Source organism: Silene latifolia, chromosome 6, assembly GCF_048544455.1.
Source record: "Silene latifolia isolate original U9 population chromosome 6, ASM4854445v1, whole genome shotgun sequence".
In the NCBI taxonomy this organism is placed as follows: Eukaryota; Viridiplantae; Streptophyta; class Magnoliopsida; order Caryophyllales; family Caryophyllaceae; genus Silene; species Silene latifolia.
Window position 1 is genome coordinate 43,605,275 of NC_133531.1, and position 72,089 is coordinate 43,677,363.

A 72,089-nucleotide genomic window follows, 5' to 3' on the forward strand; every position below is an offset into this window, starting at 1 on the left:
TAATTGTATGCTAATTAATTGTCTACCGACTTAGTTAATTCTCACATGTTAGGATCAAAACAATGGATGTTGCATTGCATGCATATAGCCGACGATATATCAAGTACGAATAACTTCCCTAATCATTAGTAGAGGCCGCTATCGAGGCGGGCGGGATTAGGTGTTCGATCAAAAGAGCTTCCTAATACGTACCCTCACCCCTTACTCCAGATCTCCGTGAGCACCCGTGTTCATTGGCATCCACGAGAGTCATTCTAGACATAGAATGCTAAGGGTAACGATTGCTTAGTGTTCATGTCTTTACTTTGTGTCTTGACATGACACGAGGTATTCGAACGGTTCCAATTTCCCATAAAAATTGGTGGCGACTCCTTACAAAATGCAAACGCTTGTTCCCCGTTTCTCACCAAGCGCCCCCGTGGGCGGCCCGCTGTCCACATCGTGCCATGCTCTTGTTCTTGCCTTGTAAATGGAAGCATTCTCATAAGCATCATTCCGAATTTCTTCCAATTCTTGTAGTTGAAGTTTCCTATGAAGACCCGCTTCATTCATTTGCAAGTTGAACGACTTGATCGCCCAATAAGCTTTATGCTCAACCTCTACGGGTAGATGACATGGTTTCCCAAAAATTAAGCGGTAAGGTGACATCCCGATTGGCGTTTTGTAAGCCGTGCGGTAGGCCCACAAGGCATCATCCAACCTCAAGCTCCAATCCTTGCGGTCGGGATTCACCGTCTTCTCAAGGATAGCCTTAATCTCCCTATTAGAAACCTCGGCTTGACCGTTGGTTTGAGGGTGATAGGCGGTTGATACTTTATGAAGTACCCCATACTTTTTGAGAAGAGCTCCAATGGCTTTGTTGCAAAAGTGAGTGCCACGGTCGCTTATCAAGGCTTTTGGGAAGCCGAATCGGGAAAAGATGTTGGTTTTGATGAATTCTCCAACTACCTTTGCATCATCGGTCTTGGTGGCTTTAGCCTCCACCCACTTGGAGACATAGTCCACCGCCAAAAGTATATAGATATTGCCACAAGATGCGGGAAATGGTCCCATAAAGTCAATACCCCACACATCAAATATTTCACAATAGATCATGGGATTTTGTGGCATTTCTCCTCTTTTAGACATGTTGCCAACTCTTTGGCATTTATCACATGTCTTCACCATGGCATGAGCATCTCGGAATAGTGTGGGCCAAAAGAAACCGCTTTCCAAGACTTTTCTAGCCGTTTTCTTGGCTCCAAAATGCCCACCACAAGCATACTCGTGACAAAATTTGAGAATCGGAATGATTTCGGTATCCGGGACACATCTCCTAATGACTTGATCGGCACAAAATTTCCAAAGGTATGGGTCATCCCACACATAATACTTAGCATCACTCTTGATCTTGTCCCGTTGAGAGCGAGAAAGACCCTTTGGAAACTCTTGTAAGACCAAAAAGTTGACTATATGGGCATACCATGGTTCAATGGTAGACAATGCTAGGAGTGTATCATCCGGAAAGGAAGCTTGTATTGGTGATACCAAGTCTTCTTGAGGATTCTCTTGCACAATTCTACTTAGGTGATCCGCCACCGTGTTAGTTGTGCCATTCTTGTCTTTGAGTTCAACGTCAAACTCACTCAAAAGTAGTACCCATCTCATCAAGCGGGGCTTGGACTCCTTGTTCACCAAATGCCTTAAGGCGGCATGATCCGTGAAGATGATGACCTTGGCTCCAAGAATATAAGGTCGAAATTTCTCTAAGGCAAACACCACCGCAAGAAATTCTTTCTCGGTAGTTGTATAGTTTCTTTGAGCCTTATTCATCATTGTCGACGCATATTGAATAACATGAGGTGCTCTCCCTACCCTTTGGCCAAGTACCGCGTCAAGGGCATAATTACTTGCGTCCGACATTATCTCAAACGGTTCATTCCAATTGGGAGGTTGGATTATAGGTGCCGAAATAAGCTTCTCCTTGAGCATATCAAAAGCTCCCTTGCATTCTTCACTCATGATAAATTCACAATCCTTTTGAAGTAGCTTGCATAGAGGAGCGGCGATCTTGGAGAAATCCTTAATAAAACGCCGGTAGAACCCGGCGTGACCTAGGAAAGATCTCACTTCACGCACGTTAGTAGGATAAGGCAAGGTGCGAATGGTATCGACCTTGGCCTTATCAACCTCAATCCCCCTAGAGGAGATCACATGTCCCAAAACTATTCCTTCATCAACCATGAAATGACATTTCTCATGGTTGAGAACGAGGTTGGTTTCAATACATATTTGCAAAACCCAAGTGAGATGACTCAAACAATCCTCAAAAGATTGGTCATGGACGGTAAAATCGTCCATGAACACTTCAATAAAGTCCTCAACATGATCCGAAAAGATACTCATCATGCACCTTTGGAACGTTCCCAGAGCATTACAAAGACCGAAAGGCATCTTTCTATAGGCAAACGTTCCAAAGGGACATGTGAAGGTTGTTTTTGTTTGGTACTCGGGTGCAATTGGGATTTGAAAATAACCCGAGTAGCCATCCAAAAAGCAATAAAAAGCTTTTTCCGCTAACCTCTCCAACATTTGATCCATGAAGGGAAGCGGGAAGTGATCTTTTCGGGTCACGGCATTGAGTCTACGGTAGTCGATACATACCCGCCACCCATTTTGAACTCGAGCGGGGGTTAAAACACCTTCATGATTCTCGACTACCGTTAGCCCGGATTTCTTTGGGACAACTTGGGTTGGACTAACCCATTGACTATCGGAGATAGGATAGATCATACCTACATGAAGGAGTTTGAGTACCTCTTTCTTCACCACATCCATCATTGGAGGGTTCAAACGCCTTTGTGGTTGTCGAACGGGCTTTGCATCTTCTTCAAGAAGAATCCGATGCATGCATAGAGTGGGACTAATGCCTTTGATGTCGGCCATTGTCCACCCAATTGCTTCCTTGTGTTGCTTAAGAACTCGGATGAGAGCCTCTTCTTGCTCCTTTGTAAGCTTGCTTGAAATAATTACCGGTAAGGTTTCTTCATCTCCTAGAAATGCATACTTCAAGTGGCTTGGTAAGGGCTTCAATTCAACAATAGGAGGCTTGACAATAGAGGGAACGGGTTTCTCTTTTGGTAGCTCTTCTAACAATTTGGAAGAAAGGAAGCAAAACTCTTGGACAGGGGAGAACACGCACCGTGTCCGTGTGGTTGTTCGTCCTCACGATCACCCATGATGATTTGAATGGGTATGGGTTGGGATTCAAAGGAAAGGGTGTTCTCTTGGTCTTGTTGAGTCCCGGGATTAACTTCTTCAATAACCGGGGGGTCTCTTCTAATACCTCCTCCTATCCAAGCTAGTGATCTTTGAATCTCCGGATTGAATGGAAAAAGTGGTTCACTTGAATTCCTAGTATTGACCATAAACAACTCTACACAAGAGCACACAATCAAAAGGTTCACACAAGTGATGAACAAGACACTATCAACAAGAAACAAAGATTGACTAACACAACTATCCTAAAAACACCAATAAAAACACTAGCAAAACCGTTACCTTCCCCGGCAACGGCGCCAAAATTTGACACGCCTAAAACGTCGCACTAAAAGACGGCCAAATTAACAATTTATATACCACTAAACACACTAATTAGCACTAATTATAAACTAGTAAAATAGCAAGAAAGGGATCGAACCCAAGAGAAGATGAGTTTTGCAATAGTGAAATTAAAAGAGTAATTAGAACAATTGTAACAAGCTAACAACAATTATGTAAAAAGGGGGGGTTTTTGGTTGAGTTTTCAAGGACAATTAAAGGAAATTCAAACAAGAGTATGAGGCAAGCAACAAGTAATCAAGCAAGAATTTTAAGATGGAAATTAATCAATTTGAGAGAGACTTAACCCGACCCAAAGTTAGGCACTTTAGTTGATAAAACCACTCAATCAATCCTTCTAATCAATATTATTGTCCTATTAGTGAGATTAAATCTCCAAATTCCCTTAATTAGAAGTCAATCACAAGGAAATCACACTTAATGATTGACCCAACTTATCAACTCCTCTAGTGGAAATCACACACATAGATTAATTAACAAGAAGATGAAGCAATAGGAATCTAATAGGTGGAATTACTCACAATGAAATCACAATTAATGAGCAATTACAACTTAATCTCTCTAATGTCAATTAAACCAAGAAGAAATCACATTCATTAGTCTAATAACAAGTTGTTGCAACATGGGATTACAAGGAAATCACACTTAATAAACCCAACAACAAATAAATTAAGGAACTTGGAAATATTATGTAACAAGGAAATCACACTTAATCAAGTATAATCTAACAAGGATTCCAAAATTAAGCAATTAAACACAAGAGATTAAGAACAATAATAATAATTAAGGAAAGATTAAGGAGTCTTACAACCAAAGATTAAGCCTTTGAGTCGGATTAAGAAAGGGAGATTAGTTCTCCATGCTTAGATCTAAACCCAATTCAAAAAGATGAAAATATTCCCAAATTACAACTTGATTAATTAAAGTGAGCATAAGATGTCTTAACCTACTTGCAAACATCCTACTTATAGTCTAACGTAACCTAATAATTATGGGCTTAACAAAGGAAAGGCCCGTAATACAAAACGCCATCAAACCCAGATTTTTCGCACCGTGCGAGTTCTGGTGTCTGGAAACTCGCACGGTGCGAGTTTGGTCCTGGAACGCGCCTTTCTTTCGTGCTTTACTTGGTCCTTGAAAGGCTTTCTTATGGTACTTCTTCATTGCTTGTTCTTGGCTCTTCCTTGGACACTTCTCTCGATCTCTTGGCTTCTTATTCTTCACTTGAAATTATGCTAAATGGTGAAGCATTCGGAATTGGTTAAACAATGTAAAAATCGTCAAAAACCACCCCTAAATGTTACCAAATGAGCTCAAAATGGTGCCAAAACTTAGTAGAAATAGGAACTCATCACCCACATAAAATTAATCTTTTTGAACTTTATTAAGAGGCATTGTCGCAATTGATCTTTTTGAACCGTCATTTCCCACGGTTACAAAAGTTTCATAAATTTGTTAGGAAAGGTTTTTTGGTGTTCGATTTTTCCTAAATAACGCTTAGCGAACTATGAAAATCCTCTTTTCTAACACGTGTTTGAAAAAAAAATATCTGCATTCAAGTACAATGAAGACAGAGAATCATTATCATTAGTCACACTGAAAATCTTGCCGAATGAAGTGAATCGAGGAGATGTTGGAGGTACAGACTCTTCGTCTTCATCAATTGAAGCTGTCACAGCAACGAGTTTTATCGGGTTACTCCAGAAACACTTGAATCCTATCTCCTAGTCTGTCACTGAAATCTAACAACTTTCCTTGTGAACCATCAGTAGCATTATCCAACAGTTCCTTGATGTTCACACCCACCAAAGCTGTCCAATAAAGCGTGAAACCTCGGTTATCCTAGGAGAGGGCAGAAGAGAGGAAACATATGATTTATCTTACTAAAGCATACCTGGAACAATATTCGTTATGCCATCCAAAAATCCAGCCTGCAAAAAAAGTAGCAACATCCCACTAATAAAAATCGACCTCTTATCACTTTACGTTGTGCCATATAATCCAAACACAATAGAAAATTAAAATGAACATAAAGAAAAGATCACGATCAAAATGGTCCATAGCAATGGTCCAGATATAATACTTATAAAGCAAACACGATCAAAATGAAAACAAGCATAGAGAAACAATCACTTGTCATAGCAACTCTCCACATCCGGATGCAATCCAATCATATAAGCTAACTGCTACATAGCATAAACAAGAATATAGCGCATAAACAAATGACAACTGAAAGTCAAATGACCCTCCCTTGAATCCCACTACAAATGGTAAACCAGACAAAAGAGTCAAAAGCGATGTCCCTAAAATTAGTTGCACTTGTTACAGGATTCAGCCAATTCTCTGCAAATCGTGAATGGTTTCAATAGTATACATATCACAGCCACTATTAAGAGCGTATCACAAGTCAAATCTTACATAATGTCAAAGTAGTCATTATTCAGCTGAAGAAGTATAAATCTACTTACTGGCATCAACAATATGAAAATAAGAAGACCAAAAAGAGTGGAAAATTACCAAAATAAATAAATTAGAATTTAAAACCAAAAGAAAAGAAAAAGAAAAAGCATGACCCATAGGAGATTAGGAGGGAGAGAAAACACGGCCACCTTCCAAAAACTGAGTTTAAAAATATTAGAAGCTGCTTAACCTAAGACTAAAAAAAGGTTTTTAGTGAACCATCAACCTTTATTTGTAAGAGTTGCTTTAACCTAAAGACCGAGAGAAGTCTAATAAGAGAAGATTAGGGGAGGGGGGATGAGGTCCGTAGGCTGCTCATCCCAATTCAGGACACAAATAACTCATGTCATCAACACACTTATATAGTTACAAGGCCTGTATTTATGAAACAAAGGATCATTTAAACAGGAAGCCATTTTTGTAATTAATGTGGAACTGCTATCTCAAGAATTGATAAATTAGGTCAAAGCTCCTTCAAGTTCATATATCAAGAAACCAGTCACCCAAAAAATCATCAGGAAATCCCTGCTAAATATATCAAGGCCAGGTTTTGGAAGAGGCATGTCTTAAAGGGAAACTCAATTTCGTAAGTAGTTCTCAGGTTTTTAAGGTGCTTTTGCTGATAACTTTTGGAGATGTCTTTAACTAAACACAAATTCTCATTTGTGACGGGCATATCCGTCGCAAGCTTGCGACGGGCCAAATATAACCCACATGGGGAGATAAGACAAAAGCAAACTGTCTAGGGAGTAGCATTCTCTTTTGTCTTATCTACCCATGTGGTAGTATTTGACTCGTCGCAAGCTTGTGACGGATATACCCGTCACAAGGGAGACTTGCTGCTAACTAAAAGCATTCATGTTCTGCAGGCTGTGTTAAATTTAGGACATATTGTGAAGAAAATAACCCATATATTCCCACATGTGAGTGTTCCACATTGATAGAAGAGGAGAGAAGTTACCACTTTATAAGGCAAGGGGCTACTCCCTCTATTGCCAATTGGTTTTAGAATGGAATCTCCTTGACCTTATGAAGCGAACTCTCTCTCCTCCATTTGGGTGCGGCCCAGGCCCGTTACATGATTTCACACATATGTCAATCTGAAACAATCTTGACCTGTGCTCACGTGGATGATTCTGAAGAGCTAGAGCCTCACTGAGGAACTACTGGAAAATCCAACAGCAAACAAAACAGAGACTTGATGTCATATTTGATTTTATCACTATACTTCTACGTCTTTATTGGATGAATGAAAATTGTTACTGTTAATATGCTTTCCTCATAGAAGTAAACACAAACCAACTACAACATTACCCTAACATTAAAGGGCTCCTAGGGGGTGTTTAGGATGTACGTAGCCTTACACTAGTGAGCGAGACTACTGCCGCATGACGCAGATGAAAATGGCATCAAAAATTGCATCCAATAACTATTGCTCACACTAAAAAGAAGTGTAACCTGCTTAGGGAGCCGTCTTTCTATATTTCATTAGAGTCAGGAACCAAAGGACAATGAGTTTTAAGTTTTAACACTTCGTTGGAAATGGAAACAGAAATAAACATATACTCCCTCCGCCCCAATCATTTGTGTGCCTTTTTTAATTCCTTGTGAGGGGTATTTTAATCAAAGGTAAACAAATGATTGGGACGGAGGGAGTACCAAGTAGCAATGTTGATGAATCAGAATACCTAGCATATGAAAAATGTAGTAGTTTAATTTCACTTAAAATTTACTTTAGGATATTAGAATACCCAGCATATGAGTTTCATTTGGAATCCTTCGAGGGTATCCCTTGTTAAGTCATTTAGGTTGCTTCATGTCTAAAACTCCCAACACAATTCATGTTCCTTTACATAACAAAGATATGCTTCTATTAGAGAAATACTCCATTTCATCATATTAGCATCTTTAGGAGACTACAATTTAATTTTTCAATCTAGGTCACAATATAAGCCAAGTTGTATATATTGCTTATCGTGATGCCATGACGGGCATGATAGAAGAATGTTCGCATACATGTTGCCATACACAGCCAGCCACCGACTCACCGTTACCATATACAATGGGAGAAGCAAGAAAGTTCAGCATGTAGAAGGATATAACTTACAGGTATCCTGACATCTAGCTTTTCAACACCATCATTTCCTGTAATTTTGATTCTCAATGTTCGGGACCATATACCACCAAAAGTACCAGTAGAACCACCAGGGCCAGAGTAAACTTCTGGAGTTATCACTTCAATTGGAGGATCTTGTTGAAATTCTCGGCTTTCGTTAGAACTACCTTGGTTCACTCTTGTCAGACTGTAGTCACTGTCAAAACCTGGCATTTAGCCAATACACACACCAATTTCTTAGAAAGAAAAACTATATAATGTTAATATCTCAGGACAAATCAAATTACTAGGGGCAGCAAAAGAGCAAGGCTAAAGTTCGGTTAATGTTGTAAGACCTCCGTAGTATGAAAACAGTGAGTCGTGTCCCAACTATAGATCCGTGAATTACATTTTCTTGATTAATTTCTGGCAAGAATTATTTCAACTGTAGCAAGTTGATCTTCTGATGTCCACAGCTTACCATCCTCTAACTGATGGACAAACGGAGGTGGTCAACAAGTGTTTGGAGGGTTATTTGAGGTGCATGGTAAGGGAGCATCCTAAAGAATGGGTTAAGTGGATTGCCGTAGGTACAATACTACCTTTCACTCTGCTCCTCAGGCTACACCTTATGAAAATGTGCATGACCAGACCCAAGCTGTCCATGTTCCATATGTTTCAGGGGATAGTAAGGTAGAAGCTGTTGATAGAAGCTTAAAGCCAAGACTCCATTAGGATGCTTAAGTTCCACCTAAAAAGAGCCCAGGACAGAATGTAAAAGCAAGCTGATAAGGGCATGAGGACAAGCTGATTGTTTATGAACTGAATGAGAACAAGCTGATTGTTTATGAACTGAATGAGGACAAGTCACTCCCAGCTAACAGAATAACAAACGGGCTGAAATTCTATTAGGTAGCCTTAACAAGAATATTGGCGGGAAAGTTTGTTGCATAGACTTCAAGTGTATAAATAGAACAATCACTGCATTTTATCAATAGCTTTTTGTCATTTGATGTATAAATCATTTCTCTCTCTATGATCTTTCTCTAAAACCTTTCTGTAATCTTTCCACAACAAATTGTCAATAAAAATACCAATTTGATTCTCTTCTCAATTTAGGGATTCCTATGGTATTTTTTAGGGTTCTTGATCAATTCCTGATCCCTTGTGTCAATGTTAAGGTAAGAAGTGCGGAAATGCTAGATGCTAAGTGCCAAGATTTTCTTGACAACGCCTCAGAAAACCATGTAGCCCATTGGCCACAACATTAAAAAGCAAAAGGCTACAAAGTTTAAGCAAAATGGAACTATAGTTTATAGCGTTGGGAAAACAAGTTCCATTTACGACTTGATCTATAAAAAAAAGAACCTCTTTGAGAAGGTGGCTGAGACTTTGTCAAGGCATACAGCTTCTCCTCTTCATAGTACTTGTTAAATCCTAAAGTAGCTTTTAATTCCTCAAAAGTAGGCATACTGCCAGGAAAAGGAATGAGGCCTCTCCTGATTCCCTTTAGTGCATCCTGCAATAGTACATGAACAACGTAAGCAAAAATATGCCGACTTAAAAGCCAGGGGGAAGTGGACAATGGGTCCCAGGTTTGAATCCCCCCACCCTCGATATTGTACTGCCCTCGTGGCTCATTTGAAACCAAAAAAAGCCAAGGGAAAGTTTTTGAAGTTCTCTCAGAGGTACAAACATGGTTAATAATTCAAAGAGCAAAGCAAAAACAAACAAAAAATCAATTTGGTAACTTTCAAGAAGCCCATTACTATGCCTGTTACTGTACTCAATACAGCAGACTCAAATCCACTATGAGACAAATAGACACAGAATTCCTATTTGTAGGACCAATTATAGCTCACGTAATCATTAGGCCATCAAAAGACCTGTGGTAAATTCCCACTATACCTCTAAAGATAGTTGGGTTTTTGGGATGTCCAGGCAGAATTCCCAGCTACAAAAATTAGGCAACTATCTACTCATGGCGTTTTAACAAAGTAAAGGGTTATCAAGCCATCAAGGTAAATAAACAATGTAAATGTCAGGAAACGTACGAAACTATTGCTAACTAGAGTAAATACACAGAAATAATCAAACCTAAGTGACATAACTGACAAACATATAAAGTGATAAAATTCTAACATTCCCAGCGCTTTTCACTCTCCCCTCAAAAGAAATTGTGAAAAAATTGAAAAATGTCTTCCAACACCCTTTTCTTATAAAAGTATATAGTCTTCAAATAAATTCTTATGTATAGACTCTATAGAGTTGAGTCTTGTCGGAAATGAATGATCCAACACTAACAATAATGACCATTGAATATATTAACACCATGTTCCTTTGATTAAGGAGTTTTCTTAAGGTACTAAATGCAATACTCAGAAAAATGAAGTTATCCTCTGAGTTTATACTTGTACACAATAGGACACGTGAGCTTAGGATTACAAGTTACTCCGTAATTAGGTCATTTCAAAAGCTGCACAAAGCACCATCAAGTACAAGTTTCTTATGAGGCCCTGTTTGAATTTTACTATTGCAGCATGTTACATTTGCAAATCAATTCAACATCCAAATGAAGCTAATTTACCAAGGGAGCAGCTTCTCATCTGTTCTCACTTATTTGCTATAAGTATCTCAGCTAGTTATCCTCATTTCCCCCTAAGTATTAACAGAAAAAGACTTCAAAAAACCTTCAACGACACCCTAAATATAGTCTCGAATCGCCTGCAGCGAACTCGAGAGTTCATTGGCCACTTATGTCATGTCCAAGCTCACACTCCACTTTACACAGATCATTCATGAAGGCATTTGCATAAAAAATTGCTGTAAACTCAACTGAAATTACTAAGTTCAATTCATAATTCTCCTATTTACATGCCCCCCTGAATTGAAAAAGTATCGTGATACCATTGACAAGCATGGCAAAATAGTATATAAAATCTCTCCGACCCAAATGTAAAAAGGAAAAACTTGATGAATGATACAAAGACTCTTTCATGCAAGTTAAAGCACGTACAGAACATATCTAAAATCTTCGACATACCTCTAGATATTGTTAATATAATTGTAATACGAGACAAAAGGATGACGTTTAATGTTGAAGTTCATGCTTTTACCTGCATTGCTTGAACAGAGACCCCTATCAATGAAAGTGGGTAGGCCACAAGTTTATATCCAATCGCCTCAAGTTCATCAGGAGAGAGAATAGGTGTTTTACCTCCTCCTTCAAGCATGTTGGCCTACAAAAGAAGATAAACAATAAGTACTTTAGCAATTGCTTCCGTTACAAGGACAACCATTTCAGGAAAGTGGTGAAAAACAAAAATAAAAGATGCCAAAACCATATTACTTATATGATCCAAAGACTCCTGCATATAGCGAGATAACAAGGTCATATGTATTAAGATATAGGAAAATTCTTTGGGCCTCAACTAAACCTGGCACAATTGACCCAACTCGAATAACCCGAGTCGGCACACGAACCCGAGCCAGCACCCGAACTGAGGACCTGAGCATGACCAGTAACCTGAATTGACCCGAACGAATATGTCCTGACCCAATTATTTATTGTTTCAAACTAACCATTATCCATAAAGAACTTGATACTAATAGCTTGCTACTATAATATCTGGTGTCAAAGAAACAATGCAAGGGTGAATGCAATACTGGTAAGAGCTTCAAAGTTAGCTGAACTCATCAAAGAAGAAGTGAAGAGAAGGATTAGATACAAAATTGGAATGACTGTCAATGGTGTAGGACTGAATATCAGTCGAAATGATCAGGCCTGGCTCCAGAAATGATCAGGCCTGGCTCCAGTATATTGAGGCTGTTTGGTTGATGAATGGTAAGGGATTGAACTGTGTTAATGGCTTGTATTAATACAGTTTGAGTCTCTTGTAATCTCTTTTATGTTAATATATATCATACTCACATTTCACCAAAAAAAAAAAAATAATAGACTCGAAAATGACCAGACTCGACCGATCTAACCCGTATTCGACCTGGTTGACCCATTGTCAAGTCTAGCTGCCATCAGCAAGGGTGAAAAGACCATTTCAAGTTTTCAACCAAAACCAAAACATAAGCTGACTGTTGAGGCCTAAATCAACGGTTTTATATCTTAATATACCTAAGTAGGCACACTTTCCTCTGAAAACATAGAGAAATGGTTTCAGGATCACACGTAATGACCCAAAATGAGCATAATAAGAACTCCGTTGAAAATTGCATTCACCAATTGGCAATTCATAACACAAGAAACCAAAACCTTAGTGAGTTATTTTGCTTTCTTCCCTCATAGTTATAGTCCGAACAACAGCAAATCAACTATATCAGACGATACAAGCCTACTTCTGCCTTGCTATGATAGTATTAGATTAGATCTGGGTTTTGGTCACGATTGTGGTATACGGTTTAGCAGTCTAATCTCGCTCGTGGACTATCGCCTCAAATTGTGGTAAAATGTGGTTATGGCAAGATCTAAAACCTTGGTAACTCCGTCGTGATCGATATTTATAATCAGGCTTGCTATGCCTCATTATCTTAAAAATGACAATTGGAATGACCTAAGCCTTATGAAGGAATCAAACAAAGAAACTAATTCATTCAGTAGCAGAAACATCAGTTAATGACATATTCATGACACTGTCTGAACAGTAAAGTCAATAACAAGATCAGGAGACTTCCCATCAAGTTCAAGCCAAGGGCAACATGTCTCAAGCAGTTAGTAGACCGACTGCAATTACATGGTTTATACCAACCACCACACCTAAATTTGTCGGACATTGTGATAAATGAGAACCAAGTTAGCCAACTATCTACTAGACTTAGCCACGGGCCATGTAAGGGTGCGGGTCGGGATTTACAAAGCATGTCGTCATAGAGTGAAAATAAATTAGTAGGATGGACTCTAGGCTCAGGATACGGAAGTATGCTTCGCCACTTGAAGAACATTCATTACATCAACGCTACGTCACATATAACCGGTGGCCTTCAACTATCTCAAAGACAACTTAGTGAGTTCATGTCTCAAAATTCGGGTAGAGGTACGTCTTTCTTTCTTAAACAAGATACGATGATTAATCATTTGGATAGATACGTTAATTTTGAAGAGCTACCATATACTTTTGGAGAAAGTCTTCATTTAGAAATTTTTTTATAACTGTTTTACAATACAGTTATAGTAATGTCAACCATCATAAAAAAAAGGGCAGCCCGGTGCACGATGGCGTCCCCGCTAGGCGAGGGTCCGGGGAAGGGTCCCACCACAAGGGTGTAATTGGAGCAAGCCTTCCCTCGCCATTTTGGCAAGAGGCCGCTCCAAGGACTTGAAGTCTTGAACCCGTGACCTCACGGTCACAAAGCAACACCTTAACCCGTGCGCCCCATCATACTTTAAAAAAACGCGAAAGTGGTAATTAAGCCCCTTAACTCTGTTCAATTGTGAAATTAAGCCCCATAAAACTTATTTGGGGCAATTAAGCCCCTTAAGTTTCACCAAAAGTGAAATTTAACCCCATTTTTTAAATTTTAACAAGAATTTTAATTAAAAACATTTTATATTAGTATTAAACAATTTATTAAATAACTAAAAATTACTAATTGCAACTTTACGAATTTCTACATAATTTATTAATCATTGAGCACACTTTTACATACATATTTAATAAATTGTTTATAATTTATATAATATTCATACGTATATAATAAATTGTCTATATACTATAAAATTCAATATAAAACAATTCTCAATATTTAATATAAATATAAAAGTTTTAAAATTATAAAACAAAATATTTTATATTTGATAAATTGTATTAAAAGTGATTTTAATATAAGAATTTGGTGAAAATTATGAAAATGGGGTTTAATTTCACTTTTGGTGAAACTTAAGGGGCTTGATTGCTCCAAATAAAACTTATGGGGCCTAATTTTACAATTGAACAAAGTTAAAGGGCCTAATTACCACTTTCGCGAAAAAAAAAATGTATTGAGAGTTTGAGACATGTCATCTATATAAGATAGAGGTGTCAAAACAGTAGGTTTGTAAATGTTCTAGATGCAAATTAGGACATGCTAAGTATGATATTAAACTTCAAAATTATGTTGATTATTGTGTTAATGTTTAGCGTCTTATGTATGATATACAAAATGACATTAGACCAATTTAGTGTTGGTTCTTCCTCCACTACCGCAAAAGATCGAGCGATTTGACTCTCAACTTGCTTCACCTCCTCTTCTTTTTCATCCACAAAAGATCTCTATGATTGTTTATTATATGGGGTTGAAACTAATGATGAGAATTTCAACATTCTTCTTTTGTTGAGATCTCATTACCCCTAATCCCCCTTATTATCAAAAATTGTTAGGGATGTCCTTTTAATTTTGGCGTCTGGCGTCTATATCTAGTCCACTTTTAGCGCAATAGTCGAGTTTTAGATGAGAAAAGACCAACTTGGATGCTGACACCATAAAGATGTGTGCCTACCAAAAAAAATTGCGATCAAGCTACAATACGCCGTCATTAAGCTAAGGATTATGATCGAAGTAGATGAATTTATGACAACTGAAAGTAAATTAGGGGTCCAGAAGTAGATGAAGGCAACGGGGAAGGTCAAGACTCAAGGTTAAATACTCAACAAGTCCACACCACTAAACAATCCTAAAACAGGCAACTAAAGAACTACCTAAGTAAAGAACTACCTGTACTTTGATTCTTTCAAAATATATACGCATCTTAATGTGTTACTTTGTAAAATAATATCAATTTTATTTATTTGCTATTATTAAACAAAGTTACAATGATTTTGCAACAAACCCATTTTTTTCTCTCATTTTAATAACACAATTAATACGGTAAGAAAAAAATCATTTTAATGAGCCTGGCTCGCCTGACCAAACCTCGGGCCGCGTCGATGCCTCCCTCCCCTTAGCCTGGTCTAGTATGGCCCGCCCATCTTAACGGGCCAGTTCAGGGCTCGGGGCCAGTGATAGACTTGACCAAGGGACTTCAATGTAAATATTATATAGTTTTGGTTGAAGTATAAATTTAGAGAACACCGGAATATGGTGATTTTCCTTAAAATAAACATGTCCCACTTATGATATTAATTAGTATAAAAATGTTAAATTATTTAGCATACAAAAATATAATATATGTATGTGATATTTTGGAAACTATTAAAAGATAAATAAATCAAGCTAGATTTCCAAAAAAATATAATATTGCATAATTATTTCGATTTGATTTAATAGTACATGTAATTCTGTTAAAATTGCATGTCTAAATAGTAAATGTAATTCTGTAGTAGTGAAAAAAATTGTAGATACATTGGATTATAGTAATATCATAGTAATCACTCATTTGAATAGTCAAAGTAACAATATTAGAGTAGTGAAAGTAATAGAAGTAACAACGGGAGTAGTGAAATTATCAATATTAATGCGGGAGTAATAAAAGTAATAATAATTACGTAACAATAATAGTGAAAGTAACAATAGTAATAACGAATGTAATAAAAGTAACCATACTAACAACAAAAGAAAGTATATATGAACAATTAGCTAACCAATTGATTTATGCAAAATATTAATAACGGGAGTAGTGAATTTGTCTCATAATTTATTTCATCGTAATTTTAAGATATGTTATAGAAAAATATATTAATGATAAATTTATGAGTTATGCAACTTTAAAGTAGTTTTATTTAATTGAAAATAAATTTTAATGCTAAATAGAGGTAGCCCGCGCGGGGCCGGGCACCAATACTAGTACTAGTTAGTATTATTCCTTATACTATTGAGTGGAGCTTAGTACTTCCAAATTGAAGTGGGCGGAAAGTCATCGGAGTCAGACTTTGAAGATTGTACATATAATGGAGAAAAGCACTAATTCATGTGAAATCACAATGAATTTTTTTCCCAATTTTAAGGCAACACTAACCGGTATACTGAAAGAGACATAAATTATACTGGTTGATAGAATAGACCAAGTGCATTTTAAAAAAGTTAAATGGCCACCTCTAATGAAAAACTTCGACTTCCACCCAATAAGTCTCAATTGAAACCTCACAATAGTGGGGTACCATACCAATCAACACTTGAAACTCGAAAGACGCACCACAAGGAAGACTCAAGTACAAAAAAAGGAGAAAATCAACAGCACAACATAAGAAGTCAATCAAACCATAGAGATCGAGCACCTCACCAATAGGAAAACACGCATATTAGGGAGATTAACTTTGAATGGGATCCCGAATTGGTAAAGTGCTTTGTTATCCTCTTCAAAAAGGCATAAACATCGGATATCTTAGGAGCACAGACGAAAGTAACTCTAGCAAAATAATCCATTTTCTATGTAAAGATATGCTCCTAAAAAGCTCTAACTAGTTGATTTCAAAATCATAGCAAAAAAAGACAAGACATTATAAGAAAAACAATGGGATATTCTACATGGTATCCCTCAATTTTTCGACTTTCTACATGGTACCCCTGCACTTTTTAAAACATACATGGTACCCCTAATTGTTGTCATTATCACTAAATGTACCTCTAAACTTTATTTTTCATCAATTAAACTCAGTTTTAGACGTTAGGTAATGACTTGGATGCGTAACCAAACTTGTCATTTATTATCACATGACATAAGGACTCTATTAGACTCAATATCCATCTCGATCTAATATTTATTGATATATATATGGGCTAAAAAAATTTTGACGGGAAATTTATTGATTCCTTGCCAAATTATCACGTCCAAAGATGGATATTTACCCTAATAGAGTCCTTATGTTATGGGATGATAAATGACAAGCTTGGTTACGCGTCCAAGTAATCACTTAACACCTAAAACTAAAACTGAGTTTAATTGACGGAAAATAAAGTTTAGGGGTACACTTAGTGATAATGACAACAATTAGGGGTATCATGTATGTTTTAAAAAGTGTAGGGGTACCATGTAGAAAGTCGAAAAATTGAGGGGTACCATGTAGAATATCCCAAAAACAATTAAAGCATGGACCCTAAATTTGCAGAGGAAAGAGAATCCTCACCATTTTGGGAACTAGAGGAGAGATCTCGCAGAAGGCCTTCATCTCATCTCTAGAAGTGAGAGCATCTATGAACAGAACGTAACGCATCGCATCGGCAAAGGCCCGGGATCTTCGCAATGCTTCATCAAGGGACACGGCCTGACGAGAATCAGTTCTAGCAACAATGACGATATCTAAACCACTTTCTCTACGAGCATCTACAGCTGCTTTTATCCGCATTACTGCTTCGTCTATCGGCACCACCTTTCTGCCTTGAGTATGACCACAAGCTTTAGGAGAAACCTGGTCATTGAAACAACTATAAGCTAAATCAGCATTTGATATGGTCTTCCCATTTACAAAAAAAAAAACACCCCATGTTTCAGTTCTTAGATGAAATATTCCAAATTGATAAACTTTGTAAGGTCAATGCGGCAGGAGCGTTTCTCATATATGCCAAGTAGAAAAAAAAAATCATACAAAAACTTTAGAGCCTACACAGTCATTTGCATTTGCAGAGCCTATAATATGAAGAAAGACGACAAACAGAAAAGTAGATGAGAAAGGAAAGGAAAGTTATGCACAATTGTCACAAAATAAGGTATTTTCAGCAAGAAAAGAAGGAAGACAAACTTGATCTTCGAGAATGATTCCTGCAAAGCCAGCTTTAGTGTATCCTTTGACAGTTCTTTTTACATTCATGGCATTCCCATAACCATTGTCACCATCCCCAATTACTGGTATTGACACAGCATCTGTGATCTTCTGCCCTTGATCCACCATTTCTCCATAGGATATTAGACCGACATCAGGCAATCCCAACCTAGCAGCCGATATTGAAAACCCTAGAAATGCCGGGAGGACAAAGTGAACTTAGCAAGACAAAGTCTAGAAAAGTTGGTTAATATCTGACAATGACTAAGGGCTAAGTTGCACTGCTAAGAATATGGCAACAAGATGACATTCATGAACCAACCATTGTCACTTGTTTAGTCTTGTCCATCAAAAAGAGATGCCTTAGGAACAATAGTAATACTATTGAAAATTCAAACATATTCCACAAATTACTATTCCCTCGGTACGGGTCATTTGCTTAGCTATTCCATTTTGAGGTGTCAAATTGATCCTCTGCACTCAATTTGGTCTACTTATCATCTAATAATTAAACCCACCTCCCTCCTCTTTCCTTGGTCTTTGTGCCAAAAACAAAGGTAAAAACATGACCGGGACGGAGGGAGTATTTGACATGACCAAATTCGCATGCCTTCCAACAACATACGGAGTATATAATGAAATTTTAGTAAATACCACTAGTGAAACAATATTGGAAAGAAGCTTGTTGGACAAGCATAGCACTGAGAGCGTCGAAGCAGGCGGGGCCCTGATGGATTCCAGGGGATTCAAGAATACGCCGAAGATCAGATGCCGGAGTTGATTTTCTATCTCCATCAGACACCGGCGATGACGATGCGAATGCCGGGCGGAATCTTCGAGAGAGACGGAAGCCTGGTCTGGGGTTGTGTTTGCTCAAGTTGAGAGTGTTGAAGTGTTGTCGAGAGAAGACACCGGGAACGGGCAGAGGCAGGGGCGGCAGCGGTGAGAAGACATTGTTGTAGGCCGAGCAGTTATTGGTGGGTAAATGCTGCATTTCGTCCCGCTCTAACCTCTGATCGATCGATCACTTTCTACTTCTTGTGTTCAACCTGCTTCACTCTTCCCCAGCTTCACTTTATTTTTAACTCTCCACTAAACTAATGATGATTGACAAAAAATGTGGGAATATTAAAAATTTAAGACTAAATTAATAATAACTTATTTTTATATACAATTTTTTTTAAAATTACTTTCATTTAAAAACTTTTTAATAATTTATTATCTGCAAATCTTCTCAGTGTAAAAGTTACACTCATTTTGTCTTTCAATTGAAAAGTCATATTTTATGACCGTCTTGCCCTTGTGTTAATATTTAGTCAACATCTTCTTTCCATTTTCTACGACTCTTCATCTCAAACAAGCAAACGATCTTCATCAAAGTTTAACACATCTTGTTTGTCTCTTATTGTTTTATTGCTTTATTTTCATCTTCTCTTTATTTTCATCTTCCTAGAAAACTATTACATCTTACGTTTCACACATCTTGCTTCTCTCTTTTTTTCATCGACATTCAAAATTAAATTTTTACTCTAAAATCTCTCTCAAATTTTGATCCTTGTTGAATCAATCAAAATTTGTGACGATTTCAAATCCGGGTTTGTAAACATTTACGACGCTTTAGTAACTATCGGTGACGTTTTTAAAAAAAAATAGACGATAATTGCCCCTAATATCTCACTAAACAAACACAATCCTCTCTAATTCAAAAAACTAAAAAATTAACCCATTACCTTTCACCAACTTCCGTACTTTCGGCCACCACCATTGCCACGCCGCCGCCGCTACCACCAGGCCGCCGGCACTATGCCACCACCACTGCCACTAATCGCCGTCTAACACCATACAAGGTAAGTGAGTTTTCCTTTGTTTTTGTTTTTGTTAAATTAGTTTAGGAATTGAATTTAATTGTTCATAATTGAGTAAACTTTGAAATTAAATGGTTTATAATTGTTTCTTTCCTTGCTAATCGATTAAATTACTTGGGTTTGGTTATTTAATTGAATTAGGTGTATTTAGTTTATCTTTTAGGATGTATCCAATTAGTTGAATTATTATTGAATTGGTTAGTTGTTTAGTGTTAATTTCTTGCTAATTAGTTGTAATTGTATTGTTGTTTGCGAAATAGGTTGAATTATATGTCGATTAATGTTGTTGTTGGTGTCGAATTTGAGTCGAAGCAATTGGGGAACAATGGAATTATTGGTTGTTTCATCAATGGAGAAACGTCAGATTCCAACGTTTCAACCATGGTGAACTTGGAAACTGGTTGTTTCATCCATGGTGAACGTTGGTTTTGGACGTTGGGCCATGGTCAAACGTTGGATCTCTTCGTTTGATCCATGGTCAAACGTTGAGATTCAACTTTTATCCATGGTCAAATGTTGAGATTCAACATTCGTCCATGGTCGATTGTTGAATGTCAATTTTTGACCATGGTACGTTCAATTTTTTATTTAAAAAACCGTATTTTTTGTTATTATTTGCCGATTTTTTTTATTTTATAAGTTTTCTAGTCGATTAGTGTGTTTTCTAACAATTTTTATTTTATTAATGCAGATGGGAGATCGAAATAAGAGAGGAAAGGCCATTATGCAACATCCGCCTGCGCGGACACGACCGTACCGTTGGCCGGATTGTTACGACGTCGAACCGTCGTTTGCGTGTTAAGCATGTTGGGATTCATTAATCTCATTTGTTTACATATTGAAGATGTGATTAATTAATTTAGTCATAAAATTAATTCAAGATCTTATGCATGCAAAACAAATACAAGAGTGAAGGAAAAATCGGTTCCTTACATATGTAGTTTCGGTTATATGGGCACTAGTAAGGTCTCCTACCTTACTTAGTTCTTGAGCTTTCCAAATGGAAGAACAAGATTCAAGAGTAGAATCTCTCCTCAAGGATTTGTACCAAGCAAATCTTTCTTAATACAAATATTAATTTAGTTACTAGAAATTAATATTTGTTTCCTTAAAAATATTACTAATATTATAAGTATACTACTTATAGTATTAAGAGAATAATATTAGTGATTTTGTGAGGTTTTCTAGTGATGTTCTAAACTCAAAAACTAGAGAGATAAGATGTTCATCATATGTCAAACTTATATGAATGAATGAATGAATTTAGAAGAGAAAAACTCCTCTAAATTCACTAGGGTGGCCGAAAATTTCCACATGGGAAGAGTGCCCAATGCCTTTGCTAGTTGCTCTTCACAAGAGAGTAGGCATGAAGGTCTATCATTAGTAGGTAATGATAATGCTCCCCACTAATAAAATAATTAAGGCACAAACCAACCTTATACTCCCATTTACACGGTTCACATGTGTAATGTGGATCCATTTTAACTTTGTCAATTTCTTAATTTGTATTGTGTGACAAATTGGATATGTTACTAGACATGTCATTTAAATAATGCATTTTTAACAAATTAAAAATCATTATATAAACAAAATAAATCACATACAAAAATTAACTAGTAATTCACAATTATCATTACTTAAAATGGGTCATATAATTATAAATCACAATTACTTGTATTTATAATAAACAATTCATTCTTATTATAATTGTTTCATAAACAATAAATAAACTTTAAGTAATAAAACAATTTAATTACTCAGCACGAATCTTATTTAATCAAATTACAATAAGATACGTATTATTTCTCACAAAATCATTTGTTCAATTTTAAGGAATTAATTAACTTGTATCATCATACAATTAATTAATTAGTCAATTAAGAATGTTTCCCTAAAGGTATGACCTTAAGGGATCAACTGATCACCACCGTCACACGACAGTAATGTCAAACTCTAGTCAGCCAATCATTACCGATTAATGTGGATCAGTTGACAATAAAATGTTACAATCCCTTGTGTATTCTTAATATGAGATTTAAACATGTGATCGCATTATTGTCGAGGACACATACTCCAACAATCTCCCACTTGTCCGCGACAAGTGTGCGTCACCAATTCTCTTGTCCTATTATTATCTCCCACTCAATGCAAGGTGTCTTGCAGGTCGTACTTGCATTTGATCATATCTTGAGTGGTTTCCTCGATCTGGAGAATAACTATCTGACCGGAATTATCTACCATAGATACCTTTCGAGCGTGGCCACGCATTTCCAGTTCATTGCTCCTCGAGTGGCCTTGAGATATAAGATAACCCTGACGGGGATGGACAATTCCTATTGCACTCTTCCCTTCGATTAGCCACAGCTCATCATGACCCAAAACATGTCCATAAGACCCAGTTACGAAGGTCGCCGAACATAAATCAAAGTCACTCTGAAACTGTGCCATCTTGGGCGAACAGTCATTAGTCAAAGAATCGACTCATAAGAATACCATAGCAGCTCTCGCCACGACCAAGCTATAAAAATTGCCAGAACTCTATAAGCGGTCATAAGCCCGACAGAGTGTCCCTCACAGTCTGCCTATGTGATCGACTAGTCATCTCTCATGACTCTATGGCACTTGAACTTGCCATCAATCGCATCACACTCTAGTTGCTTCGAGATGTCACCTCATATAAGTAACTAGGGACGAATACTACGTTAATCCAGTTCACTATAATGGGGTTCAATATTGTCCCAACAATCCCATTTGGATGTAACAAAGTACAAGATGAGTTAACAATAACTCAAACAATAAATGTGATTATCACACACGAGTAGTCAATACCATATTGCTAATCCATGTCTTATAATCATGAATGCACTTATGCATTTGTGTAACGCAATAAAAGTCTAGCTTGTGAACATACCATGTGTTCAAGTGTTCAAACTTTCTAAATTGTGATTTCCTTCAACTTCATGTTATCCCTTATAGCATGAATTTTACTAAGTACATGTCTAGACTTCACACTAGACATAGGTTCTTTAGCTTAAAAGAAGCTCTTACTGTTATCTCATAACTTGTGATGTGGGTTTCGGTGGATAACACTACTTATAGTTTTAACACATACCACTTAATCACAACGTACTTAAGTTCATTTCGTAGAATCTTGCAATTGATGACAATAGAATACTCTTTTCTAGTTTCTAACTCCTTATGTCAATAATTTGCCTAGGATTTTCACAAATCCAAATGAGTTTGGAAACTTGAGTTTGTGTAACTTCTTAACACACAACTTGTTCCTCTTCCAAACTATAGAACAGATCATTAGTTCTCCTAAAGAATTCATGACGGTTCCTTAAGGCTTACCAATGACTCTCATATGGGTAGACTTGTTATTGACTTATTATGCTCTAAGCATTTAATTCATCTAGGACATGTGCATAATGGTATACACGATTATACTAATGGCGGAAACATCAGTAATCATATTCATGTAGACAACAGTTCTTAGGTTCATGTGAATAATCATAGCTCTATGATAATTCAAATTTCATCAATATGAACAACCTACTTAACTGGTTGATTTCAGAAGGATCATTATCATCATAAGATACCCATCTAAGTGCCAATCCAACATCCCATGTTTTAATAGATATGCATAATGTCTAATTTCATCCAGAATTGAAAACCTATTTGCACGTCATTTTTAATGAGTAATAAGTCATACAATTCATGAAGGATGATTGCTCCCACTAAACTCCATGTCTGAACATGACAGTTTCTTGCTCCCACTCAAGTCCATGTGTACACATGTTTCTCCATGGAAACATTACATGATGGAATGTTCATTGCTTTTCAAAGTATTAATCAAAACCGTATATGTCATTCACATATCACTTTCAAAATACTCATTTAGAAAGTGGTCTTGATACTTTACTTATTTTCATATTGAATAGCAATGATTTGAATCCTTAGCTTAGTTAACAATTAACTTAGTTTTTGTAGACATCGACATGCCACTCTATGCAACTCTTAATCATAAACTTTTATTTACTTTGGATTGATCTCAAGAATCCCAAATAAATCCATTTACTTGCATAGATACCATTTTAGTTTCATAAGGCTCTTAAGTAAAATGTCGAATTTTAAGATCTCTTATTACTTCATAGATCATGATCTAAATTTCAAAAGAACGCCTTCTTTTGGTGTCCTTACGTAGTTTCCTTAAGAACATCTTCTTTTGGTCTCCTCGCGTAGTATCCTTAAGAACATCTTCTTTTGGTCTCCTCACGTAGTATCCTCAAGAACATCTTCTTTTGGTCTCCTCACGTAGTATCTACCTTCTCAAGGCTTGTGGCTAAATTACTCCCACTCTATCTTTAGAAAAATACCCTTTTTCTCCAAAGATAGCATTTGAGCCACAAATAATGATGGTTGAGGAGAATGATATCACATATCTATTTAATAGTGATTTTAATCGAGACATTTCAAAAGGATAATATAAACAAGACGATTTAAGCTTGATAGGTAATGTTCCCTTATATGAGTTCAACAACTCAATCTTAACTTCATAATTGATCTTACATAAGTAAGTTGTGACATTTTGGTCACTTTGACATAAGGAGAATCGAATTCATAGCTTATGGACATATAATGACACGATCATTATAATTGTCTAATTAATCAATTTAAGTCGATAATCTTATGTTTCTAGATGCAAGTAGTGTATTAAGATAAATTTTAGAACAACCAATACGATAAAGTAAGTGACTTGGGTTGCAAACCAAGTCACCAAAATCCAAAATACAACCATTTTTTAAGGAAATAACTAATTCCCAAGTCGAACGAGGAAATTGGAAAAAGTTCTAAAATTCCAAAATACAATACAAAATAAAGACAAAATAAAGCCAAGCTTCCATTGATCTAGCACCATGGGCGGCTACATCTAGCTTCCCTCAAGATCTTCTAGGCTTGCTCTTCTTTGCCCTTGTCCTAGCTCGGATGCCCTAATTACAATGAAAAGGGAATTATCTTTTTTTTTGATGACGAGGGGGTCCCGGGCCCATGCATTCCCGCACCACCACATGGACCATGTAAGCCACCCCTTTCGGGGGCTGTAGTGGCCAAGTGATCATCGCCCCAGCTGGTAGTCGAACCCGGGACCTCTCAACTCCTGCATTTCTGCAAGCTTCAAGGTTTAACCCAGCTTCAAGGTTAAAAAGGGAATTATCACAACTTGTATCAAAATAGCAAAGTTGAGATCGAAACATAAAAAGATAGGGATAAATTATTTACCTACTGGAATAACTTTTCCAACTTTGATGTCGCCTAGGTACTTAGGACAATTCCTCTTTCAATGCCCAATGCCATTACAATAGTGGCACTTGTCCCCGGACGGGGCACCCTTCTTGGGCTTAGAGGAGCTAGCTTCACAAGCTTTTCCTTTGTTCTTAAAGGGGGTTTGCATCTTACCTTTGTGGCCACCTTTCTTGAAGGTTCCCTTGCTCTTTTGATTAATGTTGAGCACATCCTTGGTGGTGCTAGCATTTAGCCTCATATCCCTCTCGGCTTGCACAAGCATTTTGTGCAATTAATCGAGGGAAACTTTCAAGTTTTGCATGTTAAAATTCACCCGGAATTGAACATATGCTTTAACCTTGTTCAAGGAATGAAGAATTCGATCAATGATGAGTTCTTCGGGAGTGTCTACCTTTTGCATTTTTAAGGTCTCAACATGCTCCATCAACTTGAGCACGTGAGGGCTAACCTTTTGGCCCTCTTTAATGTTGAGATCGAAGAATGCGGATGCCGCTTCATATTGAATGATCCTCGGAGCTTGTGAAAACATGGTCACAAGCTTCGTATAGATCTCATAGGCGGTGCTAATCTTTATAGCACTCCTTTGGAGTTCGGCCTCCATTGAAAAGATCAACACATTTTTGATCGCGGCCGACTCCTTTTGGTAAGTCTCATAGGCTTGCCTAGCGGCGGGTGTAGACCTAGCGGTCGGTGCGGCGGGAGAGGCCTCGGTGAGGTAACGAATCTTATCGTCACCCTCCGCGGCCAAGCGAAGTTGGGCGTCCCAATCGGCGAAGTTTGACCCATTCTTTTCTAGTTTACAATGATCCATGAAGGATCGGAGCCATGAAACATTGGTGAGAGTGTTCGAGCTAGTGGATGCGTTTGAATTTGGAGTTGCCATTGCAAATGAGAAAACAAATTTGACTACAAAATAAAAAGGAAGGAATTAATAAACATCTATTGTTTTAATAATACTTGTTAACATTTTAAACAAGTTTTAAGCATTTATATAGTGACCTCTACCCAACTATTATAAATGATTCCGAGATCCAAATTCATATTAACTCGGGCACGGTGAGCCGATTCATCCCTTATCAATATAACTCGGTGGATTAACTCTTTAATCGATTCTACTTCTAGAACTCTCGGTCGATAAAATTACTCTAATATTTATCTTTAGCCCGGAACACATGCGACTACGGTCACGAATACTTTCGTTGAGATCAATCCAAATTTCGATGTAATAACATTTTACTACCCACTTACCCAACGTAACAAGGTTTGTATTACGGTGAAGCCGGATTAACTCCCTTATGAAATTGGGATTCATGGTTTCTACTATTTGGTAAGGCTAATTCTCAATTATTAATTTAGCGAGAGGTAATGTCAATTTATTATCTATCACGTTTTAAGTGAACTAAAGCGGTGAACTACGATAATTATAATTGACACGGTCGATGACTCAATAAATGATATGCATGTGTAGTTATGGCGATTTGGCTATGCATGCAAACATATAAAACAAATGCAAAGCATAAAGATAAAATCCTAGTATGGCCTTCCTAAAATAGTAAATCAAATAAACTATTTACAAATTCGGAAACCAACTCCTTTGGTCCCTTGAACTTCATATGGCACGCACTTCAAGGCAACACCGTCTTTGATGGGCCGCCTTCTCGAATGGCACCGTCTTCAAGGAACTCCAGAATAAATAAATTACATAGCTTTTCTACTTTATACAATATAAAATAAAACAAAACTAAATAAAATAAAAGTGATACGAGATCACATTAATTACAACCGAATTGATATCCCCATTCATTTTGGAAAATACCAATTAAAAACTAAGGCCATACTAAGTACAAATTACATAATTCAAAAATTATATAAAATAAAATATGACAATCATACTAAAATGCAGCATTAATATATATATATATATATATATATATATATATATATATATATATATATATATATATATATATATATATATATATATATGAAACATGCCATGTGAAATGCCAAATCGCCCTATTTAAGCTAATATCGTATATTGTTCCGGTTTTATGGATTAGTGTGACATTTAATCTTTTAAAATCACACAATATTACATAAATCAAATCTATGTCCAAGTTAATTACCCTAACCTTCTTAGGACTCAAAATTTAGTCTTCACTAAACATTTGACAATAATTCAACTTGATATTATACAATTGCTCTTTAATCACTATTATTCAAAATAATAAGGAAATAATTTCCAAAAGGTCATAAAAATTCGAAAAATCAAAATCATAATTTTGTATATTCTGGAAAATTCCCAACATTCCAAAATTTTAATAAAAATTTGCCTTTTAGTTTATCTTAACTTATTTCACAAATAAATTGTATAAATCATAATTTTAACCCATTAATTCCAAATTAATTATAAAAATATGCAATAAATCAAAATTAGAATTTTGAAAATTCTTAAAAAGTTTCTAGAACCTGGAAATGACAAATTTTTAAGCTCAAAAAATCGAATTTCAAATTATGACTATTAAAGTTGCTATTTATCAATTTATATCCCATAAAAATTAATAACTATCCAAATTAAACGAAATTCGACATGCAACTTTAGATCTGATGTTCATATCACATATACAACATTGGGAAAAAATTTTAAGCCATAAAATTTATTTTAGCTATTTTTGGCTAATATAGTCACTATATATTCGATTTTTACATCTAAAAATCATAAATCATGCAAGATTAAATCATTTGATCTAAAAATTTACATACAATGTGTAAATATTGCATGTGACATTATACTAAATTTTCATGGGCAGGAACAAAGTCTAACCATTTTTAACATAAATACCTCTATTTAATCGACTTTTAACTTGTAAAAATCATAAATCATCCTATATAAAACCATTTTATATGAAAATTTACATACAACTTGTAAAATATGCATGTGAGGTCGTGTAAAAAATTCAAGGTCAGAATCATAGTCTAACTATTTTTAGCATTTTAATGTCATTTTACTCAATAAAATGTAATAAAATACTAATAATTATATTAAAGAGCAATAAAAATACCATAAATCATCAAAATGACCTAAAATCAATTTAGGACCAGAATGTTTATAATGCAAAGATTTTCGTGGCATTTATCTTCATAAATCCTAAATAACAAGTTTTATTTGTTAACTAATTAACTCGGAAAAACAAACCCGATTTTGCATGCAACAACCGTGTAGCTCTGATAGTCTGATACCACTTGTTGGGATTCATTAATCTCATTTGTTTACATATTGAAGATGTTATTAATTAATTTAGTCATAAAATTAATTCAAGATCTTATGCATGCAAAACAAATACAAGAGTGAAGGAAAAATCGGTTCCCTTACATATGTAGTTTCGGTTATATGGGCACTAGTAAGGTCTCCTACCTTACTTAGTTCTTGAGCTTTCTAAATGGATGAACAAGATTCAAGAGTAGAATCTCTCCTCAAGGATTTGTACCAAGGAAATCTTTCTTAATACAAATATTAATTTAGTTACTAGAAATTAATATTTGTTTCCTTAAAAATATTACTAATATTATAAGTATACTACTTATAGTATTAAGAGAATAATATTAGTGATTTTGTGAGGTTTTCTAGTGATGTTCTAAACTCAAAAACTAGAGAGATAAGATGTTCATCATATGTCAAACTTATATGAATGAATGAATGAATTTAGAAGAGAAAAACTCCTCTAAATTCACTAGGTTGGCCGAAAATTTCCACATGGGAAGAGTGCCCAATGCCTTTGCTAGTTGCTCTTCACAAGAGAGTAGGCATGAAGGTCTATCATTAGTAGGTAATGATAATGCTCCCCACTAATAAAATAATTAAGGCACAAACCAACCCTATACTCCCATTTACACGGTTCACATGTGTAATGTGGATCCATTTTAACTTTGTTAATTTGTTAATTTGTATTGTGTGACAAATTGGACATGTTACTAGACATGTCATTTAAGTAATGCATTTTTTAACAAATTAAAAATCATTATATAAACAAAATAAATCACATACAAAAATTAACTAGTAATTCACAATTACCATTACTTAAAATGGGTCATATAATTATAAATCACAACTACTTGTATTTATAATAAACAATTCATTCTTATCATAATTGTTTCATAAACAATAAATAAACTTTAAGTAATAAAACAATTTAATTACTCAGCACGGATCTTATTTAATCAAATTACAATAAGATACGTATTATTTCTCACAAAATCATTTGTTCAATTTTAAGAAATTAATTAACATGTATCGTCATACAATTAATTAATTAGTCAATTAAGAATGTTTCCCTAAAGGTATGACCTTAAGGGATCAATTGATCACCACTGTCACACGATAGTAATGTCAAACTCTAGTCAGCCAATCATTACCGATTAATGTGGATCAGTTGACAATAAAATGTTACAATCCCTTGTGTATTCTTAATATGAGATTTAAACATGTGATCGCATTATTGTCGAGGACACATACTCCAACAAAGCAGGCCCGCCCAGAGCCACCGCCACTTCGAGAGCCGACTCGCATGGTTATGATGCTTACTCCCGGTCACGTCCGTAGTGATTCGTAGGAGGCGAGGTCACGGGAGGTTTCCGGTAGTTACCGGAATGTTGGAGAGGAGGAGCCGTCGGATGAGGGGTCGGAGGACGAGGATGTTGGAGAGTATCGGGTCCAAGAGAACTTGTCATCCCAGAGAGTGTTGACTCAGAGGTTGGCCCGGGATCATAGAGGATGATATTCGAGTGTTAGAGAGACGTCCTCTAACACGGATAGGTCGAGGAGGCCGAAGAGGGATACTTCTTGGATCCTGAGAGAACCCGTTTTTGGTGGTCCTAGTAACATTGCCATCTTACGGAGTTTTGGTGGACACGCTGCATTCAAGTGTTGGTTGGACCCTAACCCGGAAAATATGAAGTCGTGGATCAAGTGCTACGAGAGGCCGAAAGTTGCCAGGGAGATTAGGGAGATGTATCTCAGCGAGGATGTTTCCGCTAGGGTAGAAGCGAGCGGTCTTGGGGTTTTGAGTGGGTGTTTTACCACTAGTCTAGACGATAACCTCCTTAGTGCTTTTAACAAGAGGTGGCACCCGGATACTAACACTTTCCATATGCCTTTTGGAGAGATTAATATCATGCTTCATGATGTCCAGTAGATTCTTGGGATACCTGTTAGTGGTGAGCGAGTGTTTGTAGACGGTATGGCCGAGGCTGATGATAATGGTTTGAGGGGGAAGATTGCTAGGTTTTATGGAGTTCTTGAGTTCGAGGTTATACCACCGCGCTATAAGAATGGTGGTTTAATACGTCAGAGTTGAGGACTGTTGTTCAGCGAGGGAACGAGCATGACTCATTCCGGGCTTACATCTTGATTTTATTGGGAGATACTATTTTTATGGATAAGAGTGGTGATAGGGTGAACGCTCAGTTGTTGCCCTTGCTTGATAGTCTTGATCGGGTTGATTCCTATACTTGGGATGCCGCTTGTTTGGCTTACTTGTACCGACAGTTAGGGATAACATCGCGCCGAGATAGTACTGGTGTTAGTGGGTGTCTACCGTTACTCCAGGCACGGATTTACGAGTACTTTCCCAAGTTCTGACCCGACACCGGATTCTTTCTTGAGGACCGACCTCTAGTCGAGGCTTGGGCCCGCTTGCCTCAGGCTAAGGGTGATTCTGAGAGTTTTCATATGTATCACCATAGTTTGGACGATCCTAGGTCGGAGCATGTCCAATGGTTGCCCTACGGGAACCGTCCCCGGGTAGCTTGATGGGTATCGCTTTACTCGGGTTTTATCAGACATCTTGATATAGTAGAGTCATACCAGCCTGATCGGTGCATGCGTCAGTTTGGGTATAAGCAGACTATCCCGTACCCGATGCCGATTTCGTCTCTTGAGTATCACCGAGCAAGCGAGAATTATAGGCTTCAGTTCGGAGAAGAACCAGATAGGATATGAGGGATCGCAAGTTCGATCATATCGTTACGACATCGGTCAACTAAAGCAGTTATGCCTTTCGAGTATGCTCAGGGGTACATGAGTTGGTACGCAGAGATTTCACGCCCCTATTTCTATCCCCCCTCACACCGCCTCCATTTTCGTATTGTCGAGTTTCATAAGGAGCCGGAGGTCGCCCTAGCTCTTAGTTGTCAATTCAAGAACGTCTTCCAACAATTCAGGAACATCTTCCAACAACAACAACAACAACAACAACAACAAGATTTACTATTGAAATTGAATGAAACATAATGAATAAAAGACGATAACAATTTAGCATAAAATAACTCAACAAAGAAATTAAGAGAATAAGAGAAATAAAGCAAGTTAATTAGAAAGGAAATAAAGATTGAGTTAATTACCGAAGTGAAAAGGCAAGAATTACAAGTTTAAGATCTGGAAGTTTAAAATTATAATCCTCATTTTAATGGTAGCTGGACCTGGAGGAAACTTTGCAGGCTAAAAGATCAATTAGTTCAAGGTTATATAGGGGACTGGTGGTTGCAAGATTAAAATCATTACACTATCAAAAGTGGTTATGATTGGCTGAAACCTCCCCCTGCAAATGTACCCTGGTTCTCGTTCATTTGGGTGAGGGATGCTCTTTCTCGACATAACTTCATTGGTTGGTTAATTGAGAATGAGAGATTGCTGACTCGAGATAGGCTACAAAGGATGGGGATCACTACTGATGATTCTTGTGTGCTTTGTGAGGAGGCACAGGAATCCCATGATCACATTTTCTTCAAGTGCAAGTATAGTAGCAAATGCTTGGATATGGTTTCTACTGGTCTGGGTTGTACTATTCCTCGAACTCAGGTAAGTCATTGGTGGTTGCAATACCCTTTCTCTTCTGCCAGCCTTAAAAAACAGGTGGTTGCTCGACTACTAGCTCTTATGTACTCTCTCTGGTGGGCTCGAAATACCTGCAGACTCTATTACTACCTCCAAAGACCTGAGTACCTAATCAAGGCTATGGAGGATTCCAGGAATTTCAATCCTTAGTTTCATTGTAGCTTACTCTTTCTAGTTTGGGGATTGTATGCTTAAGTTGAAAATGTATGACTTTGTTAGCTAGTGCGCTATGATTGTAAACATTTGAATGGTTTTATTTAATATATGCTTACCATTTTCACCAAAAAAAAAGATCTGAAAGTTGAGTCAAAGCAACGTCGTATGAGTTTTTTTTTTTTTTTTTTGATGACGAGGGGGCTGAATCCCCCCGGGCCCATGCATTCCCGCACCACCACATGGACCATGTAAGCCACCCCCTTCGGGGGCTGCAGTGGCCAAGTGATCATCGCCCCAGCTAGTAGTCGAACCCGGGAAGAGTTCCCCTTAATAAAGATGCCCTAATAATGTTCTCTCAGTTCCCCTTAAATAATAACAAGAGGAAATTATTAAACAAGCAACTAATGGGCCGAAATTATAAAGCAGATTCCGACCAAACTGGAGATAAGTCGATCGAGCAAGAAGAACAGTCGATCGACTTTTCTGTCGTCACGGAGTTCCTGCAATGCGCACGGTACTTCAAACGGTCGCCATTTCTTCGTTACTTGGGCAAATGGGGTGTTTTTGGTGGCGTTGGAAAGCTAAGAGGATAAGATTTCACCTCCAATTAGAATCACTTAATTATCCATTGCAGAACTCGAGTTATGTCTCTTCAAAGTAGATACTAGTAATGTGAAGTTATTCATATATCACTCCAAACTAACACTAATTACCAAGGAAGGGTCTAATTCAACCCTTAACCTCTTCAAATGTTCGATAAGCTTTCTTAGCAGTAGGAAATCTGATTTATAGCTCTTCCAAATCTCCATGTGCTCGAGAATCGGCTCAAAAAGCGCAATGTCATTTCCTGCAAAACCAATACGAATACACCGAAGTTGCAAATGTGGAGAATTTGACAATAAAATAGCTACGAAGAGCATCTAATGTGCATAGAAATGCGTGCAAAAATGGAATAAATGCATATAAAAGGCACGTATGAAACTTCCCCAAACCAAACCCTTACTTGTCTCTAAGCAAGCAATAGATACAAGACATAGAAGAAAGACTATGGAGCGACGTATAGCTCAGAGCTAGCTATACAAAAGACTCTTTAAACCAATTTAATGCAATAGTACACCCTTGCTAAGGAATAAATTCCAAAGCTATATTGCACAAAAATTCAAATGCAAACGAGTTATACTAATGACCTAGGACTACCAAACCGTCGACCTTGCAAGACCATTTATGTCGGACTCTCATGGGTCACTCATTTCTCATTTTAAGCACAAGTTGAGTACATATTTTGTAAGAGAGAAGGAGAATAGCCACTGACCTAACTACGACCTACAAAAACATGCATGCAATGTAACATGATAGATATCTCTAGTAACTGTACACATACACTCTAACCAAACGAGGTTCATTGACACGGCTGTCGCAACCCTATCAAAATTAAACCAACCGACTCTAGCTAATATAGCAAAGGTAAGTCGGGTATCGTATCCACAGGGAGACTATTGTATCTACTTGTTATTCTAGTCCATCACGGTAACAAATTGGAGTGTTTGAATTGTTTTCTAAACTACTAAACTGTAAATAAAGCAGAGAGGAGAACAATAAAAAGGAAACTGAAATAAAGATGTGATCAAATTGAGAGAGAAATATGTTAGGATGTCGATTCACCATGATATTACACAATTCCGCTAATAGTAAGGTCAGTCGGTCTTATGTGAGAAGGGTAAAGAAAAGGTCCTTCCGGTCCGCTATCCACCCTAAATACTACTAACTTAACTTCCGCCCTCATTAGAGTAGTCTATTGTTCATAACAGGTCTGTTCATTCCAATCTTCCGATCTAGGTCTGAATTTAAACGGATTAATTAGTTTAGAAGCGTGCACTCAACTAAACAATTACAGTTATATTGCTATGAATCAATTCTCACATGTAAACCAATTAATCTAATTATAACATCATTGGTTTACTATCATGGCTCCCTTAATCCTAACAACAAAGGATTTAGCTACGCATATTTATGATGAAACAAACAATAAATAATGAAATAATGGAATACATGATATAAAGATGATTAAGAAGAAATAACATAAACCAATAACAATACTGATTAAAACAGAAATTAAAGGCAATAATAAAGGTATGTAAAAAGAGAATTAAGGCTTGAATAAAACAGAGAGAAACATTACAAAGATTCGGATCCGGAAAATGAAGAGCAAAGTAACGTTTAACAAGAGAAGAAAAGTGTTTGCTTAATACTCCAGGATTAGTGAATGAAAAATAAAATCATTAAACCTAATTGGGTCTCTCTTATTTATAAGAGAGACACTTTATTAACCTAATACGATAATTAAAATATCAAGAAAATAAGTTCTCGCAAGAAAATCTTGCGTCAAAAAGATAAGTGCTCGATCGAGCACTATGAAACCATTCGATCGAGCATTCTCCAACCAAAATCCTCTGGATCGAGTACATCACCACTCGACCGAGGACCTCCAAAATTGCACCTCTCGATCGAGAACAGCAGGGTCTCGATCGAGGTCTTCTCTGCATCCATAAGTACTCGATCGAACAGATAGGCCACCAAAAGCCTTCGATCGAGTCAAACACCGCTGAACCAGCTCCTTGTTTGTTGATTTAACTTCCGAGACCACTTCACGCTTCCCGAGGTACTAGTAATTCCGCTCCAATTCATCCATCCCTATAAATGCAAGCTAAGGGAGAATAAAGAGGCTCAATTCCGCCTTCTTTGGTACAGTCCTGCAATAAAAGCCAAACAAACCAAAGTAGACTATTCGGGGGACATTTGTAGCATAATACTACGTAAATTACATAGAAATATGTGCAGTAAAGGCTTAAAAAGACTATATAAAAGGCATGCATCAAACCTCCCCAAATTAAACCAAACCTTTGCTTGTCCCCAAGCAAACTATATGCAAAACTAATGGAACGGAATAGAAAACTCAGAGCTAGCTACAAATTGTCCACTTAAACCGATTTAATGCAAACAAATTGACACTTTTTTTTTTGGTAAAATGTAAAAAAATATATTGATGCTCAAAAAACCATATACAGTATAAATTGTTCACAAACCAAATTCCTATCACAAACTCATCTATATCATCTACCATACTTCAAAGACATATAGTAGATCATACTAGCTAGTGCAGCAATTTCTCAATCTAATGCCTATCCTTTCTTGACACTGTACCCTGCAACTGATGCTTAATCCTGTTCCTGATATCCGCTTGTATCATCACCACACACCTGCCAGGACTAATGATAACACCCTCATGCCTGCTTGCATTCCTCTGGTTCCAGATATAATACATAGCAGCATTGAGTATACTATTCAGGACCCCATTCTTCAGTCTCGTGAACCTCCGTGTTGCCACCACCCGAGTATTGGTAGCAGACATAGTCACACCCGTCCATTCCCGAACTTTCTGAATAACTCTCCTGCAGTCTGGACTGGAAGAAGAGGTGAGGTGGTGACTCTTCCTCTTGAGCACAAATACAACAAACCTTTCGGGGACAATACCAAATCTGTAGAGCTTGTCTTTGGTATTAAACCCTTGCTGATAATACAACCAAGCTATAAAGCTGTGTTTGGGAATGGACCATTTGGTCCAAACAATATGGGACCAGCTTACAGCCTGGCTGGTTGGCCTTAACCAGCTATACCCCTTCCTGATAGTATACTCCTTACCTGGTATCATAGTCCATTCATTTTGATGGTATGCTGGCTGAAACTCCTGCTTCAATTTACAGACTTTTTTCCACGTTCAACTGGCATCCTGGGGAGGGTTATAGTCCTCCCATTCTTGTCCCTTCAGGTAGACACTATGCACCCATTGCACCCATAGTTTAGATGGGTGAGCCTGAATCCACCAGACCAGTTTCCCAATTGCTGCTTTATTCCAACTGTACTCATCTCTCAGACCAAGTCCCCCCTCCTTCTGATTAGTGCAAAGTTTTGACCAGGCAACAGTAGGGGTCCTAGCATATTCAGTCCCTCCATGCCACAAGAAGTTCCTGCATATTGCTTCAATTTTGAGAAGCACTGCCTTTGGAATGATGAAAATAGAAGCCCAGTAGGAATGTAGAGTTCTGTATACTGCTTTTATCAACACCAGTCTCCCAGCATACGATAGTTTTTTGGTTCCCAGTTGTCTTATCCTCTCAAAAACTTTATCAATCAATGGTTGGCAGTCTTTGATTGATAGTTTAGATGGTTTAATTGGCACTCCAAGGTATTTGAAAGGTAATTTGCCTTCAATGCAGCCTGAAACCTGAACTATTTCTCTTCTGACTTCACTAGCTACTCCATTAAAATACACATTCGATTTTCCCTACTCATCCAAGTCCCGATGCTTGAGAAAAGGTTGAGAAAGTGCGTAGCAGGATCATAATGGAACCCACATCCCCTTTAGAAAAGAGCAACAAATCGTCTGCAAACATTAAGCTACTCAATTTCATTGATTTGCAAAGAGGGTGAAACCTGAACTTCATTGTAGAGGTAGTATAGGATAGCAATCTGGTAAGATATTCCATACAAATTGTAAATAGCAAAGGGGACAAAGGATCTCCTTGTCTTAATCCTCTTTGTCCCTTAAACCAGCCAAAGCTATCCCCATTCAAATTCAAGGTATAAGTTGCAGTTATGACACATTCCTTAATAAGAGCAATAAAACCAGCTGGAAAATTTAATTCGTGCAGCATCTGGAAAAGGAAACTCCACTCCACTGAGTCATAAGCCTTCTGCAGGTCTATTTTGAATAGACATCTAGGGGAGACACTCTTCCTTCCATAAAGTTTAACAAGATCTTGACAAATTAGGATGTTCTCCATAATGCTTCTACCTTGAATAAAACCTCCTTGAGTGACAGAAATTATATGAGGGAGAACCAAAGCAAGCCTTGCACAAAGAAGTTTTGAAATGCATTTGTATACCACATTACAACATGCAATGGGCCTGAATTGCATTACAGTCAAAGGATTTGGCACCTTAGGGATTAAAGTAACATTAGTAGCATTCAGTTGCTTGAGCATTTTGCCATTCCTAAAAAATTCATGGATCGCAAAGACATACATCCCCTCCAACAAGATCCCAACTAGTTTTAAAGAAATGACTAGAGTAGCCATCTGGACTGGAGCTTTATCATCTGGTATACTCAAGATAGTGCTTTTGATTTCTCGCATCGCATGGTGGCATCAGTAACATCCGGTGGTGAGACTCATCACATTTATTACCTTGCTTTGTACTACTCTGGGACCGACAGGGGTTGTGGGGTGAGACCGGCCTAACAACTGGGTATAGAATCTTAGAAAACTCTCCCGAACCCCTCCCTTATCGGTGTGATGAGTTCCTTGTTGATCGAATCTGTCTTCGTCGATTTTGTCTCCTCCTAGTCTTCAAGATGCCATGGAAGAATGAAGTATTTGCATCCCCATCTGCACTCCATTTCATCTTTGCCTTTTGTTGCAGGAACTGGTTCTGAGCTTCAGCCAACTGTTGATAAATTTCTCTAGCCTCACATTCTTGTTGAATAAGGCTCAGATCCTAAGGATTCACTCCCAGGCTTTGCTTTATTTTATTTAGTTTAGTGAGAGCCACCTCAGCATTAGTCTCAATATCAGCAAACCTAGACCTGTTCAGCTGTTTGAGTCCCTGCTTCAGATTCTTCAATTTCTTAGCTAGCTCATACAACTTAGTTCCAGTTTGCATACACGTCCAACCAGCTTGAACAGTCTCTTTAAAGTTGGGAGCCAGGCTCCACATATTAAAATATTTAAAGGGTCTGGCTTTCTTTTCATCAGATTAGTGCTTTGTACCACACAAGGAGTGTGGTCAAAGATCCCCTCAGGCAAAAAGTGTGCATACAGGAGAGGGTAATCATTGAGCCATTCCTGGTTCACTAGGAAACGATCCAGTCTGCTATACACTCTGTCAGCAGGGCATTGTTTGTTATTCCATGTGTATAGAGCTCCCATGGCAGGACTATCTATCACTTCACATTGATGCAAGCATTGCCTGAAATCGTCCGCATCCTGCCTAGAAAATGATCCTCCCACTCTCTCATCCTCAGTCAAAACACAGTTGAAGTCTCCTCCAATGGCCCATGGCCCTGAAATGTTATTTGCTAGTCTGCTTAAATTAGCCCAAAGGGACTGTCTCTCATTGCTGCCATTGAAAGCATAGACCATGGTGACATGAAATCGTGCATTGGTACGCTTATGATGCACTGTCATATGGATATACTAGGCATCATACTCTAGAAAATCAATATCCCATTCATGCACCTGCCATAAAATCCAAATTCTGCCTCCTTGATGGTATGCTGAGTTTGTGGAAATACTCCAATTGCTAAAGGAATTCATGGTTGTGTGCAATTTATTTGGTTTAATTTTAGTCTCTAATAAAGCAAAGAAATTAACATTATTATTTATCAAAAATCTATGTATAACCTGCTGCTTACTCCTCCTATTCATACCCCGCACATTCCAAAACCCTAGCTTAATAATTGATCAGGATTATGGATGAGGTGTCCCTCTGAGCTATTGGCCTTCTCTGCTGAATCGGCAAGAAGCACTACAGTAGTCCCTTCTTCTTTTACTGGTGTACGCATTGGCAATGGGGGGAACTCTTTAATCTGAACCAGAACAGGCTCTTCCTCCACCCTGGGTGCAGGTACCCTAGGCGTGACTAAATTATCAGCATTTCCCTGATCTGAATTTTTTGGCTTCTCCACTTTTCTCCAAACCTGTTTAACAGGCTTAATTGGTTTAACTTTGTGAGTGGTTTGATTTTTCCCTCTTCTGCAAGTGCTTTGATCATGCCCCAGTGTCTTGCATTGAGTACAAAGCACTGGTTTCCATTCATATTCAAGTTTAACCTCCACCAGTTGCTTCTTTTCATCATGAAATTTCACTGCTTCAGGAAATTTTTGATCAATTTGTACCTCCACCAAAACTCTGGCATATGCTAGTCTGGTTTTCATCTCTGTAGCATTATCTTTTTGGATATATTTGCCAACCAGTCCTGCAATTTTTGGCAAGCTTTGTCCCCAAAATTTCAATGGTAACTGGTGAAGCCTTAGCCATGTGGGTACATTTTTAACATGCTCCTTCTCCAGTGCCATGTTCTCCTGCCATGGCTTAATGATGACAGGTTTACTATCAAATAAGTAGTGGCCTGCATTCAACACCTGGTCCTGCATGTCTTTCGTGTGAAACCTGACAATAAATATCCCATTTGGCATGAATGAGATCTTGTCTATGGTATGCTTATGCCATATCCTCCTCAAATATCCTTCTAGCACCGCCATGGGTGGATTGGCTCCCAAGACATAGCCATAAACTACCTGCTTCCAATATTCTAGTTCATCATGCACGTCCTCATCAGATAATTGAAGCAATGGTTCTGCCTCCTCTACCGCCTTAGGACTCTTACTCTTGGATACGTGCACCCAGTCTCCTTGCTCCTCATTATCTGGTACTGCCTCTCCCTGTGATGCTATATCAGTTTCTTTCGTGGGTTCTGCATCATCAAGGGAAAAAGCAGGGATACCTATGATATTCTGCATGCTCCCATGCTTCACAGCATCCTCCTCATTAGGTATAAGGTTCGCTGTTTTTGCAATTCTAGTAACCTTAGACTTCTCTTTAGATGTTACCCCTTTCCTCCTCGTGATGTTGCGTAGCTTTGCAGATTTTGAGGCTGAATTCCTCGCCATTAATGCAAGAGATTCACCTTTACGTGGTCGGCAAAATCGCCTTCTCAAGAGAGCATTAGGGTTTTTTTTACAAAAACAAATTGACACTTATAGCCAAAACTGTCAAATGCAAATGAGTTGTAAGATGTTATAATAAAGTTGAACTGTCGACCTTGCAAGACCTTTGATAACGGACTCTCACGAGTCACTCTTCTCTCATGAAGCAAAGGGTAAGCACATGAATGTAAGAGAGAAAGAAAATTAGCCGCTCACCTAAACTACGACCCACATAAACATGCATGCAACTAATATGATAGACAATTCTAACAACCTTACATACATTCCAACCAAACAAGGTCCCGTCACAGCCGAGGGCTTGCAAAAGTATGGAAAAGTGAGGTAATGGGTAAGAAGGGAAAAAACATTTTTGGAATTGTGAGGCAATAAGTCAAGCTAGCAACCTAACAAAACCAAAGGACAACATCCGCTTCTAAACCATCTACAAAGCTGAAGCACAAATGCCTATAATTGGCATAAAAACTCACTTAAACCAAATGATATTAACTCCTCATAAGATATAAAATATGAATATAGGAGCAAAACCGCTAACAAACATATTCTTTTTTTCTTTCTTTTCCTTTTCTTTTTCTCGGTTTTTTTTTGTTATTCTTCGAATTTTTTTTCTTTTTCAACCCTTTTTTTTCATTTCCTCCTCCTCCTCCTCCTCCTCCTCCTCCATATATTACCAACTCCCGATAATCAGATACAAACCAAATCCGGCTCAATAAACAATATACCGCAAAACAATCACTAAACTAGCTTGACAAGGCAGGCTAAATTTGGGATGTAGTTAAGGGTCAAAAGGCAAATTTGGCTAATTGTGGAGTTAAATGGGTAAAAATAGAAGAAAAAGGGAGTATAAACACCTCCCTGCATGTGACACCAACCACTAACCCGAATGTACGTGGGCAAAAAGCAATTGAATTTCATATATGTGCAAATTAATGATACATGCTATGAAAGGAGTAACTACTCACAATCCTACATGAACTGGTCATAAATGGCACCAGTTTTAAGGCTCTAAATCTTAGAAATTATGAGTAAATTGCCAAAATTTCAGGTCAAGTCTATTTGTTCAGCTAAATTTTAATATTAACTCGTAGATATGCAAAAAGACAAAGCTAAAAGATATTCATTTTGTTGCAAGGCTTAAGTGAAAAGGACCAAAAGTAGTGCAATTTTATCATTGAAATCTACCATTCTGACTCAACCTAAATGCAAAAATAAACGTGAAATTTATTGATTTTTTTTGAATTTTTGTGGTTTTTTCATTTTTTTGAAATGAAATAAACAATGCAATAAACGTGAATGAAAAACAAATGCAAATGCAGACTCAAGTATGCATTACCCTCCCCAAACCAAAACGGACAATGCCCTCATTGTCCTCCAGCATACACCATCAGAATAATAGGGGAAAGGGTAAATACAAACTCAAAATGCTAAATAAATGAAATAAACTAAAGGAGATGAAAAAGAAATAAAAGCAAGAAATACTTACAAAACGAACCTTCCCAAACCAGTCAGCAAACTGGGGAGGTGAGTAGCCGGCACACTACTTGTCACCACCCTCCTCGTCAACCACCTGGTAGGAAGGGTCCTTCTCCTCCTCTCCTCTCCTCCTCTGACGGCCCCCAGTGGCAAGCTCAGCCCTAAACCTCTCCTCCCTCTTAGCAGTGTCCTCCTCACTCGTAGGCTGTGGGTACCCCTCCCCGGGAACCGGTAGAAGGACGGGTGTGGCTAACCAGCAGGGACAGGACATCCTCTCATCAAGTGGTACTCGTAAAGAGTTAATAAGGCAAGAGTCTGATCCCGCTCCATACGAGCCACTCTGCTGCACATATCTAAAAGCAAAGCGTCACGACGCCCTTGGTCCATGACCTCAGGCGCCTCAAAAGTAGGAGGAGCAACAAAATTAGCCGGTAAAACCAACTGAGGGACAGAGGGTGTAGGTGTTGGAAATCTATATATCTCATTATTTAACATATTCATATATGTGACATTTAATTTAGTCATAAAATTAAATACAAATCTTATGCATGCAAACATAAATAGAAGTAAAGAAGAAATTATGTTCCTTACTATGTGATTTCGGTTTTATGGGCACCAACAAGATCTCCTTCTTGTTAGTTCTTGAGCATTCCAAATAATGGATGAACAAAGATTCAAGTATAGAATCTCTCCCAAAAGTGAATACCCAAGGAATACTCTTAAAGACTAAAATAATATGATCTAGTATTAGGATTAGTCTTACTTAAAATTTTGACACAAAATATTTACTTGTTCTCTCTTGTTTTCGGTTGAGAGAGAAAAGATGAGTGAGTTTTATTTCTCTAGGATTTTCACAAAGATAGAGAGAGTATCATTTCTTACACTAGAAATTTTTTATGAAATGATGAATGAATAATAATTGAAAAGAAAAACTCTTTTCTTATTACCTATGGTGGCCGAAATAATTGGCCTTGGGTAGCATGCCCAATGCCTTTTATTTTTGCTCTTCTCAAAAGCTAGGTGTGCATGGCTACTAGTTAGATATAATCATTGTGTTTTCCACTTAAGATAAAAACACAATATAAATCTTACACTCCCTCCATTATTTCGACACACTTAAAATAAAATGGGTAGTCCATTTTATTTTGTCATTTGTCAATTTTGTCACATGTAACATGTTACATGACATGTCACAATGTAATGTATTTTTAACATATTAAAAATCTACATACTCATAAAATATGTCATTTACAAAATCGACTAGTAATTCGTAATTACTTGTACCAAAACGGTTTATCAAATTATAAATTACAACGTCTTGTATTTATAATAAATTATTCATTCAATTTCTATTTCAATTGTTTCGTAAACAATAATTTCGTAAACTGATCACCACCGTCGCACGACAGTAATGTCAAACTCTAGTCAGCCAATAATTACCGATATGTGTGGACCAGTTGACTGTAAAAATATTACATCCCACATGTATTCTTAAAATGAGATTTAAACATGTGATCATCATGATCGACAGTTGTGATCGCATTTTGTCGGAGGACACTTATCCCAACAATCTCCCACTTGTCCTCGACAAGTGTGCGTCACCAATTCTTTTGTCCTATTACTATCTCCCACTCAATGCAAGGTGTCTTTCAGGTCGTACTTGCAAGTGATCACATCGATAGTGGTTTCCTCGATCTGGAGAATAACTGATTGACCGGAGTTATCTACCATAGATACCTTCCGAGCGTGGCCACGCATTTCCAGTTCATTACTCCTCGAGTGGCCCTGAGATATTGTTTTAACCCTGACAAGGGGGTGGACAATTCCTATCGCACTCATTCCCTTCGACTAGCCACAGCCATCATAACCCAAAATATGCCCATTTGACCCCGTTTACGAAGGTCGTAGTAACACAAATCAAAGTTAATCTGAAACTGTGCCACCTTAGGTGAACAGTCTTTAGTCAAAAGAATCGACTCATTAGAATACTATAGTAGCTCTCGCCACGACCAGGCTATATAAATTTGCCAGAACTCTATAAGCGGTCATAAGGCCCGACAAAGTGTTCCTAACAGTCTGCCTATGTGATCGACTAGTCATCTCATATGACTCTATGGCACTTGAACTTGCCATCAATCGCATCACACTCTAGTCACTTCGAGATGTCACCTCATATAAGTGACTATGGGTGAATACCATGTTAATCCGGGTTCTCTACAACCCGTTTGGATGTAACAAAGTATAAAAGGAGTTTTCAGATTTAAAAACTCGAATGATAAATGTGATTATCATATGAGTAGTCGATACTTGATTACTACTTCATATTCTATAATCCGGTTTGATCTTGAATGTAGTTGTTCATCTCAATTCAATTGAAATGACATGACTCATCATGTTAAGCCTATGAGAAGGCTTTGGTTAGTAGGTTTTATCAACTTCTTGTACCTTACTTAACCTTACTACACACTCGTTTTCCTTGTAATGTATACATTTGCATTACAAAACTTTCTGAGTACGTGTCGAGATCCAATCAAGACATAGGCCCTCTAGCCTTAGAATAGCTCCCACTGTTTTCACAGTGTGCGGGACTCATCCTTCTTGCACATATCATGATTGCAAGCGTACTCAATTTCCGTTGTAAATATTTCTCATTGTTCTTTATTGCCTAGAACGATTCTAGAAAATCTATTTCTTAAATAACATAGCCACAATGGTATCTTAACCATCCTGATGTGTTTTGATTATGGTTTTGTCGGAAACCATGCGCAATCTCAATTGTCAATTGTCATTTGTGTAACACCCTTACACAAAATTGCATTATAAACACTTTGCTTTACTTCCTTAATGCTTCTGCAAGCACTTAAGGGTAATCTTTATGACTTACTTGGTAAAGATTACTTAAATTCGATTTGAAACAATTCATCATACTCAAAGTATATGAAGTGTTATACATTATTTCCTATTTAATTGATTCGGCAGCGGAAGCAAATGGAATCAATCAAATATGTTCAATTCGATTGAACTAGTCATGAATCTTATCAACATAAGACTTCTTATTTGACGCTAATATCATGTAGGTTTATCTCCATAAATCCGGATATTAAAGATGTATTATAATACTCCAAAAGTCTTAAATCATTCCCAATGATCAATATGTCATCCACATATAAGACTAATTAAAATAATCGTAACTCCCACTAAACTCCATGTATAAACACAACTTCTCGACTTGTCGAGAAAAGTTTTATAACATGATCAAAACATTGATTCCAACTCATTGTTGTCCTACTTAAGACCATATCTTAAGTTTCACATTATCTTAGGATTGCAAGAATCTACAAAACTCAAGACATGTATTGAATACATTCCTTCTAATTGAAGAAGTGGGTTTTAGATTCACTCGCTATATATATCTCATAATGAAACACAATCCCTAAGAAGATCCAATTAGACTTAAGCATTTAAACTAGTGCAAAACCCTTTGCTACCAATCAAGCTTTGATATCTAACAATTCACTTGGAATTTATTTCGGATTTTCATGGCTCTAAGCCTTGTATTGAGTTGTGACTTAAACACTCTCATGTAAGTCATATGTTCATTACTTTCCAGAAGTAATCAACTTGAGTCAACCAATTTCTTTGTAAGTTGCAAGCTCTTTACTTTCTAAAAGTAACACTAATTCATCATTTTCAACAAGTGATGACTTTAACCTCCTAGGTTTTGAAGAAACAACGTCTTACACAAAACGTCTCATGTAGCCAAGAAAGACCAGTTTCTTGCGACATAACATTCTTTGTGGCTCTTGAATAATTTCTCCCACTCTGTCTTCTAGAAATAAACTTGTATTCTAGAAAGACAGCTTTACGAGCCACAAACCCGTTGTACTCGTAATTATAGTAAGGAAAAATGAGCATTTGTTTCTTTTAAAAAACTTACAAGCATGGTACTCTACCATTTCATATCTCATATGATTCGTTTTAGATTTAGTGGAAAAATAATTTAGACAAAATGATAAAATTCCCAAAAGGATCAAGTAACTCAAAGTAACTTGATTGAAGTCCAAACCATATCGAATAGCGTTTGATTTCTTTATCCAACCACACATTATCCCATAATGCGTGCTAAGAGAGATTAATTTGTGATACTATATTACATTTCCTTTGGCTTATATCAAAGTCTTCCCTTTGATAATCCTATCACGACTAAATCGTGATTCTTTGAACTCTTTGAACTTCTTCAAAGATTTCTTTATATACCTTATTAAGTGAACACATTAGCGTCAACTTAAATCGTTGGTAAAAGAAAATGATCAACCTATTTTGGATCAATGATTTACAACCTCGATCTCCTTTTCAACCAAAAGGCACGAGACATCTTGCTTTGAATACAAGATACGCATATACCATAAGATCTAATGGTTTCAAGAGTACTCGATAACTCTTTGCGTTCATCATTCCAGAATCTAAGTTTTAATCTTGGGTTACCAATTTGAGTCTTGCATCATCTTCATGATATATCATTCTAGTTTGGTCTAGAATATAATCACCTTGATAATGGGCTAGCCATACATCAAATCATGGTGTATAGGGTCACAAAAGTGAAACCTCTTTTGTATCTTAACAAGTTTATATTCTTATTTAGAGTTTATGTACTTAATAGTCACAATTAAGTACAACTCTAAACCCAAAAGCTAGATTGAGTACACAATGACTCTATCTCTCTTGACATTATTTGATGCTAGTCGTCATATTCTAATCATCCTATGTATCGCATACAATGATGAAAACCACCACCGGTTTCTAATATTGACGAAGTAGTACTAGCAAAATTTATGTTAATCAAATAAATATTTAAAGAAGAAGGTCCCATTAGATGTCCCACAACTAACTTGTTGATTCTTCAATAATTTGGGGTAGTTTCCTTTCTAGCGTCCAACAATTAAGACAATGGAAACTTTATCGGTCGGGATTGATAGGTTTAGTATCGTTATTCTCAATAACTTTACTTTTAACATTACCTTGTATCTATTCCATTCTAATTTTACTTCTTTGAACTTCGTCCTTTTCTTAACGGTTTAAGAGAATGCTCCCACTCATTTCAATGAGTCTTTGCTTAGAGAAGCAAAATTGAATTTCATGAAGACTACTCTTCAATTCATTTGTTTAGTCTTAAAACTTTCATAGAAGTGGTTGCGGTATTTTGGTCAATTTTGATTTCAAACAAATCTAGTTACCAAAATGATGTAACGTTTCAAAGTACTTAACTCAATTAAGCATATGAGAAATAATTCATTGTAAGTAGATATGTTAGTCAAGAATCAAAAACCCTTTTGATCACGAATAACTTTTATCTATGCTCTTCACATGAGATCCTTACAATGGATAATACGAGGTTTTAGAAGAAAAATAAACTTTGTCTTTAGTTACGATGTTTTAATGGAGATTTGAACTAAAAATCGAAATGATATCGTATATGAATTGTGGTAAAGAAATAGAACAATATGATAACAGAATAGTGGAAAACTTAACATTTATCGTTTTATTAATACTTGTAAATAACAAGTAAAGCATTTACATAGTGACCTCTACCCAACTATGATAAATGATTCCAAGATCCACATTCATATTAACTTGGGCATCGGTAAAGCCGAATACAACCCTCATCAATATAACTCGGTGGATTAACTCTTTAATCGATTCTACTTTTAGAACTCTTGGTCGATAAAATTTACATTAAAAATTTATCTTTAGCCCGAAACACATCCGGCAACCGTCGAGAATACTTTCGTTGAGTTCAACCCAAATTTCGAATAAATGTGTCCATGATCCAAATTTACATCAACTTGGGCATCTGTAAAGCCGAAAACAACCCTCATCTTTATAAATTCGGTGGGTAGACATTTATCACCCACTTCCCCTACGTAACAAGGTTTGTACCCCGGTAAAGCCGAGTGCACTCCCTCACGAAATAGGTTTTCATGGTTTCTACTTTTTGGTAAGGCTAAGTCTCAATTGTTTATTTTTAGCGAGAGGTCATGTCAATTTATTATCTATCACGTTTTAAGTGAACTAAAGCGGTGAACTACGATAATTGTAATTGACACGGTCGATAAACTCGATAAAATGATGATGCATGTTTTAGTTATGGCGATTTAGCGATGCATGCAACATATAAATAAATTCAAAGCATAAATTAAATCCTAGTATGGCCTTCCTAGAATAGTAAATCTAGTAAACTATTACAAATTCGGAAACCAACTCCATTGGTCCCTTGAACTTCGGTCTTGGTACGCATTTCAAGGCAACAATTTCGTTAATGGATCGCCTTCTCGAGTGGCACCGTCTTCAAGGATCTCCGGAATAAATAAATTACATAACAAATTACATAATTTCCTATTATACAGTTGTATTTAAAATAAAATAAATCTATTAAATTATAAAACGGTGATACGAGATCACAATAAATTACAACCGAATCGATATTCCCATACATTTCGGGCAATATCAATTAAAAACTAAGGCCATACTAAGTAAAATTACATAATTCAAAAATTACATAAAATAAAATTATGACAATCATAAGTAAAATGCAGCATTATAATATGTATAAACATGCCCAATTTTATGCTAAATCGCCTTTAAGGAGCCAATATCGTATATTAATCGGTTTTTACGGATTTGCGTGATTCAACCTTTTAAAATCACAATAATTACATAAAATCATATTTATGTACTAGTTAATTAACCTAACCATCTTAGGACTCAAAATTAGTCTCCACTAACATTTGACAATAATTAACTTTATATTTCTTAATATTGTTCATAAAAGGACTTAAAATTACAATATAATGCCATAAACTTCAAATAAATCATAAAAATTTCAAATAAATTCAAAATTTGAAATTTTAAACTCATGAACATTATGGAAAAATACCATGACACTCATAATGCTCAAAAAACATAGGTTAAAAATTTCGAAAATTATCGAGAAAAACAATGTTGCGGTTTATCGGATTTATCAAATATTATCATAAAAATATGAGAAAAATTATTTTTATCAACTTTTCAATTTTAGATCTGAAATATGAGATAAAATGAAACATGTGACGTTTTTCCTTAGTCATGAAGTATGTTTTAGCAATTTTTACTAATTAAAGTCACTATTTATGTGATTTTTCATCAAAAATTCATAAATCATGCATAAAGACTTCATTATAGCCAAATATTTTACACACATCTTGTAAAATTGTATGTGACAGCATACTAAATTTCCATGACCAGATTCGAAATATAACTCATATTAACCTATTTAACCATTTAAATACGATTTTAACTTGAAAAATCCATATTTCGAGCATAACAACTCATTTTATTATGAAAATTTACAGGCCATCAGTAGATAATATATGTGAAAAAATATCCAAAAACCACAGGAAAAATCGAAGTTTAGCTAATTTTCGTCCAAAAATGACATTTTTATCATAAAAATCACATTTTAATGCCAATATTATATAAAATGAACAATAAAATCCATAAATTAACCAAAATATCCTAAATACATTTTAGGACCAGAAACTTTAACATGCATAATAAATTTCGTGATATTTCATAATAAACACAAATTTATGAGTTTTGTTTGTTAATCATATAACTCGGAAAAACAATAACCGATTTGCATGCAAACAACCTAAGGCTCTTGATACCGCTTGTTGGAAATCTATATATCTCATTATTTAACATATTCATATATGTGACATTTAATTTAGTCATAAAATTAAATACAAATCTTATGCATGCAAACATAAATAGAAGTAAAGAAGAAATCATGTTCCTTACTATGTGATTTCGGTTTTATGGGCACCAACAAGATCTCATTCTTGTTAGTTCTTGAGTATTCCAAATAATGGATGAACAAAGATTCAAGTATAGAATCTCTCCCAAAAGTGAATACCCAAGGAATACTCTTAAAGACTAAAATAATATGATCTAGTATTAGGATTAGTCTTACTTAAAATTTTGACACAAAATATTTACTTGTTCTCTCTTGTTTTCGGTTGAGAGAGAAAATATGAGTGAGTTTTTATTTCTCTAGGATTTTCACAAAGATAGAGAGAGTATCATTTCTTACACTAGAAATTTTTTATGAAATGATGAATGAATAATAATTGAAAAGAAAAACTCTTTTCTTATTATCTATGGTGGCCGAAATAATTGGCCTTGGGTAGCATGCCCAATGCCTTTTATTTTTGCTCTTCTCAAAAGCTAGGTGTGCATGGCTACTAGTTAGATATAATCATTGTGTTTTCCACTTAAGATAAAAACCCAATATAAATCTTACACTCCCTCCATTATTTCGACACACTTAAAATAAAATGGGTAGTCCATTTTATTTTGTCATTTGTCAATTTTGTCACATGTAACATGTTACATGACATGTCACAATGTAATGTATTTTTAACATATTAAAAATCTACATACTCATAAAATATGTCATTTACAAAATCGACTAGTAATTCGTAATTACTTGTACCAAAACGGTTTATCAAATTATAAATTACAACGTCTTGTATTTATAATAAATTATTCATTCAATTTCTATTTCAATTGTTTCGTAAACAATAATTTTATCCAAGTAATAAAACAATTTAATTACTTAGACCGTATCTAATATAATCGAATTACAGTAAGACACGTTAATTTTACTCACAAGATCATCTGTCAATTTTAAGCAATTTAATTAACTCGTATCGGCATACGATTAATTAAATAATCAATTAAGAGTATTTCCCTATAGGTATGACCTAAGGGGATCAATCGATCACCACCGTCAAGCACGACAAGAATGTCAAACTCTAGTCACCCAATCATTACCGATATGTGTGGACCAGTTGACTGTAAAAATATTACATCCCACATGTATTCTTAAAATGAGATTTAAACATGTGATCATCATGATCGACAGTTGTGATCGCATTATTGTCGGAGGACACTTATCCCAACAATAGGTGTAGGGGGTAGGGATAGGCGTGGACGTGGACGTAGACGTCTGCCTAGCCTGTGTCTATCTAGACCCCTCACCGACTTCCCTAACAGCAGGGGAAGTCCTCTTCCACTTTCTAGAAGCAGTATGGGTGAAGTCAAGGAGGTAAAAAGGTGGAAGTGGTGGTAACCTACCCGATACAGTAGTCAAAGGTAAAAGACAGGGTAGGTTAGGCGAAGGTAAAGTCACGGACAGGGAAGTGCCTATCTTCCATGTCCGATGGTCAGCTGCCAGCCAGTTCATAGAAGACATGACTGCAATATCGATGACGTTATCCTTATGTAAGTAGTTAAGTCCACGAGTAAAGTCGGAGAAAAGGCGGCGGGCAATGCGACTCACTAACCCACCACAAGCTATCGTGCCCGATAATTTCAGCCCGACAATGTTAAAATGTTGAGCTGTAAGATAGGCAATGTTAAAAACAAACGGGCCACTGCTATCGATGTTCAGGTACCCGGCTAAAATGGACAGCTCGACATTGTTAACATTGTTAGGCTCGTGACGACCCAAAATGGTGTCTCCTAGCAGACGGAGAAAGTATCGAGCTGGGGGTAAGTGGACGTGGGCACCACGTCGCTGAGTGAAGGAGGTGTGTGCAAGTGTAGGCCAAAGCAGAGCCAGGAGTTTCCTAAGAGGCTCGAGAAGACCAGCACTAACCAAACCCAACCGCTCCCCAAACTCAACTAAAGTCCAGGTGAAGGTCATGTTGAAAAGTCGAAAGGTAATGCACCTACTCCCGTGGTCAGTCGCATAGGCCGCGGGGTGAAACGAAAAAGAGCAGAAAAATTCTAAACAATTGTCGATAAGTGAGCTCTTTCAAGGTGGCCAAATCCGACATTCCCGTCCCGTTGAGCAGCTCAATAACGGGCTCAAAAATTCCCAATTTTTCTAAGGATGGTCGACAGAGAAAACGCGTCGAAGTCACGTCACAGTCCATTAAATATAAAAAGCGAGTTAGGTGGGACGGGGAAATGAAACGTACCTGCGGAAACTCAGGTAAAGTCTCCGTGGAAGTGTCATCATCGCGTCGGGCAACAGCCCGTAAAGCAGCGGCGCGAAACCCCATAGTCGTCCCAGACCGAGAACCCGAAGCAGCTGCAACATTAATAGTAGTGACGACATCAGCAGTAGTGGTGGTAACGGGTGCGGGTGTCGACACACCAGAGGTCAACACCACTGTAGAAACAGCAGCGGCAACAGTAGTAGCCACGGTGGTGATAGTGGCGGTGGTAACAACAGGGACCACCGTCTGCGAAACAGACGGAGTAGTAGCAGAAGTAGAAGCGAAGCTTGTCGACATACTACTGTCCATCCTACAATCAAAAACAAGTTCCCAATCAACATACAAGCAACACAATCATATTTTTCCCCAAATCGATTTTTCACAACCCTAATTCGCACAAAATCGAGGTAAAATCGCAATTAAACATTAAATAAAAGGGGGAGGAACTTACTTGATTAATTACCCAGAAAAAGGATCAATTAAAACCGATAAAACACAATTTAATCGAAATAAATTTGATTTTTCGAAACCCTAGCTGCAAAAATCTTCAATTTGAATCGAAATTTTGTGAAGCAAATAAAGGGGAAACGGTTTAACTGATTATTAAAGAGTAGTTGGGTAGTTTAATTGGTAATTTTGGAGAAGAAATTGAAGGTTTGGTTAGGGTGAATGGGGATGTCAAAATAATTGGGGAAGAACACAAATTACATAAATGAAATAGAAAGAGGGGAAAGAGATACTCCCTCGTGTATTATCAGCTGAAATTGCTCGATCGAGTGGTTTTAAACTACTCCTTCGAGAGCTTTTCCATTCATTTGCTCGATATAGGGCTCTTGTTACTCGATCGAGAGCCCCCAAATATTGCCTTCTTGATCGAGAGCTTTACATTACTCGATCGAGAGCTTTTTCTTGAACAGTTGCTCGATCGAACATAAAAGGTGTTCGATAGAGTGCTTTCCTCTGGCACGCTTCCCAATGATCATCACCTTCCCAAAACCTGCAATTTACGCAAAAATACTTCCCGCAAAAATACCAAAATAACAGCACGCAGTCTATATTCGGTCTTAAGCTAATAAAACTAAGTATTTCTAATGTCTAAACGCTATAAAAATGTCTAACAAATTCAAAATTACAAATTATTTTTACAAGCCGAATAGCACTACGGCTTATCTTCCGAAACACTTGAACAACCCGAAAGAGGGCTTCTGACTAGAGGAGGTCCCTTCAGCATCGGGGACCGTCCCCTTAGGCCTCCATGAACTTGAATTGATCGAAGGAGAGTAGTCTGCATCTACATACGCCTTTACTCTCATCTTTACTTTGTCGGGCCTGTCCTTCTCTTCTTTTTTCTGGCCTTTGTCCTTGACACCGTCTTTAGCAGTGAGCTCAAACTCCAATGTACTTTCATCACCGGGATCTCCAATGTCCAATCCGCTAGGACCTGTAACAATAGAAATGATAGAATGGTCCTCCATATTGCTCCCAATCTGGGGCGGAGGTGTTAATATCGCAGCACATGACTCAATATTGTCATTTGGAGGTTCTGTATCAGGGTCTGTAGAGGGAATAGCATTCCAGGGCTGGACTTGTATAGGAGCCCTGCGAACACTAGACTGATAGAAGGTCAGCTCTTCATCACCTACCTGAAAAGTCAAAGTCTGCCTCCCCGACATCTATTACTGCGCGAGCGGTAAATAGAAATGGTCATCCTAAAATAATAGAAGTATATGAGTCTTCAGGGATATCTAAGACTACGAAATCGACGGGAATAAAGAACTTCCCTATCTTAACAAGTATGTCCTCCAAGACATCTAAGGGCAGTGATAAAGTACGATCGGCCATCTGTACGGTCATATTGGTATAATGAAATTTGGTCAAACCAAGCCTCTTAGCGAGAGACAACGGTAAGACACTCACGCTAGCTCCCAAATCACACAAAGCATTATCAATTAAATGGGTCCCAATATGACATGGTATAGAGAAACTACCCGGGTCAGACAACTTAGGTGGGGTCTTATTTTGAATAAAGGCAGAGCCCACTTCAGTCAAAGCCACCGTCTCATGGTCATTAATATACCTCCTACGCGCTAAAATATCTTTCATAAATTTCATATAGGAGGGTACCTGGGTTAGTAACTCAGCAAATGGTACAAAAACATAAAGACTTTTCAAAATTTCAGCAAACTTACCGAATTGTTGCTCAATCTTCTTGCTCTGCAATCTTCTTGGAAATGGGACCGTAATTGGAATAGCTAGGCCTTCATTTTTGTTCGACAAAGAATTATCACATTCAGCATCCAGGTTGCTCGATCGAGGAACAGTACCTCTCGATCGAGAACTTTTCTCAGCAATAGTGTTCGATCGAGCACTTTGATCCACTCGATCGAGACCTCTCTTTTCCTCAGTGCTCGATCGAGCACTTTCATTCCCTCGATCGACCACTTTTTCCACAAATGTACTCGATCGAACACCAGAAATCCCTCGATCGAGTACTCCACGTGATACAGTAGCACTTTCGTCATAAGACGTCTTTTCTTGAGCAGTAGCTTCAGTACCCGAGTCAGCAAGTTCAACATCTTCCCTTGGCATTTTGGGTCCTTCATAGGAAAGACCACTCCTCAAATTTATCAGACTTACCGTCTCGTGCGGTTTCTATTCAGGTTGGGATGGTAAATGACCGGGTTGCCTTGAAGCTTAATTAGTAGCTAGTTGAGCCATCTGTGATTCAAGTGACTTAATGGAAGCATCCTTTGCTTGGTCACTTTTCTGCAATTGAATAGTCAATGATTGCACCATCGACTTCAACTCGGCTATATCACTTATTCCACTAGAAGAGGCACCTTGATGCGGCGGTGGGAAGGAAGGAGGCTTTTGAAAGCCTTGTTGTTAAGCTTTATGAGGCGGTACATAAGCCTGTTGTTGCTGCGGTGGAGGTGTAGGATTCAAAACATTTTGACTAGTCCATCTTAAATTGGGATGAACTCCAGCTTGATTGTTGTAATAGGAGCCTCCTTGCCTATATTGTTAAAAGGCAAAGACTTGCTCCTTTTCAGCTAAGCAATCCACGACAGTATGACCATCATTACCACCACATCTCTCACAAGAGACGGTCTCTTGTCTAGTCAGCAAGTGAATCGTTTGTTGATCCCCTGCTGCCTGCAACTCGAACTTATCAAATCTCGCATTCATGGCTTCCAGTTGAGCCACAAGTGCACTATTATCTGTAGAGACCGTCCTTGTACCACTTATCAGATTCCCATACTTAGCACAATGGGTAGCCATCTCTTCTATAATACCCCAGCCCTTATCGTCATCAATGTTTTTCTGAAATCTCCCGTTGGCTGCAGCTAGGGCTGAGCAAAAATTTCCGAAACGGATTTTTAATACGGATACGATACGGTATACGGTTCTCATTATACGGTTTTCCGTATATACGCTTTATTTTTTCGGATGCCCGATACAGTTTTTTAGAAACCGTTTCGTATCCGGGTCAGCAAAATTCGAAAAGCGTATACCCGGTTTGACCCGGTTTTAAGTTTTATTTAAAAAAAAAAAAAAAAGAAAAAAGAAAAAACAACGCATAACATAACTAAACTAAGTAACCCTAATTCATATCGCCTCCTTCAGATTACTTCACTCCTTCAGTCCTTCATTCATTCAACAATCAACACAACAACAAAACCCCAAATCAGACGATCAAACATCCCATTTTCCCCCAATTTTAAACCCTAATTTAAAACCCAGATCCCCAATTAAATCATATTATTTCCCCAAATTCAGATCTGCCTCTCAAATCGTCACTTTATTAAGGTTTGTTGTCTTTTATTGCTTAATTTTATTGTAGTTGTTTGATTTTGTGTCTTATAGTAGATTAATAATAAGTTGATACTTGTTAGTTGTTACATTGATAAATTCTTATCGAGGGCATGTTACGGATACGAATAACAACACATCATATGCATATATTCATTTGACAAAGTAGTTGTTTGATTGTATTGAATATTTGGTAGACGATGTTTTGTAAGACTTGTAATATTTGAACTTTGAACTTTGAACTTTGAACTTCTAATTTGGGTGCATTCTGGAAGCGAGTTTTGTGATGTTTGAACTTTGAACTTCTAATTTGGAACTTGGCAGGTCTTTATTTGGCCTTGAAGCAGAATATTTGCATTTTGCAGTAGTGTACTCAGTCACTTTATCGTCTCAGCTTGTGTTCCCTTTTTTTGGCGTTTAATGAAAATTCAGAAAACCGTATTCGGGTACCCGGATTTCGTATCATGGTTTAATCGGGTACCCGAAAATCGTATACCCGATAAAACCGTATCCTATCCGGAAGCAAAAAAATGGTTTTCAAAAAAACGTATACCCGATACGGTTTTGAAAACCGTATCGGGTACCCGGTTTTGCTCACCCCTAGCTGCAGCATTTAAAATAGCATGGTGGTCATCATAAAACCCAGGCCATTGTAGAACTGGTTCCACAAAAACCACTGGTCAAACCCGTGATGTGGAATGGACCGAACCAACTTCTTAAATTGACACCATGCTTCGTACAAGTTCTCAGTGGGACTCTGTTTGAAACTTGTAATTTGCCCTCTCAATACATTAGTTCTTTGCGGAGGGTAATATCTCTTGTAAAAAGCAAGTGCCAAGCTTTCCCAGTCGATAATCCCAGCTGCAGTCCTATCCAGATCAGTTAACCACTCTCGGGCTCCAGCAGTAAGAGAGAAAAGAAACAGAACTTCCTTTATATTTTCTTGAGTCACTCCCTTAGGGGCAGGAATGGTAGAACAATAATTCGTGAATACCTCCATATGCTTCCTCGAATCCTCACCGGCTACTCCCTGAATAGGTTCCTCTCAACCAGATTAATATAAGAGGGCCGAATGTCAAAGGTATTCCCATCTTCCGTTTCAAGATTGAAACCCTTAGGAATGGAAGTAGCTGCCGGCTCAGAATAACTCACAATATTAGGCATCTTTGCAGATTTAGTAACTGTTGCAGAAATAGAAGTGTCTTCCTATAAAGACTGATCTTCCGCAAATGTAAAGTTTTCTAGAACAGGTTCAAGAGTACTCAAGACTTCCTCTCGACGATTCTTTCTCAACAAGTTGTGTCTACGGTGAAATGTCCGCTCCGGTTCAGGATCAGCTGGTACTAATTCTGACCTGTTAGACCTGGGCATAATCAAAACTAAGAGAAAAGAAATAAGAACCGTCGCAAGGAATTAGAAATCCCTTGACACTAAGACAAACTGAAATAAAACAAGCAAATAAGCTAATTGCCTCCCCGGCAACGACGCCAAAATTTGTCACGGCTGTCGCAACCCTATAAAAAATAAACCAACCGGCTCTAGCTAATATAGCAGAGGTAAGTCGGGTATTGTATCCACAGGGAGGCTATTATATCTACTTGTTATTCTAGTCCGTCACGGTAACAAATTGGAGTGTTTGAATTATTTTCTAAACTACTAAACTGAAAATAAAGTAGAGAGAGAGAACAATAAAAAGGAAAATGAAATAAAGATGTGATCAAATAGAGAGAGAAATATGCTAGGATGTCGGTTCACCATGATATTTCACAATTCCGCTAAAGGTAAGGTCATTCGGTCTGATGTGAGAAGGGTAAAGGAAAGGTCCTTCCGGTCCGCTATCCGCCCTCAAATACTACTAACTTAACTTCCGCCCTCATTAGAGTAGTCTATTGTTCATAACAGGTCTGTTCATTCCAATCTTCCGATCTAGGTCTGAATTTAACCGGATTAATTAGTTTAAAAGCGTGCACTCAACTAAATGATTACAGTTATATTGCTATGAATCAATTCTCACATGTAAACCAACTAATCTAATTATAACGTCATTACTTTACTATCATGGCTCCCCTAATCCTAGCAACAAAGGATTTAGCTACGCATATTTATGATGAAACAAACAATAATTAATTAAATAATGGAAGACATGATATAAAGATGATTAAGAAGAAATAACATAAACCAATAACAATACTGATTAAAACAGAAATTAAAGGCAATAATAAAGGTAAGCAAAAAGAGAATTAAGGCTTGAATAAAAGAGAGAAAGAAAGATTACAAAGATTCGGATCCGGAAAATGAAGAGCAAAGTAACGTTTAACAAGAGAAGAAAAGTGTCTGCTTAATACTCTAGGATTAGTGAATGAAAAATAAGATCATTAAACCTAATTGGGTCTCTCTTATTTATAAGAGAGACACTTTATTAACCTAATACGATAATTAAAATATCAAAAAAAATAAGTTCTCGCACGAAAATCTTACGTAAAAAAGATAAGTGCTCGATCGAGCACTATGAAACCATTCGATCGAGCATTCTCCAACCAAAATCCTCTCGATTGATTACATCACCACTCGATCGAGGACCTCCAAAATAGCACCTCTCGATCGAGAACAGCAGGGTATCGATCGAGGTCTTCTCTGCATCCATAAGTACTCGATCGAACAGATAGGCCACCTAAAGCCTTTGATCGAGCCAAACACCACTGAACCAGCTCCTTGCTTGTTGATTTGACTTCTGAGACCACTTCACGCTTTCCGAGGCAGTAGTAATTCCACTCCAATTCTTCCATCCCCATAAATGCAAGCTAAGGGACAATAAAGAGGCTCAATTCCGCCTTCTTTGGTACATCCCTGCAATAAAAGCCAAACAAACCAAAGTAGACTATTCGAGGGACATTTGTAGCATAATACTACGTAAATTACATAGAAATATGTGCAACAAAGGCTTAAAAAGACTATATAAAAGGCACACATCATTCATAACACATGCCAAGGACTTACATATGAATGTGATGTGAGGTAAATTGGTAAAAAGGGGCAAAATCATTTGGATATGTGGAGGTAAAAGTCAAGCTAGCACCGAACACAACCAAAAGTAAACATATTCCACTTCTAATCCAACATCAAAAATTAAGCATAATGCCAAATGTGGCATAAACTCGCTCACAATAACAACAATACTCCTCAAATAATATGGAAATGATAAAAATAGGAGTACTAAGAGAATTCTATTCTTTTTTTTCATCTTTTTTTTCAATCTCAATTTTTTTTTCTCTTTTTTTTTCCATAACTTTTTCACTTCTTTTTTTTCTTCACCTTCCTTCCAACACAAAAGCATTCTTTTCATAAAGTGACCACAACAAGACTTCCAAACTTACCAACAAGACTAGCTTGACAAAGGTAGGCCATATAGGAATATAGTTGAATAAAAGGGCCAAAACAAGCCAAATTTGGCTAATGTGAAGCTAATAGATAAAACATAAAGGAAGGGCCGCCTCTCCACATGTAACACCCCCATTTACTTAGGAGCCTTTAGCTAGACATCCTAAGTAAATGAGAGCGTTACCATATCGGTTTCCCGAGATAGTGAATAACAAAGTACAACAAATGAAAGTACTTTAATTAAAACTTTAGCGATTACATGCTTATTACAAATTAACCAACTAAAAACTCAATATAAATTTAGAGTACATCTTGCAGCGGAAATAAATAAAGTGATTAGATAATCTATGTGATCTAGACTTCTAGGTAGACTGGCCAAGTCTTCACGCATTCTCATAAGCTCCCAAGTCAGCTATTCTTTAGTACTTGTCAAATCTGCTCCCCATTATGGTTCATCACAGATGTTCACGAATACACGGTCAACCACGAGGTTGAGTAGGAATAGCTAAACAACAACAATAACTGAATATAAGACAATATTAAATGCAAATGCAATGCATGCTCATGATCAATCCTCCGACGCTCCCGTTCATCCCGCCAATCTCTGGCCGGTGTAGTCTTAATAACATCCCAGAGACAAGTCCTGCAGAATCAGCCTGGGGGGAACCAATGCAAGTGCTCATGATATGAAATGCAAACAATTGAGCTATACAACATTCTTACCATCTCAGACACGAGGCTGAGGAAACCAATAGTATAATTCATCTCAAACATGAGCTGAGGTAGTCAATAATCAAATCACCTCAGTCACGAGCTCAGGTAGTCATAAATCAAATCATCTCAATACAACCAACCAACAATCATATATCATTCATCACAATTCCAAACAATTCGACCAATACAATCAGATAATATCATTCATGTAAACATTAAAGTGATTGAGTAGCTATCCTACCTTGATAGCAAATTTCCAACTGAGTAGCTCAACAAGAATCCGAATAATTAAAGCAACCGAACCCGATTATAATTTCTTCACAAATCGTCACCTAACATAAATATTATAACTTTCCATCAATTATTAATTATTACGTTCCATTATTATTTAATAATTATAAATTATATTCATTATTCAAATTAATTAATTATTATTATTATTAAAGGTCTACGATATTAAAACCCGATTCAAATTCAATCCCGAGTCATCCAAGCAAAACCCGTCTTAAAACAAATAAGTCAACCCAAACCCATTAACCAACCCACGTACCCCATGAAACAACCCCAAACACTCCTTTATACACACGGTTTATAGCCGTGTACATCACCCCCTCTTGTAGCCACCATACACGCCCTATCAGTCACCTAGAGACACCACACCATCAACCACCACTAGGCTGCACTACCACGACTCCTGATGACCTCCAACCATTACCCCAACCGTCCCTACAACTCACAACCTTACGCCCTAGCAACAACAATCACGAACATTACTAATTACCGAAAACCTGACACCATCCTCTCACTCAACCTCACCACCTCTGGCCACCACCGTTGTCACCACTGACCCACGGTGGTTCCAGGGATGGTCACTCATCTCCTCGACCCAACAACATCACCACAGAAACAACCCCAACACCGACAACAACTCCAACCCGTAACACCTCCCCTGTTTTACGCTAAACCGACCACCACCATCACCAACCACCACCTGTAACCGCCAAAACACGCCCACCATGGTCGACTCAACCACCCGGTTCCATCCCCACCATACCCAGGTCAAGCCACATCCAGTTTAGGGTTCGAATTGGGGTCGAAGTCCCCTGTTCCCATGTTTCGTAACTCCGGTCAAAACACCATAAAGGTGGCGCCTTTAGCCACCACGCGCCATCACCCTTCGTCCCTGGGTTCGACTCACCGAACTAGCCTCGGACCCCGACCGAGCCCTCTCAACACCAACAACCTCAACAACGGGCCCCTCCCGGTCCTCCGCGGCTCCCCCAGCTTGAACAAGTCCAGCAACGGGCCCCGCTCGATCCCATACGGCTCCCTCAGCCCTAACAACCTCCTTAGTGGGCTCCTCTTTGGAAGCGTCCTCCACAACCACCTCGGGCACACTCCCCGGAGTAGTAACCGGTCTGGTCCCAGACAAGAGATCTAAGACCTCGGCCACGGACCCAGTGGGCCCAGAAGCCCCAGAACACTGACCTGAAATCAGGACAAAACAAAAACGTCAGCCAAAATTTCGGCATTACGACGGCACAAAATGGACAAAATCCAAAAATAATAAAATCACCTGCAAGTACGAAATAAAAACAAGGGCAAACCCACCCAAACTCATCCATCAAAACACGTCACAAAAATCGCACAATAAAATCGACTCGCCCTTCTTTTCAAGCAAAAGACGAGTCAAAACAACGACAAAATTACAAAAACCACCCAACACTTCAAAGACCACACAAGGTCTGCGAAACAAGCAAAAAATTCCCGACACAACTGGGTATTTTACACAGCTAAAAAAAAAAAGCAATTTTGCGCCAATTCGGGCACAAACAGGTCAAAATTCAAAATTACGACCATAACAAAACAACGTGATTTAATCACATCTCAAAGTGACCTAAACTACCGTTAAGGTCCATTTCAAGACAAACCGGCTCAGTTTGAGCCCAAACAAACGTTTATTTCGTCAGCATAAGTCCGTCTCACAAAAGCTAAAGTTTAAATTTTGTCCACAACGCCCAATGAAGTTCCAATTTGGCAAAACGGTCTCCCCCGACTACAATACAACCTAGTAGGGCACACAACTCAAGCAAAACAACACAACATTGTGAAATAAGACGAACTTTCGTCTCATTCACATTTTTTGCTCCTAGAGAGCGGGAATGGGGACCAAAATGCAAACTAAAAGCACCTCTATACTCCTAAACAAGTTTTTAACCTAATGCAACCATCAATTTCACTCGAAAATGGGCCAAACAAAAACGCCCAAATCGATTTTCGAGGGGTTAGGGTTTCGCCCTAATTCAATTAACAAAAAGACAAACAAATTCAAATGGATTCAAGAGGATTTACATACCTTGAGATGACAATAAGAACAATGGCACGAAAACAGGCAAATGACAAAGTCGAAAATGGCGACTTTGGATGTTTTTTGCGATATGTGTCGAATAAAACGAAGGAAATGGGGAGCTCAGCCTTCTCGCGTCTTTTTAAAGAAAAAAGGGGAAGCCCCTTGCATCACAGGATGGCTCGTGCCTCTTTGGTGTGTTCCCTGCTTATTCAGCAAAATTTTGGGCTTTGGCCCAATTTCCACACAAATTTCAAAACAACGGAATTAAAAACGGTCATTTTCAAATACAAAAACAAAATAGTGGGATTCGAATTCACTATTTTCACAAATTTGAAGCGCCAGAATTAAAAACTGTCACTTTCAAATCACAAAAACAAAATAGTGAAATTCAAATTCGCTATTTTTACAAATTTCAAACGACGGAATTAAAAACCGTCATTTTCATCTCAAAAATGAAATAGTGAAATTCAAACTCGCAATTTTCACACATTTCAAGCGATGGAATTAAAAACCGTCCCTTTCAAATCACATAAAACAAAATAGTGAAATTCAAACTCGATATTTTCACATCAAGTGACGGAATTAAAAACCGTCACTTTCAAATCACAAAAACAAAATAGGGAAATTCAAATTCGCTATTTTCACAAATTTCAAACGACGGAATTAAAAACCGTCATTTTCATCACAAAAACGAAATAGTGAAATTCAAACTCATTATTTTCACAAAATTTCAAACGACGGAATTAAAAACCCTCATTTTCATCACAAAAACGAAATAATGAAATTAAAACTCACTATTTTCACACATTTCAAGCGACGGAATTAAAAACCGTCTCTTTCAAATCACAAAAAACAAAATAGTGAAATTCAAACTCGCTATTTTCACACATTTCAGGCGATGGAATTAATAACCGTTCCTTCCAAATCGCAAAAAAAAAATAGTGAAATTCAAATTCGCTATTTTCACCAATTTGAAAACGACGGAGTTAAAAACCGTCACTTTCATATCACAAAAAAAAAATAGTGAAATTCAAATTCGCTATTTTCACAAATTTCAAACGACGGAATTAAAAACCGTCATTTTCAACAAAAAAACAAAATAGCGAAATTCAACTTCACTATTTTCACAAATTTTTAAATTTCAACGACGAAATTGTTACTCTTAGAACCTTAATTAGACTCCTCTAATTAAGTACTAAATTACTCTAATTTATGTTTAAGGTGGTCTAAGTTACATGCATGCAAAATAAGATATAGGAGATAAAGATATACAACCTATTTCTTCATCTTAGGCAAATTGATCATCTTCTCAAAGCTTGATGATGATGATGAGATGGCACTCCTACCATCAAAGTTCCAAAATAGGAACTCTCCCTCCAATTGCACCAAAGACTTGCCTAAAATACCTTATAAATATTAACTAGATATGTATAAGGTTAACCCTTGATTAATATGTAAATATTACTATAAATAGTAATATAAAATGTATATTATTTGTGGTGAATTAATTTGATCAAGCTATGATCAACTCTTTGATCATATTAGATGATGAATGATGACAAGATGATGAAAAATGAAAGAAGAAAAAAAAACCCTTTTTTTTCTTTGCTTTTCACGGCTCCAAGAGCCAAATATTAGAGAAAATTGTATTAAAAATCTCATCATCCACTTCAAATGACCAAAACTTGGTATGTATATTAATTCCAAATGTAAACAAATGAGAATTTGTGAGCAAACATTAGCACATGGTTTGGTAGGATATAAAGGAAATTTATTCCTTGTGTGTCGTACACACCAATCGTCCAAGTCTATTTCCGGTCTTATTTGACTTTCGACATTTGTCCCACAAATGCTTATAAGTCATATATTTTATTATCCCATATAATTAAATATTAATTTGATTATTTAACATTTAAATAATAAAAATTTATGACTAATATACACTTAACTTTTAAGTAATATTAGACTATTTAATCAATATAAAATGTGTCTCATAAAACCCAAGTAGCTAATTTTACAACTCTTTGCAACTTAAATTAGCTAATTTCCTTTGCCTCACAATATATACGCCTACCTCAAATATTTAGTGAATTAAACTTTTAATTACTAAATACCGTTCTATTTATTTATATTAAAACAAGACAAATAATTTATTAGTCAATTATCATATAATTGAATAATAAATACTTTTGGTCCGAGTTCTTAACTCTATATCAAATATAAATTCACTATACTAACTCTTAGTCATTATTAATCAAGGGATTAATTATTGTATCATATACAAATAATTATTTTTTCCATTCGAGCTCCGTCCTATAGGTGTGACCGAAAGGGATCAGCTGAACACCGCCATCATACGTCTAACCCTAGTCGGCTGATCGTTACTGATATACGTTGATCAGCTGATGAGTATATTAAGATATATCCCGGTTATATTCCTTAAATGAGATTTAATAAAATTCAACGCACTTATTGTGGAGGACACTACTCCAATAATCTCCCACTTGTCCGAGACAAGTTGTGCGATGATTGTAACACACCATTGGGGAGGACTCCTACTCCAACAATTTCCTACTTGTACCATACAAGTGTGTACTACCAATTATCTTGTCCGTTTTATCTCTCACTCAATGCAAGGTGTCTTTCGGGTCGTACTTGCACTTGATCATATCATGAGTGGTTTCCTCGATCGGGAGAGTAACTGTCTGACCGGAAAATCTACCAAAGATCACTTCCGAGCGTGGCCACGCATTTCCATTCACTACTCCTCGAGTGGCCCTGAGATATTTAAACCCTGACGAGGGTAGACAATTCCTGTTGACATACTTTCTTTGTTTAATCAAAGAGCACCATGACCTAGAAGATGCCCATCGGCCTCCTTTTACGGCACAACCTAGGATAAAAACCAAAGTCAATCGGAAACTGTACTGACTTAAACAAATAGTCGCCAGTCAAAAGAATCGACACATAGGAATATTATAGATGTCCTCGCCACGACCAGGCTATAAATAATAAAAGGACTCTATAAATGGTCACTGCCCGACAGAGTGTCTCCACAGTCTGCCTATGTATTCAACTAGTCATTTCCATGACCCTATGACTGTCGAACCCGCCATCAATCGACGTACAATCTAGTCACTCCGGACGTCACCTCATTAAGTAACTAGGGACAAAAATACAATGTTAATCCTGTTCACTTAAATAGGGTTCAACGTTGTCTCAGCAACCTATTCGGATAAACAAGGTATTTAAATTAAATTAAGTTGAAACTAAATTACTGAGTTTTGAAACTCAGACGATAAATGCGATTATCATATACTCCCTCCTATTCTATATTTTCTTCCCCTTTCATTTTTACACAAGAAATAACAAAGTGAATTTGGACCACACAAAACACACTACCCCACATATCATTGAATTTGGACCACACAAATCATCCCAAAAAGGAAATAGGGAAGAAAACCCGAATAACCGAATAAGGAAATAGGGAAGAAAATATAGAATATGAGGGAGTATGTAATAATTCATACTACTATCTAATTATTACACATCTTATAATCTACATCAATTTTGATATACACTTCAATCCTATTGAATTGACATTTATATAATGGTTAAGCTTGTGAAAAGCCTTGGTTAAGGATCAACAACACTTGCATCTTTCCCAACAACATAATTTGCTATTTTCCTTCGTTCTATGTAATCTTATATTACATAAAACTCCCCGAGTTAATGACCAAAAATAGACTCCCACTGTCATCACAGTATCTTGGGACAATATATACGGCTGCAGGAACTACTCCTAGTTCTTCCATTACAGCATAATCCATGATATTTCCTTTTGTATCATCTAATGTTGTAAAGTACTCAATTCCGTTGTAAAATCCGCAATTGCTAATTGCCTGGAACACTTCCACCAGGTAAACTCCACAAAATACATAGCCATACCAGGATTAGAATCATCCCAATATGTTTTGAAAATGGCATTCGGGTAACAAATTACACGAAACACCGAATTACTTCAAAACACTTAAATCATATCCTTAGCCCTTCTTAAGTACTAAAAGATATTGTTTCTGGCTACATAGTAACATTCACTTAAATTCGATTGATAACGACTCGTCATACTCTAAGTACATGAAATGTCGGAACAATAAACACATCATAGCGTATATAATTGATCCAGCAGCGGAAGCAATCGGAATCAATTATAACATGTTCAACTCGTTTGAACAAGTCAAAAATCTTATCAAAATAAGACTTCTTTCTTAACGCTAATATCCTTTTAGATTTATCTCTATAAATTTGGATATTCTAGATGTATTTCACATCTCCTAATTCATTAATCATTCCTAATGATTAATATATTATCCACGAATAAGACTCATAAAACCACTTTACTCCCACTAAAATCAACGTACAACACAATTCATCGACACCTCGATGATTCCAACTCTTTTATGCCTACTTAAGACTACCTCTTAAGTTTGCACATATTTACTTAGAATTGTTAGAACATTCAAAACCCTTAGGTTGTGTCATGTACACTTCCTTCTACAGAATCTCATTCTGGAATGCGGTTTTGATATCCATATGCCAAAACAATCACTAAGATATTCTGAATGGATCAAAGCATTTCAACTGGTGCACAACCCTTTGCCACCAATCTAGCTTTGAAAACATCTTTATGTCTCTCCAAGTCGATTTTGATCTTTAAAGATGTGACATCCCCATATACCAAGGAGCCTTAACAAGAGCTTCCCTAGCTTATAAGGGCATCACCATCTCGGTTGCCCGAGGACAGTAATAATCAAATGTCGATGAAAGAACAATTAAGTTACATTACAGTGATTAACAAACTAAGATATACAAAGATACAACTCGGACTACTATCAACTATGTGATCTACACTTCTGTCATAACTCGTGAGAGACTCATCCCGCCAAGTATCCAGCTATCATCCAAGACATCACTTGCTAAGACCGACTGATCACCATAAGGGATCACAGCAGACACAACAGAAACAAACAAGAAGACAAAACCACACAAGGTCAGTAACTGAAGAGACACACCAACCACTGACATAACAATGCAGACACAACAGCACACACACCAGCCACATCTCCACCAATAAATCATCGTCATTGACTGTCCACAGGACCAACCCTGCCAGTGGGGGACCGCAGCCGTTCCCACCTAAGCCCCGCTCATCATACTGAGCGATAACCCTATCCCATTAATGTGCACATCCCCTCCCGTGGCGGGTTCCACGGAGGGCGAAACTAGGGCGTGAAGCCACTCCCGTAAGTGACTCCACTCAGCCGAGGACGCACCTCGAGAACCAGAGACAAACAACACAATCAGCTGTACCAAAACAACGACAACGAAACAACACAATACCAACCAACTATCACAATCAGACCACCACACCGACACTACAGCAATCAAATCACATCAAAAGACACTCTAGACATTCAACAGTACTGAGTAGGCGAACCAACCTTTAGCGCACCGCAACGACTCCACTTCCGATCACAAGATTTCAAACAACCACGCAACACAGCTATACAAACAGTACAATCATCTATCACAACCACTACAACCCTAACTGAAACAACAACGATAATAATGATGATGGTGACATACGTACGCATAGCATTCCGGCGTCAAGACCGCTACCCGACACAAGCAACCCATCCCTACGGCACAAGCATCCTTAAAGGCTCCCATGGAAGAGGCTATGGTGAAGGGAAGAAGGAGAGACGACATCTAGGTTTAGGGAAGAGAGGCGGAAATGATTTGCGGTTTCTCAAAACACGATATATAAATCCTCGCTGTAAAGACGTTACTCGATCGAGTAACTAACTTACTCGATCGAGTGGCACCTACTCGATCGAGCCTCCAAGCTACTCGATCGAGTTGCCTCGACTAGATCGAGTACCACACCCAAAACTCACCAAGTCACAAGACAAAGCTCATAAGATTTCCCCAAAGGTCAAGACACATCACTAAGGTCGGTCAACGAGTCCTTGAAAGGACGGGTATTACAGTCTTCCCCCCCTAAAAAGAACTTCGTCCCCGAAGTTCGACTCATCCTCTCCCGAACCACACGACAAAGAAACTAAGGTCAGCACCACCGATTACCCGACACAGGTCAACACAGTTGTTTAGAATTACCATCCCACTACGTATGTTCATCAAACATCATTATCATTCACCTTAGCACCCAATACACAACACAACTCTCAACTAATCACAAACTTCCCTTTGAATCACTGAACACATACCAACCACATGAACGGCTAACTCGACTACCACTTGCATTTACCTACATATTATTATTCAAACGTACATCGACACAACTGTCAGACTATACTTTCATCCATTACTTGTCAACGACTACTAACTACGAAACATACAAAGCAACGGTCCTACCATCGATTCATCACCACATGCTACTGATTCATACAACACATATGTTTTATTATACTCTATTACTTTAACCACGCAACACAATACTGCTCAAGGCAACTCCACTGCTGCTAATAACATCAAATTCTCAAGCCAACATAACGAATAACTACTGAAAATAAAGTATACAACATGCTATTTTATTCAACAATTATAAATTCTTACTCAATTGTACCATAACCACTTATGAAGCTATCCAAACAATCATATAAAACTATTCAAACAATCATTCACGTACATTAAAATACCACCAAAGTTACTGTACAATTGTTATAATTACATCATTTTTCTTTGCGACATTACTCTTCCCCTCTTAAAAGGAACTTCGTCCCCGAAGTTCACCGTCAAGCAACTTCCCTGTCCCTCAAACCGATACATTTGATATCACTTTGACCTTACTCATAAACCACAAAACCACATTGATGCACACTAACACCTCCTGCTCTTTGACATTACATGACTACAACTCCTACAAACATGAAACCACTGACACTATGTAGCGCACCGCAAGATCTATTATTACAAACTGGCAGCAAATCCATCAATTATTTGTTATACGACCATACCGAACAAGCAACAACATGATAAACATAGTGTTCGATTTATCCAACTCGACTGCATATAGACTACAAAGTAATACAAATACCACCGAAAACTGTGTGGGTTGACCAAGGTGCATATTCGACTCATGACAAATTGGAGCTAAAATAAGGAGATAAAGTCTATATAAAATGGACTTATCAGCGTCTTGATGGAGACCGGTGAGGTGAGACTCGCAATGTGGTGGTGGGTAAATAAGGTGGTTGAAGGGTAACAATGATAATGAAATCTCATACCTTGGAGGTGAGGGGTAAGGAATTAGATGGATTGAGGGGTAAAGAATGAAATTTCTTTTTTTTTTTGTCAAACAAACACCAACAAAGGAAATCAATAACTTTGTTTCCCTTTCTTATAGACCTCCAACCAAACGCGCCATTATAGTTACTTTTCGGAAATTGGGTCGTATATATATATATATATATATATATATATATATATATATATATATATATATATATATATAGAGGAAGGATCAAGTGAGTCCACCAAAAAGAATCGAGTCCCTAAGTCCTCTTAGGAGCCATTGAAAAGATAGGATGGAGGGTTGAGATTGAAGGGGAAAAGGGGGGGGATTAAGGCTAAAATTAGTGATTAATGCTAATTTAAGACTCACTCTCTCTCTACCTCACTAATCAACCTAATTAAAAATTAATTCACTATATATCAATTATTTTCACATCAACTTCTCTCTCATCTCACAAATTTCATTACTCTCATCTCTCTAAAAACCCAAATAACTCAAAATCCAAAAAAATAAAAAATCTCACCCAAATATTTTCAAAACCCAAATAATTCAAAACTCAATTATTTTCCCACCATTTCCCCTACTCGACCACCACGGCCACCACGGCCACCACTCAACCACCACAACACCACCAGCCACACCCCACGTCTTCTCCAACACCACCGTCAACAAGAACCACCACCATACCCCCCAGCCCCGCCGCCACACCCACCACCAACAACAAAAAAATACCGCATCCCCCACTCCACGACAACCACCAGTCCACCACCATCACTATCACCAACAACCCACAGCCCCGCCACCACCACGCGCACCAAAAAACACCCCACCAAAACCGCCACCAACAACACCCCACGACAACGGCCACTGCCTCACATCACCCCCACGACTGCCGCGACCAACAACACCCACCAAAAACTCCCACAACCGCCACTTCCTCCTTTCTTCTTTTAGATCTAACCACCATTACCAACGACAACCACCACAAACACCCACCACCACTCCCTCTCGTCCATCCCGGCCTCCACCGACCTCCACTATCTCCCTCCCCTTCTTATATTTCCAGATCTGAACCACACCCCCTCCAACCTCCAACAATCCCACCATCGACACAACCAACAACAAGAACACCAACCCGCCGTCACAATCAACCAACCAAAAAAACGAGAGGAAGAGAGAATGGCGACGGGCTGTTGGTGTTGGCGAAGGTGGTTTGGAGGATAGTAGTTGTGGTGGTGGTGTGTTGGGTGGGGGAGGTCGTGTTTTAGTCGGGTTTTAGTCGTTTTTTTTTTTTTCCTTCTGTGTTGTTTTGTTTTTAATGTGTTAGGTGGAGGAGGCGTGTGATGAGTTTGGTTTATATTTTTTTTAATTTTTTTTTCAATTAGGTGATTATTGTTCTTATGGTTGTTGTGTTAAATTTTTTATTTTATATTTAGATATTTTTTCTTTTCCTTACACATTCCAACCACTACAACCTTTCACTTTTTTTAGAAAATTAACAAAAAAAGGCTGATCTACAATATTAACAAAAAAAGTCAGATCTACAATTTAAAACATAGATCTACAAAAAAAAAAAGAAAAAGACTTGTATTTTCTCACATTTACACTCGTATTTCCTTAAATTCACACTTGTATTTCCTAACAATTACACTCGTATTTCTTTACATTTACACTCTTATGAAGTGTAATAAATTGTTGATGTTATTCGTAGATCTAATAAATATATAGTAGATTTTTGAAAAAAAAATCGTATTAACATGATTTTTATTCTTAGATCTACTAAATATATTAATTTTACTCATATTTTTTTACATTTACAATCGTATTTTGTTACATTTACACTCATATTTATTTACATTTACACTTATATTTCTTTACATTTACACTTATATTTTTTACATTTACACTCATATTTCCTTACATTTACACTTGTATATCTGTACATTTACACTCCTTAAAATTATATAGATTTGCACTCACATTTACACTGGTTTTTCAGATTTACACTCATATTTTTTAACATTTACACTCATATCTCTTTACATTTACACTCATAAATCTTAACATTTACACTTGTATTTGTGTACATTTACACTCATATTTCTTAACATTTACACTCTTATTTCTTAACATTTACACTCTTATTTCTTTACATTTACACTCGTATATCTGAACATTTACACTCGTTAAATTTATATATATTTGGACTCATATTTTCGTGGATATGAGTTGGTGGTGGAGGACGGTGTTGGTGGTGTTTGTTGGGAGTCGGACTAAAGTTTTAATCGTAAAAGGACCAAAGTTACACTTATAAAGGACCAAAGTCACACTCAAAGGACCAAATTTACACTCTTAAACTTTCAAATTTACACTTAGAATACTACATTTACACTCGGAAAACATCACATTTACACTTGTAAAATGTTAAAATTATATAAATTCAAAATTTCCGTCACAAAAAATCAAATTTACACTCTTAAAATGTTACATTTACACTCGTAAAACATCACATTTACACTTGTAAAATGTTAAAATTATATAAATTCAAAATTTTCGTCACAAAAAATCAAATTTACACTTTTAAAATGTTATTTACACTCGTAAAACCTCACATTTACACTTGCAAAATGTTAAAATTATATAAATTCAAAATTTCCGTCACAAAAAAAACAAATTTACACTATAAAAATGTTACATTTACACTCGTAAAACTTCACATTTACACTTGTAAAGTGTTAAAATTATATAAATTCAAAATTTCCGTCTCAAAAAATAAATTTTACACTCTTAAAATGTTACATTTACACTCGTAAAACCTCACATTTACACTTGTAAAATGTTAAAATTATATAAATTCAAAATTTCCGTCACAAAAAATCAAATTTACACTCTAAAAATGTTACATTTACACTCGTAAAACTTCACATTTACACTTATAAAGTGTTAAAATTATTTAAATTCAAAATTTCCGTCACAAAAAATAAATTTTACACTCTTAAAATGTTACATTTACACTCGTAAAACATCACATTTACACTTGTAAAATGTTAAAATTATATAAATTCAAAATTTCCGTCACATTTACACTTGTAAAACTCATACAACATTACATTTACACTTCTGAAATCTAAAACTCAAAACTGATTAATTAGGGGCTAGAGAGAGAAA

General features: G+C 37.2%; 2 protein-coding genes across 4 annotated transcripts; both read right to left on the reverse strand.

Moving 5' to 3' along the window:
• Positions 1-4,997: 4,997 nt before the first annotated feature.
• Positions 4,998-19,062, reverse strand: LOC141586770 (uncharacterized). 3 transcript variants are annotated; one of them, XR_012519624.1, is made up of 9 exons: positions 18,493-19,062; positions 17,818-18,029; positions 17,206-17,487; positions 11,272-11,394; positions 9,524-9,674; positions 8,168-8,382; positions 7,022-7,226; positions 5,495-5,531; positions 4,998-5,411 (listed from the first exon to the last, which is right to left on the reverse strand). XR_012519624.1 is itself a non-coding variant. In XM_074408097.1 (8 exons), the coding sequence occupies exons 1-8, from the start codon at positions 18,830-18,832 to the stop codon at positions 5,296-5,298; spliced, it is 1,476 nt and encodes a 491-aa protein (XP_074264198.1). In that variant the 5' UTR covers positions 18,833-18,950; the 3' UTR covers positions 4,998-5,295. The 3 variants fall into 3 exon arrangements, 2 of the variants coding, with proteins under 2 accessions (XP_074264198.1, XP_074264199.1); XM_074408097.1 differs by lacking the exon at positions 7,022-7,226 and having other exon boundaries at positions 18,493-18,950; XM_074408098.1 differs by lacking the exon at positions 4,998-5,411 and having other exon boundaries at positions 7,177-7,226; positions 18,493-18,947.
• An 18,333-nt stretch (positions 19,063-37,395) lies between these two features.
• LOC141588024 (uncharacterized) lies at positions 37,396-38,297 on the reverse strand. Its single transcript, XM_074409483.1, has 3 exons — positions 37,930-38,297; positions 37,663-37,819; positions 37,396-37,557 (listed from the first exon to the last, which is right to left on the reverse strand). The coding sequence occupies exons 1-3, from the start codon at positions 38,295-38,297 to the stop codon at positions 37,396-37,398; spliced, it is 687 nt and encodes a 228-aa protein (XP_074265584.1).
• Between the last annotated feature and the right edge of the window lie 33,792 nt (positions 38,298-72,089).

Coding starts and splice junctions, on each gene's coding strand:
- LOC141588024 (XM_074409483.1), bottom strand. CDS start 38,297: ATGACAGTGCATCATAAGCGTACCAATGCACGATTTCATGTCACCATG. Junction 37,820..37,929: donor CTCAATGATTACCCTCTCCT/GTATGCACACTT, acceptor TAATATGTGGAG/CCTGGCTCCCAACTTTAAAG. Junction 37,558..37,662: donor ATATTGAGACTAATGCTGAG/GTGGCTCTCACT, acceptor ATTTATCAACAG/TTGGCTGAAGCTCAGAACCA.
- LOC141586770 (XM_074408097.1), bottom strand. CDS start 18,832: ATGCAGCATTTACCCACCAATAACTGCTCGGCCTACAACAATGTCTTC. Junction 9,675..11,271: donor TCTCTGTTCAAGCAATGCAG/GTAAAAGCATGA, acceptor GTACTATTGCAG/GATGCACTAAAGGGAATCAG. Junction 5,532..8,167: donor AGCTAGATGTCAGGATACCT/GTAAGTTATATC, acceptor CTTTTTTTGCAG/GCTGGATTTTTGGATGGCAT.